The sequence below is a fragment of the Podarcis muralis genome, chromosome W (genome assembly GCF_964188315.1).
Source record: "Podarcis muralis chromosome W, rPodMur119.hap1.1, whole genome shotgun sequence".
Lineage (NCBI taxonomy): Eukaryota > Metazoa > Chordata > Lepidosauria > Squamata > Lacertidae > Podarcis > Podarcis muralis.
In genome coordinates this window covers 28,328,388-28,398,236 of record NC_135674.1, presented here as the reverse complement: position 1 = coordinate 28,398,236, position 69,849 = coordinate 28,328,388, and positions in this window count along the sequence as shown.

The following is a 69,849-nucleotide window of genomic DNA, read 5'->3' as shown; positions in this document are numbered from 1 at the left end:
TGACTGCCAAATTAATTATCACCCTGGCTTTTGCATCTCCTTTCGACCAAGCATTAGTTACAGGGTCAGGAGGGTCATCAGTTACATAGGTCCACACTTCTCTAGAGGTCAAAAGCGCCTCCACCCGAAAAGACCATAAACTATAGTTCTCATCTGTCAGCTGTGGGAAGACCAGAGCCTTCTCAGCTTCAGGAACGCGGTCAACCACTCTGGAACTCTTCCAGACCCACAGAACTACGCCAACAGGAGAAGGAGTTTTCAAACCTTTCTCAGAGTCCAAAAATATGCAGTCATCCACTCAGCAGCTGGGCCCATAACCAAAGATGTTGGCTATTTGCAGTATGGTAGCGCTGCAGAGAGCTTGCTGGGGAGGCCATGCATTAAAAAGGGACTCAAAAAGTACTTAAACAAGGTATTAATTACAAAAACAAAAACTCCTTACACACTAAATACATCAACAACAAACCAGACCCAACCACCAACCCATCTCCCAGGGTAAAGGGAGAGCTAGGTGCTGCTCCTTATATACTACACCCAATTGCTGACACAGCTTAATCAATTCAACTCAGCAGCACCTGCTATGTTTCACAGCTGTAAAGCTGGGCCTCGTTATTTTGCTCTGGCCCTTGCTCTGGCCCCTTAAAGACATACACATTGGGTGGAACAATGATGAACCTTTACATTTAAAGAAACTATTCAACCATTCAACAAAGGTCCATATAGTAAAAGCTATGGTTTTCCAAGTAGTGATGTATGGAAGTGAGAGCTGGACCATAAAGAAGGCTGATCGCCGAAGAATTGATGCTTTTGAATTATGCTGCTGGAGGAGACTCTTGAGAGTCCCATGGACTGCAAGAAGATCACACCTATCCATTCTTAAGGAAATCAGCCCTGAGTGCTCACTGGAAGGACAAATCGTGAAGCTGAGGCTCCAAGACTTTGGCCACCTCATGAGAAGAGAAGACTCCCTGGAAAAGACCCTGATGTTGGGAAAGATGGAGGACACAAGGAGAAGGGGACAACAGAGGACGAGATGGTTGGGTAGTGTTCTTGAAGCTACCAGCATGAGCTTGACCAAACTGCGGGAGGCAATGGAAGACAGAAGTGCCTGGCGTGCTCTGGTCCATGGGGTCACGAAGAGTCGGACACGACTAAACGACTAAACAACATAGGGTTGGCCCAATGCAAAAAGTGTGAGGATCCATAAGGATCCGTGCTTTGAAACCACGTTATTGGGCCATGCAGCGGCCAAGAAGCCGTGGATCCTAGTTTTTTGTGGTGCAGGCTGTAACCCTAGCTATGATGTGTGATTTGACAGTGAGTTAGGGTTGGCCCAATGCAAGAAGTGTCAGGATCCAAGAGGTTCTGTGCTTCGAAACCACGTTTTTGTGCCACGATGTGTCCAGGAAGCAGTGGATCCAAGTATTTTGTGGTGCAGGCTTTGCCCCTGACTATGACGTGTGATTTGACGGTGTGTTGGGAGGGCGATGCAAAATGCGTGAGGATCCATGAGGATCCGTGCTTCGAAACCACGTTTTTGGGCCATCGAGCGACCAGGAAGCCACGGATCCGTGTTTTTTTGTGGTGCAGGCTGTGTTATGATGTGTGATTTGATGGTGAGTTATGGTTGGTCCAATTCAAAAAGTGTGAGGATCCATGAGAATCATTGCTTCGAAACCCTGTTTTTGGGCCACGGTGTATCCAGGAAGCCATTCATCCGTGTTTTTCGTGGTGCAGGCTGTGTTATGATGTGTGATTTGACAGTGAGTTGGGGGGGGCAATGCAAAAAATGTGAGGATCCATGAGGATCCGTGCTTCGAAACCACGTTTTTGGGCCACGGTGTATCCAGGAAGCTGTGGATCCAAGTTTTTTGGGATGCAGACTGTGCCCCTGGCTATGACATGTGATTTGACGGAGAGTTTTGAATGGCCCAATGCAAAAAGAGTGAGGATCCATAAGGATCCGTGCTTCGAAACCATGTTTTTGGGCTACGGTGTTTCCAGGCAGCTGTGGATCCAAGTTTTTTAGGATGCAGACTGTGCCCCTGGCTATGACGTGTGATTTGATGGGGAGTTGGGGGGGCCAATGCAAAAAGCGTGAGGATCCATGAGGATCAGTGCTTCGAAACCACGTTTTTGGGCCATGGAGCGGCCAGGAAGCTGTAGATCCTAGATTTTTGTGGTGCAGGCTGTGCCCCTGGCTATGACGTGTGATTTGACAGTGAATTAGGGGTGGCCCAATGCAAAAAGTGTGAGGATCCATGAGGATCAGTGCTTCGAAACCACGTTTTTGGGCCATGGAGCGGCCAGGAAGCTGTAGATCCTAGATTTTTGTGGTGCAGGCTGTGCCCCTGGCTATGACGTGTGATTTGACGGTGAATTAGGGGTGGCCCAATGCAAAAAGTGTGAGGATCCATGAGGATCCGTGCTTCGAAACCACGATTTTGGGCCATGGAGTTGCCAGGAAGCTGTGGATCCCAGATTTTTTTGATGCAGGCTATGCCACTGGCTTTAATGTGTGATTTGACGGTGAATTAGGGGTGGCCCAATGCAAACTGCGTGAGGATCCATGAGTATCAATGCTTCGAAACCACGTTTTTGGGCCATGGAGCAGCCAGGAAGCGGTGGATCTGTGCTTTTTGTGGTGCAGGCTATGCCCCTGGCTGTGACGTGTGATTTGACGGTGAGTTATGGGTGGCCCAATGCAAAAAGCGTAAGGCTCCATGAGGATCCATGCTTCGAAACCATGTTTTTGGGCCATGGAGTGGCCAGGAAGCCGTGGATCTGAGTTTTTCGATGTGTGATTTCACGGTGAGTTTGGGGTGGCCAATGCAAAAAGCAAGATCATCCATGAGGATACGTGCTTCGAAACCACGTTTTTGGGCCATGGAGTGGCCAGGAAGCAGTGGATCCGCTTTTTTTGTGGTGCATGCTGTGACCCTGGCTATGATGTTTGTTTTGAGTTAGGGTTGGCCCAATGAAAAAAGCGTGAGGATCCAGATGGATCCGTGCTTCGAAATCACATTTTTGCCCTAAAATGGCAAGGAAACCATGGATCTGAGTTTTTTGTGGTGCAGGCTGTGCCCCTGGCTATGATGTGTGATTTGCCGGTGAGTTAGGTTTGGCCCAATGCAAAAAGCGTGAGGATCCATGAGGATCAGTGCTTCAAAGCCATGTTTTGGGGGCATGTTTTGGCCAGGAAGCCGTGGATCCATGTTTTTTGTGGTGCTGGCTGTGCCCCCGGCTATGATGTGTGATTTGCTGGTGAGTTAGGTTTGGCCCAATGCAAAAAGCGTGAGGATCCATGAGGATCCATTCTTTGAAACCATGTTTTTGTGCCCTGTGAGTTTGGGGTGGCCAATGCAAAAAGCAAAATGAACCATGAGGAGCCGTGCTTCGAAACCCTGTTTTTGGCTATGATGTGTAATTGACGATGAGTTTTGGTTCTCCCAATGCAAAAAGCGTGAGGATCCATGAGGATCCGTGCTTCAAAACCATGTTTTTGGGCCACGGTATGAACAGGAAGCAGGGGATACTAGAGTTTTGTGGTGCAGGCTGTGACCCTGGGTATGATGTTTGTTTTGATGGCGAATTAGGGTTGGCTTAATGCAAAAAGCGTGAGGATCCGTGCTTCGAAAGCATGCTTTTCGGCCTAGAACGGCCTAGAACGGATCTGAGTTTTTATTTTGTGCAGGCTGTGCCCCTGGCTATGATGTGTGATTTGACGGTGAGTTAGGTGTGGCCTAATAATAATAATGAAAATAATGATAATAATGATAATAATAATGATAATAATGATAATAATGATAATAATGATAATAATGATAATAAGGATAATAATGATAATAATAATAATAATAATAATAATAATAATAATAATAATAATAATTATTATTATTATTATTATTATTATTATTATTATTATTATTTATTTGTACCCCGCCCATCTGGCTGGGTTTCCCCGGCCACTCTGGGCGGCTTCCAACTGAATATTAAAAACAATACAGCATTAGACATTAAAAACTTCCCTAAAGAGGGCTGCCTTCAGTTGTCTTTTAAAAGTAAAATAGTTGTTTATTGCCTTGACATCTGCTGGGAGGGCGTTCCACAGGGCAGGTGCCACTACCGAGAAGGCCCTCTACCTGGTTCCCTGTAACCTTACTTCTCGCAATGAGGGAATCGCCAGAAAGCCCTCGGCGCTGGATCTCAGTGTCCGGGCTGAATGATGGGGGTGGAGGTGCTCCTTCAGGTATACAGGACCGAGGCCGTTTAGGGCTTTAAAGGTAAGCACCAAAACTTTGAATTGTGCTTGGAAACGTACTGGGAGCCAATACAGATCTCTCAGAACCGGTGTTATATGGTCCCGGCGGCCACTCCCAGTCACCAGTCTAGCTGCCGCATTCTGGATTAATTGCAGTTTCCGGGTCACCTTCAAAGGTAGCCCCATGTAGAGCGCATTGCAGTAGTCCAAGTGAGAGATAACCAGAGCATGCACCACTCTGGTGAGACAGTCCGCGGGCAGGTAGGGTCTTAGCCTGTGTACCAGGTGGAGCTGGTAGACAGCTGCCCTGGACACAGAATTGACCTGCGCCTCCATGGACAGCTGTGAGTCCAGAATGACTCCCAGGCTGTGCACCTGATCCTTCAGGGGCACAGTTACCCCATTCAGGACCAGGGAATCCCCCACACCAACCCGCTCCCTGTCCCCCAAAAACAGGACTTCTGTCTTGTCAGGATTCAACCTCAATCTGTTAGCCGCCATCCATCCTCCAACCGCCTCCAGGCACTCACACAGGACCTTCACCACCTTCACTGGTTCTGATTTAAAGGAAAGGTAGAGCTGGGTGTCATCTGCATACTGATGAACACCCAGTCCAAACCCCCTGATGATCTCTCCCAGCGGCTTCATATAGATATTAAAAAGCATGGGGGAGAGGACGGAACCCTGAGGCACCCCACAAGTGAGAGCCCAGGGGTCTGAACACTCATCCCCCCCACCACTTTCTGGACACGGCCCAGGAGAAAGGAGCGGAACCACCGTATAACAGTGCCCCCAGCTCCCAGCCCCTCTAAACGGTCCAGAAGGATGTTATGGTTGATGGTGTGAAAGGCCGCTGAGAGATCCAGCAGAACTAGGAAACAGCTCTCACCTTTGTCCCTAGCCCGCCGGAGATCATCAACCAGCGCGACCAAGGCAGTTTCAGTCCCATGGTGAGGCCTGAATCCTGATTGGAAGGGATCCAAATGGTCCGCATCCTCCAGGCGTGCTTGGAGTTGTTCGGCAACCACCCGCTCAATCACCTTGCCTAAGAATGGTAAATTTGAGACTGGGCGATAGTTAGCCAAATTGATTGGGTCTAAAGATGTTTTTTTTAAGAAGCAGTTTAATGACTGCCTCTTTCAGCGGGTCTGGGAAGGCTCCCTCACAGAGGGAAGCATTCACCACCCCACAGAGCCCATCGCCCAGCCCTTCCCGGCTCGCTTTTATCAGCCAGGATGGGCAAGGATCAAGGAGACAGGTGGTCGGTTTCACTTGTCCAAGCAGCCTGTCCACATCCTCGGAGGTAACAGATTGGAATTGATCCCATGTAACAGGACTAGACAGAACTCTAGCACTCTCCCACCCTGGCCCTGCTCCCACGGTGGAGTCTACCTCCTTCTGAATCTGAGCGACTTTATCTGCAAAAAACTTTGCAAAAGCATTGCAGGAGATCTTCGGGTCCCTACCAGGCCCCAGTGGTACAGGTGGTTCCGATAGATTGCGAACCACCTGAAAAAGTCTCCTGCTGCTGTTTTCTGCAGATGCAATGGAGGCGGTGAAGAAGGCCCTCTTCGCCGTCGCCAGTGCCACTTGGTAGGCTCGACGTTGAGCTCTAGCCCGTGTCCGGTCTGATTCAGAATGAGTTTACCGTCACCGGCGCTCTAGACGTCTCAACGATTGTTTCATCACCCTCAGCTCCGGGGAAAACCACGGGGCTGTCCGGGCTCCATGCAATCGGAGAGGGCGCTTCGGAGCCAGACAGTCAATAGCCCTGGTTAACTCCGCATTCCAGCGTGCCACCAGGGAATCAGCTGAGAGGCCATCAACTTGGGATAAAACATCCCCTACCACTCTCTGGAAACCAGTTGGATCCATTAAGTAGCGGGGGCGGACCATCCGAATCGGTCCCACCTCCCTGCAGAGGGGATGGGTCGCGGAGAAGTCCAGTTGCACCAAGAAGTGATCTGACCATGGCACTTCTTTTGTTTCGCTTTTAGTTAGTGTCAGATCACCAACATCCGTAGAGGTAAACACCAAGTCTAAGGCATGTCCGTGGCTATGAGTTGGGCCAAACTTATTCAGGGACAGCCCCATGGAGGCCATGCTTTCCACGAAGTCCCGAGCGGCGTCTTGTAAGGTCGTGTCGGCATGGATGTTAAAATCCCCCAGGACAACCAAGCTAGGTGTCTCCAGGAGCATATCCGCCACGACCTGAAGCAGCTCGGGCAGGGAATCCTTGGTGCAGCGGGGAGGTCGGTACACCAAAAGGAATCCTGTACTGCCCCTATTGCCCAACTTCCAGAACATGCACTCAGAGAACTGGGTCTTCCCAACAGGACGCCTGGTGCAGACTAATGACTTCCTAAAAATCACTGCAACACCCCCTCCCCGCCCACACGACCTGGGTTGCTGTGCGTAAGAGAAACCTGGTGGGCAAGCAGCGGCAAGGACAGGCCATCTGCTTCATCCAACCAGGTCTCTGTCACACATGCCAGGTCAAATCCTCCATCCACAATCAGGTCGTGGATGGCAGTGGTTTTATTCATCATTGACCTGGCATTGCACAGCAACACTTTCAGGTTATGTGGGTTTCCCTTGCTGATTCCAGTATCCTCCTGGTCAGGACCAGACCTGGAGGCAGGGGTAGTCCTCAAACAACGACTAACCCTGCCTCCTCGGTAATGACATGGTCTGGTCTTAGCGTAACTCCTCCTCCTACCCATGATCACTGAGATCGGGTGTCCCAATACATTCTCTCCTGTGGAACCTGCCCCAGCCATTCTATTCGCTGAGGCCCACTCCCAGGCAGCCCTGACCCTTCCCCTTAAAAAGCAAAATACAAACTATATAATAACTTAACAGAATAATAAAAAAGAAGCAAAGCAAGAAACAATAGTGCTAAAATTAAACTACTCCCCGGCCTGACTAAATACTTATCCAACCCCAAGCAGAAATAAAACAATAAAATTAGAGAATATTATAAAAAACAACAACCACCATTTAAAGTGCAGCAAACTAAAAGCACTTAAAACATTTAAAACCATTTTGTCACTTGCTGCAGGGAGCTGCATAGGCCTCTAAACTGTGGTGGTGAGTGCAGGCTCCGCCCCCTAAGCCAGCTGGAGTTGGCAGGAAAGGGAGCGGCCCACCCAGCACTAACTAGAGCAGCAGCAGCAGCAGCAGTGTCCCGGAAGCCTCCCTCAGGCCTCTTATGCTGTGGCGGTGAGTGCAGGCTCCGCCCGCTAGGCCAGATGGAGTTGGCAGGAAAGGGAGCGGCCCACCCAGCACTAACTAGAGCAGCAGCAGCAGCAGCAGTGTCCCGGAAGCCTCCCTCAGGCCTCTTAAGCTGTGGCGATGAGTGCAGGCTCCGCCCCCTAGGCCAAATGGAGTTGGCAGGAAAGGGAGTGGACCACCCAGCACTCACTAGAGCAGCAGCAGCAGCAGTGTCCCGGAAGCCTCCCTCAGGCCTCTTAAGCTGTGGCGGTGAGTGCAGGCTCCACCCCCTAGGCCAGATGGAGTTGGCAGGAAAGAGAGCGTCCCACCCAGCACTCCATAGAGCAGCAGCAACAGTCTCCCGGAAGCCTCCCTCAGGCCTCTTAAGCTGTGGCGGTGAGTGCAGCCTCCGCCCCCTAGGCCAGATAGAGTTGGCAGGAAAGGGAGCGGCCCACCCAGCCCTCACTAGAACAGCAGCAGCAGTGTCCCGGAAGCCTCCCTCAGGCCTCTTAAGATGTGGCGGTGAGTGCAGGCTCCGCCCCCTAGGCCAGATGGAGTTGGCAGGAAAGGGAGCGGACCACCCAGGACTCACTAGAGCAGCAGCAGCAGCAGTGTCCCGGAAGCCTCCCTAAGGCCTCTTAAGCTGTGGCGGTGAGTGCAGGTTCCGCCCCCTAGGCCAGATGGAGTGGGCAGTAAAGGGAGCGGTCCACCCAGAACTCACTAGAGCAGCAGCAGTGTCCTGGAAGCCTCCCTCAGGCCTCTTAAGCTGTGGCAGTGAGTGCAGGCTCCGCCCCCTAGGCCAGATGGAGTTGGCAGGAAAGGGTGCGGCCCACCCAGCACTCACTAGAGCAGTGGCAGCAGCAGTGTCCCGCAAGCCTCCCTCAGGCCTCTTAAGCTGTGGCGGTGAGTGCAGGCTCCGCCCCCTAGGCCAGATGGAGTTGGCAGGAAAGGGAGCGGCCCACCCAGAACTCACTAGAGCAGCAGCAGCAGCAGTGTTCCGGAAGCCTCCCCCAGGCCTCTTAAGCTGTGGCCGTGAGTGCAGGCTCCGCCCCCTACGCCAGATGGAGTTGGCAGGAAAGGGAGCGGTCCACCCAGCACTCACTAGAGCAGCAGCAGCAGTGTCCCGGAAGCCTCCCTCAGGCCTCTTAAGCTGTGGTGGTGAGTGCAGGCTCCGCCCCCTTGGTCAGATGAAGTTGGCAGGAAAGGGAGCGGCCCACCCAGCACTAACTAGAGCAGCAGCAGCAGCAGCAGTGTCCCGGAAGCCTCCCTCAGGCCTCTTAAGCTGTGGCGGTGAGTGCAGGCTCCGCCACCTAGGCAAGATGGAGTTGGCAGGAAAGGGAGCGGTCCACCCAGCACTCACTAGAGCAGCAGCAGCAGTGTCCCGGAAGCCTCCCTCAGGCCTCTTAAGCTGTGGTGGTGAGTGCAGGCTCCGCCCCCTAGGCCAGATGGAGTTGGCAGGAAAGGGAGGGGCCCACCCAGCACTAACTAGAGCAGCAGCAGCAGCAGTGTCCCGGAAGCCTCCCTCAGGCCTCTTAAGCTGTGGCGATGAGTGCAGGCTTCGCCCCCTAGGCCAAATGGAGTTGGCAGGAAAGGGAGTGGACCACCCAGCACTCACTAGAGCAGCAGCAGCAGCAGTGTCCCGGAAGCCTCCCTCAGGCCTCTTAAGCTGTGGCGGTGAGTGCAGGCTCCACCCCCTAGGCCAGATGGAGTTGGCAGGAAAGGGAGCGTCCCACCCAGCACTCCATAGAGCAGCAGCAACAGTGTCCCGGAAGCCTCCCTCAGGCCTCTTAAGCTGTGGCGGTGAGTGCAGCCTCCGCCCCCTAGGCCAGATAGAGTTGGCAGGAAAGGGAGCGGCCCACCCAGTGTCACTAGAACAGCAGCAGCAGTGTCCCGGAAGCCTCCCTCAGGCCTCTTAAGCTGTGGCGGTGAGTGCAGGCTCCGCCCCCTAGGCCAGATGGAGTTGGCAGGAAAGGGAGCGGCCCACCCAGGACTCACTAGAGCAGCAGCAACAGCAGTGTCCCGGAAGCCTCCCTAAGGCCTCTTAAGCTGTGGCGGTGAGTGCAGGTTCCGCCCCCTAGGCCAGATGGAGTTGGCAGGAAAGGGAGCGGCCCACCCAGCACTCACTAGAGCAGCAGCAGCAGCAGCAGTGTCCCGGAAGCCTCCCTCAGGAATCTTAAGCTGTGCCGGTGAGTGCAGGTTCCGCCCCCTAGGCCAGATGGAGTTGGCAGGAAAGGGAGCGGCCCACCCAGCACTCACTTGAGGAGCAGCAGCAGCAGCACTGTTGCGGAGGACTCCCTCAGGCCTCTTAAGCTGTGGCGGTGAGTGCAGGCTCCGCCCCCTAGGCCAGATGGAGTTGGCAGGAAAGGGAGCGTCCCACCCAGAACTCCATAGAGCAGCAGCAACAGTGTCCCGGAAGCCTCACTCAGGCCTCTTAAGCTGTGGTGGTGAGTGCAGGCTCCGCCCCCTAGGCCAGATAGAGTTGGCAGGAAAGGGAGCGTCCCACCCAGAACTCCATAGAGCAGCAGCAGCAGTGTCCCGGATGCCACCCACAGGCCTCTTAAGCTGTGGTGGTAAGTGCAGGCTCCACCCGCAAGGCCAGATGGAGTTGGCAGGAAAGGGAGCGGCCCACCCAGCATTCACTAGAGGAGCAGCAGCAACAGTGTCCCGGAAGCCTCACTCAGGCCTCTTAAGCTGTGGTGGTGAGTGCAGGCTCCGCCCCCTAGGCCAGATGCAGTTTGCAGGAAAGGGATTGGCCCACCCAGCACTCACTAGAGCAGCAGCAGTGTCCCGGAAGCCTCCCTCAGGCCTCTTAAGCTGTGGCCGTGATTGCAGGCTCCGCCCCCTAGGCCAGATGGATTTGGCAGGAAAAGGAGCGGCCCACCCAGCATTCACTAGAGGAGCAGCAGCAGCAGTGTCCTGGAAGCCTCCCTCAGGCCTCTTAAGCTGTGGCGGTGAGTGCAGGCTCCGCCCCCTAGGCCAGATGGAGTTGACAGGAAAGGGAGCGGCCCACCCAGCACTCACTAGAACAGCAGCAGCAGTGTCCCGGAAGCCTCCCTAAGGCCTCTTAAGCTGTGGCGGTGAGTGCAGGCTCCGCCCCCTAGGCCAGAGGGAGTTGGCAGGAACGGGAGCGGCCCACCCAGCACTAACTAGAGCAGCAGTAGCAGCAGCAGTGTTCCGGAAGCCTCCCTCAGGCCTCTTAAGCTGTGGCGATGAGTGCAGGCTCCGCCCCCTAGGCCAGATAGAGTTGGCAGGAAAGGGAGTGCCCACCCAGCACTCACTTGAGGAGCAGCAGCAGCAGCACTGTCGCGGAGGCCTCCCTCAGGCCTCTTAAGCTGTGGCGGTGAGTGCAGGCTCCGCCCCCTAGGCCAGATGGAGTTGGCAGGAAAGGGAGCGTCCCACCCAGCACTCCATAGAGCAGAGGCAACAGTGTCCCGGAAGCCTCCCTCAGGCCTCTTAAGCTGTGGCGGTGAGTGCAGGCTCCGCCCCCTAGGCCAGATGGAGTTGGCAGGAAAGGGAGCGTCCCACCCAGCATTCACTAGAGCAGCAGCAGCAGTGTACCGGAAGCCTCCCTCAGGCCTCTTAAGCTGTGGCGGTGAGTGCAGGCTCCGCCCCCTAGGCCAGATGGAGTTGGCAGGAAAGGGAGCGGCCCACCCAGCATTCACTAGAGCAGCAGCAGCAGTGTCCCAGAAGCCTCCCTCAGGCCTCTTAAGCTGTGGCAGTGAGTGCAGGCTCCGCCCCCTAGGCCAAATGTAGTTGGCAGGAAAGGGAGTGGACCACCCAGCACTCACTAGAGCAGCAGCAGCAGTGTCCGGGAAGCCTCCCTCAGGCCTCTTAAGCTGTGGCGGTGAGTGCAGGCTCCGATCCCTAAGCCAGATGGAGTTGGCAGGAAAGGGAGCGGCCCACCCAGCACTCACAAGAGCAGCAGCAGCAGTGTCCCGAAAGCCTCCCTAAGGCCTCTTCAGCTGTGGTGGTGAGTGCAGGCTCCGCACGCTAGGCCAGATGGAGTTGGCAGGAAATGGAGCGGCCCACCCAACCCTCATTAGAGCAGCAGCAGCAGCCGTGTCCCGGAAGCCTCCCTCAGGCCTCTTAAGCTGTGGCGGTGAGTGCAGGCTCCGCCCCCTAAGCCAGATAGAGTTGGCAGGAAAGGGAGCGGCCCACCCAGCACTCACTAGAGCAGCAGCAGCAGTGTACCGGAAGCCTCCCTCAGGCCTCTTAAGCTGTGGCGGTGAGTGCAGGCTCCGCCCCCTAAGCCAGATAGAGTTGGCAGGAAAGGGAGCGGCCCACCCAGCACTCACTAGAGCAGCAGCAGCAGCAGCAGCAGCAGTGTCCCGGAAGCCTCCCTCAGGCCTCTTAAGCTGTGGCGATGAGTGCAGGCTCCGCCCCCTAGGCCAAATGTAGTTGGCAGGAAAGGGAGTGGACCACCCAGCACTCACTAGAGCAGCAGCAGCAGCAGTGTCCGGGAAGCCTCCCTCAGGCCTCTTAAGCTGTGGCGGTGAGTGCAGGCTCCGCTCCCTAGGCCAGATAGAGTTGTCAGGAAAGGGAGTGCCCACCCAGCACTCACTTGAGGAGCAGCAGCAGCAGCACTGTCGCGAAGGCCTCCCTCAGGCCTCTTAAGCTGTGGCGGTGAGTGCAGGCTCCGCCCCCTAAGTCAGATAGAGTTGGCAGGAAAGGGAGCGGCCCACCCAGCACTCACTAGAGCAGCAGCAGCAGTGTACCGGAATCCTCCCTCAGGCCTCTTAAGCTGTGGCGGTGAGTGCAGGCTCCGCCCCCTAGGCCAGATGGAGTTGGCAGGAAAGTGAGCGGCCCACCCAGCACTCACTAGAGCAGCAGTGTCCCGGAAGCCTCCCTCAGGCCTCTTAAGCTGTGGTGGTGAGTGCAGGCTCCGTCCCCTAGGCCAGGTGGAGTTGGCAGGAAAGGGAGCGGCCCACCCAGCACTCACTAGAGCAGCAGCAGCAGTGTACCGGAAGCCTCCCTCAGGCCTCTTAAGCTGTGGAGGTGAGTGCAGGCTCCGCCCCCTAGGCCAGATGGAGTTTGCAGGAAAGGGAGCGTCCCACCCAGCACTCCATAGAGCAGCAGCAACAGTGTCCTGGAAGCCTCCCTCAGGCCTCTTAAGCTGTGGCGATGAGTGCAGGCTCCGCCCCCTAGGCCAAATGTAGTTGGCAGGAAAGGGAGTGGACCACCCAGCACTCACTTGAGGAGCAGCAGCAGCAGCACTGTCGCGGAGGCCTCCCTCAGGCCTCTTAAGCTGTGGCGGTGAGTGCAGGCTCCGCCCCCTAAGCCAGATAGAGTTGGCAGGAAAGGGAGCGGCCCACCCAGCACTCACTAGAGCAGCAGCAGCAGCAGTGTTCCGGAAGCCTCTCTCAGGCCTCTTAAGCTATGGCGGTGAGTGCAGGATCCGCCCCCTAGGCCAGATGGAGTTGGCAGGAAAGGGAGCGGCCCACCCAGCACTCACTAGAGCAGCAGTGTCCCGGAAGCCTCCCTCAGGCCTCTTAAGCTGTGGTGGTGAGTGCAGGCTCCGTCCCCTAGGCCAGATGGAGTTGGCAGGAAAGGGAGCGGCCCACCCAGCACTCACTAGAGCAGCAGCAGCAGTGTCCCGGAAGCCTCCCTCAGGCCTCTTAAGCTGTGGCGGTGAGTGCAGGCTCTGCCCTCTAGGCCAGATGGAGTTGGCAGGAAAGGGAGCGGCCCACCCAGCACTCACTAGAGCAGCAGCAGCAGCAGCAGCAGTGTCCCGGAAGCCTCCCTCAGGCCTCTTAAGCTGTGGCGGTGAGGGCTGGCTCCGCCCCCTAGGCCAGGTGGAGTTGGCAGGAAAGGGAGCGGACCACCCAGCACTCACTAGAGCAGCAGCAGTGTCACGGAAGCCTCCCTCAGGCCTCTTAAGCTGTGGTGGTGAGTGCAGGCTCCGCTCCCTAGGCCAGATGGAGTTGGCAGGAAAGGGAGCGTCCCACCCAGCACTCCATAGAGCAGCAGCAACAGTGTCCTGGAAGCCTCCCTCAGGCCTCTTAAGCTGTGGCGGTGAGTGCAGGCTCCGCCCCCTAGGCCAGATAGAGTTGGCAGGAGAGGGAGCGGCCCACCCAGCACTCACTAGAGCAGCAGCAGCAGTGTCCCGGAAGCCTCCTTCAGGCCTGTTAAGCTGTGGCGGTGAGTGCAGGCTCCGCCCCCTAAGGCCAGATGGAGTTGGCAGGAAAGGGAGTGGCCCACCCAGCACTCACTAGAGCAGCAGCAGCAGCAGCAGTGTCACGGAAGCCTCCCTCAGGCCTCTTAAGCTGTGGCGATGAGTGCAGGCTCCGCCCCCTAGGCCAGATAGAGTTGGCAGGAAAGGGAGCGGCCCACCCAGCACTCACTAGAGCAGCAGCAGCAGCAGTGTCCGGGAAGCCTCCCTCAGGCCTCTTAAGCTGTGGCGGTGAGTGCAGGCTCCGCCCCCTAGGCCAGATAGAGTTGGCAGGAAAGGGAGTGCCCACCCAGCACTCAATTGAGGAGCAGCAGCAGCAGCACTGTCGCGGAGGACTCCCTCAGGCCTCTTAAGCTGTGGCGGTGAGTGCAGGCTCCGCCCCCTAGGGCAGATGGAGTTGGCAAAAAAGGGAGCGGCCCACCCAGCACTCACAAGAGCAGCAGCAGCAGTGTCCCGAAAGCCTCCCTAAGGCCTCTTCAGCTGTGGCGGTGAGTGCAGGCTCCGCACCCTAGGCCAGATGGAGTTGGCAGGAAATGGAGCGGCCCACCCAGCACTAACTAAAGCAGCAGCAGCAGTGTCCCGGAAGCCTCCCTCAGGCCTCTTAAGCTGTGGCGATGAGTGCAGGCTCCGCTCCCTAGGCCAGATAGAGTTGTCAGGAAAGGGAGTGCCCACCCAGCACTCACTTGAGGAGCAGCAGCAGCAGCACTGTCGCGACGGCCTCCCTCAGGCCTCTTAAGCTGTGGCGGTGAGTGCAGGCTCCGCCCCCTAACTCAGATAGAGTTGGCAGGAAAGGGAGCGGCCCACCCAGCACTCACTAGAGCAGCAGCAGCAGTGTACCGGAAGCCTCCCTCAGGCCTCTTAAGCTGTGGCGGTGAGTGCAGGCTCCGCCCCCTAGGCCAGATGGAGTTGGCAGGAAAGTGAGCGGCCCACCCAGCACTCACTAGAGCAGCAGTGTCCCGGAAGCCTCCCTCAGGCCTCTTAAGCTGTGGCGGTGAGTGCAGGCTCCGCCCCCTAAGCCAGATAGAGTTGGCAGGAAAGGGAGCGGCCCACCCAGCACTCACTAGAGCAGCAGCAGCAGTGTCCGGGAAGCCTCCCTCAGGCCTCTTAAGCTGTGGCGGTGAGTGCAGGCTCCGCCCCCTAGGCCAGATAGAGTTGGCAGGAAAGGGAGTGCCCACCCAGCACTCACTTGAGGAGCAGCAGCAGCAGCACTGTCGCGGAGGCCTCCCTCAGGCCTCTTAAGCTGTGGCGGTGAGTGCAGGCTCCGCCCCCTAAACCAGATAGAGTTGGCAGGAAAGGGAGCGGCCCACCCAGCACTCACTAGAGCAGCAGCAGCAGCAGTGTTCCGGAAGCCTCTCTCAGGCCTCTTAAGCTATGGCGGTGAGTGCAGGCTCCGCCCCCTAGGCCAGATGGAGTTGGCAGGAAAGGGAGCGGCCCACCCAGCACTCAATAGAGCAGCAGTGTCCCGGAAGCCTCCCTCAGGCCTCTTAAGCTGTGGTGGTGAGTGCAGGCTCCGTCCCCTAGGCCAGATGGAGTTGGCAGGAAAGGGAGCGGCCCACCCAGCACTCACTAGAGCAGCAGCAGCAGTGTCCCGGAAGCCTCCCTCAGGCCTCTTAAGCTGTGGCGGTGAGTGCAGGCTCTGCCCTCTAGGCCAGATGGAGTTGGCAGGAAAGGGAGCGGCCCACCCAGCACTCACTAGAGCAGCAGCAGCAGCAGCAGTGTCACGGAAGCCTCCCTCAGGCCTCTTAAGCTGTGGTGGTGAGTGCAGGCTCCGCCCCCTAGGCCAGATGGAGTTGGCAGGAAAGGGAGCGTCCCACCCAGCACTCCATAGAGCAGCAGCAACAGTGTCCTGGAAGCCTCCCTCAGGCCTCTTAAGCTGTGGCGGTGAGTGCAGGCTCCGCCCCCTAGGCCAGATAGAGTTGGCAGGAGAGGGAGCGGCCCACCCAGCACTCACTAGAGCAGCAGCAGCAGTGTCCCGGAAGCCTCCTTCAGGCCTGTTAAGCTGTGGCGGTGAGTGCAGGCTCCGCCCCCTAAGGCCAGATGGAGTTGGCAGGAAAGGGAGTGGCCCACCCAGCACTCACTAGAGCAGCAGCAGCAGCAACAGTGTCACGGAAGCCTCCCTCAGGCCGCTTAAGCTGTGGCGATGAGTGCAGGCTCCGCCCCCTAGGCCAGATAGAGTTGGCAGGAAAGGGAGCGGCCCACCCAGCACTCACTAGAGCAGCAGCAGCAGTGTCCGGGAAGCCTCCCTCAGGCCTCTTAAGCTGTGGAGGTGAGTGCAGGCTCCGCCCCCTAGGCCAGATAGAGTTGGCAGGAAAGGGAGTGCCCACCCAGCACTCACTTGAGGAGCAGCAGCAGCAGCACTGTTGCGGAGGACTCCCTCAGGCCTCTTAAGCTGTGGTGGTGAGTGCAGGCTCCGCCCCCTAGGCCAGATGGAGTTGGCAGGAAAGGGAGCGTCCCACCCAGCACTCCATAGAGCAGCAGCAACAGTGTCCTGGAAGCCTCCCTCAGGCCTCTTAAGCTGTGGCGGTGAGTGCAGGCTCCGCCCCCTAGGCCAGATAGAGTTGGCAGGAGAGGGAGCGGCCCACCCAGCACTCACTAGAGCAGCAGCAGCAGTGTCCCGGAAGCCTCCTTCAGGCCTGTTAAGCTGTGGCGGTGAGTGCAGGCTCCGCCCCCTAAGGCCAGATGGAGTTGGCAGGAAAGGGAGTGGCCCACCCAGCACTCACTAGAGCAGCAGCAGCAGCAGCAGTGTCACGGAAGCCTCCCTCAGGCCGCTTAAGCTGTGGCGATGAGTGCAGGCTCCGCCCCCTAGGCCAGATAGAGTTGGCAGGAAAGGGAGCGGCCCACCCAGCACTCACTAGAGCAGCAGCAGCAGTGTCCGGGAAGCCTCCCTCAGGCCTCTTAAGCTGTGGAGGTGAGTGCAGGCTCCGCCCCCTAGGCCAGATAGAGTTGGCAGGAAAGGGAGTGCCCACCCAGCACTCACTTGAGGAGCTGCAGCAGCAGCACTGTTGCGGAGGACTCCCTCAGGCCTCTTAAGCTGTGGCGGTGAGTACAGGCTCCGCTCCCTAGGCCAGATGGAGTTGGCAGGAAAGGGAGCGTCCCACCCAGCACTCACTAGAGCAGCAGCAGCAGTGTCCCGGAAGCCTCCCTCAGTCCTCTTAAGCTGTGGCGATGAGTGCAGGCTCTGCCCCCTAGGCCAAATGTAGTTGGCAGGAAAGGGAGCGGCCCACCCAGCACTCACTAGAGCAGCAGCAGCAGTGTCCGGGAAGCCTCCCTCAGGCCTCTTAAGCTGTGGTGGTGAGTGCAGGCTCCGACCCCTACGCCAGATGGAGTTGGCAGGAAAGGGAGTGCCCACCCAGCACTCACTTGAGGAGCAGCAGCAGCAGCACTGTCGCGGAGGACTCCCTCAGGCCTCTTAAGCTGTGGCAGTGAGTGCAGGCTCCGCCCCCTAGGCCAGATGGAGTTGGCAGGAAAGGGAGCGTCCCACCCAGCACTCCATAGAGCAGCAGCAACAGTGTCCCAGAAGCCTCCCTCAGGCCTCTTAAGCTGTGGCGGTGAGTGCAGGCTCCGCTCCCTAGGCCAGATGGAGTTGGCAGGAAAGGGAGCGGCCCACCCAGCACTCACTAGAGCAGCAGCAGCAGCAGTGTTCCGGAAGCCTCCCTCAGGCCTCTTAAGCTGTGGCGGTGAGTGCAGGCTCCGCCCCCTAGGCCAGATGGAGTTGGCAGGAAAGGGAGCGGCCCACCCAGCACTCACTAGAGCAGCAGCAGCAGTGTCCCGAAAGCCTCCCTAAGGCCTCTTCAGCTGTGGCGGTGAGTGCAGGATCCGCCCCCTAGGCCAGATGGAGTTGGCAAGAAAGGGAGCGGCCCACCCAGCACTCACTAGAGCAGCAGTGTCCCGGAAGCCTCCCTCAGGCCTCTTAAGCTGTGGTGGTGAGTGCAGGCTCCGTCCCCTAGGCCAGATGGAGTTGGCAGGAAAGGGAGCGTCCCACCCAGCACTCCATAGAGCAGCAGCAACAGTGTCCCGGAAGCCTCCCTCAGGCCTCTTAAGCTGTGGCGGTGAGTGCAGGCTCCGCCCCCTAGGCCAGATGGAGTTGGCAAAAAAGGGAGCGGCCCACCCAGCACTCACTAGAGCAGCAGCAGCAGTGTCCCGGAAGCCTCCCTCAGGCCTCTTAAGCTGTGGCGGTGAGTGCAGCCACCGCCCCCTAGGCCAGCTCAGGCCTCTTTAGCTGTGGCGGTGAGTGCAGGCTCCGCCCCCTAGGCCAGATGGAGTTGGCAGGAATGGGAGCGGCCCACCCAGCACTCACTAGAGCAGCAGCAGCAGCAGCAGCAGTGTCCAGGAAGCCTCCCTAAGTCCTCTTTAGCTGTTGCGGTGAGTGCAGGGTCCGCGCCCTAGGCCAGATGGAGTTGGCAGGAAAGGGAGCGGCCCACCCAGCACTCACTAGAGCAGCAGCAGCAGCAGTGTCCCGGAAGCCTCCCTCAGGCCTCCTAAGCTGTGGCGGTGAGTGCAGACTCCACCCCCTAGGCCAAATGGAGTTGGCAGGAAAGGGAGCAGCCCACCCAGCACTCACTAGAGCAGCAGCAGCAGCAGCAGCAGCAGTGTCCCAGAAGCCTCCCTAACGCCTCTAAAGCTTTGGTGGTGTGTGCAGGCTCCGTCTCCGTGGAGAGAATCAGAACTTACAGGGTTAAGAAGTTCTGAGTGACGTCTTACATTCTGAGGCGTGGTTTAGTACACAGAGGGAGTGTTCCTGTGTGTCACTGCTGTTTCCGTCCGCAACGGAGAGAGAAGCAAGATGTGTGCTTTGTCTCCAGGAAAGATTTAAGAGCTGTTTTTCTACACGAATAAAGACCAGAAACAGATAAGAAGGAACGCTTGCGTGAAGCCTGTTTTATCATACACACACACACAGCAACAGTTTCGCGCTGCGTGCACTCTGCTACAGTGGCTGGCCGGAGAGCTGAGGGAAGCGCGTGGGCTCCAGATATTCAGCTACGTAAATACCCGAATAGGTTATGGAGGTCAGAAAACGCTTTAAAGCTGTTGCCAAAGACGTGCCGGTGTGTGTTGCAGGCAGCTGAGAAGACGCTGGATAGACGCTGGAGCCAGCTGGAGACCTGGCATTGCACAACACCAGTGACGGAGGTGAGTAATCCTTGCTCACCCTACCCTCGTCTCTCGGGATGGGGCGCAGATTGGAAGGGGTACGAGCATATCCGTATCTCGATCCCCTTCGCCTATGACATCTGCCCCCACCGCCATACCTCCCTCGCCCCTCCACAGTAGGAATCCTAAGCCACATACTCGCCTCCATTTACAAAATATAAAAGCAAACAAACAAAAACAATTACACCAAAACAAAACCAATCCCCACCCCACTCAACTACCAGCCCACCCCAACCCAAAATAAAACAAAACAAAATAAAAATACATGGATAAAGCCACCGTTTATGGTGGTACAACAAAATAAAAAGTAAAAACACCTTTAAAACACTTTAAAATATATAAAAACATTTTAAAAATATGCTGCAGCAGCACCAATGTCCTTAAAGTTGTGGCGGTGGTGAGTGTGGGCCCCGCCCCCAGGGCCCACGGTGGAGAATGGGTTTGCAGGGGGAAGAGCCCTCCCCACAAACTCACGGCAGAGCAGCAGCAGCAATGTCCCGAGGCCTCCTTGTAGCCTTATTTGCTGAGGTGGAGTATGGGGCCCGCCCCCAGGCCCAAGATGGAGAATGGGCTTGCAGGGGGAGGAGCCCTCCCCACAAACTCACGGCAGAGCGGCAGCAGCGATGTCCCGGGGCCTCCTTGGAGCATTATATGCTGAGGTGGAGTATGGGGCCTGCCCCCAGTCCCAAGATGGAGAATGGGCTTCAGGGGGGAGCGGTCCTCCCCAAAACTCACCGGCAAAGCGGCAGCAGCAATGTCCCGAGGCCTCCTTGGAGCCTTATATGCTGAGGTGGAGTATGTGTCCCATTAAACTTTAATTAGTTTAATGCTATGCCAATGTCCAGTGCACTTCCACCGCCACAATGTCCCATTACAGCAGAGCATTTCGCGCAGCAGTTTAAGAAGGGCCAGAGTGTCAGTATCCCTTCAATAAAGGAATCTTGGAGCAAGCGGTTTGGAACTCAAATAAAAGGTTTATTTACACAAAAACAAAAAACCCTGGTGACAAACCACACATATCAGCAAACACGCCCAAAAGAAAGGGAACAAACACACGAGTGAGCTGACTATTTATACAAACTCACATTCCTGGAAGCTTAACGACTTCCAGCTGCTCAGTGATTAGAGCGTCTTGATTAGAGCTTCTTAACCCTTTAATACCAACAGTATGGGGCCCGCCCCCAGGCCGAAGATGGAGAATGGGCTTCAGGGGGGAGCGGTCCTCCCCAAAACTCACCGGCAGAGCGGCAGCAGTGTCTCGGAAGCCTCCCTCAGGCCTCTTAAGCTGTGGCGTTCAGTGCAGGCTCCGCCCCCTAGGCCAGATGGAGTTGGCAGGAAAGGGAGCGGCCCACCCAGCACTCACTAGAGCAGAAGCAGCAGCAGTGTCTCGGAAGCCTCCCTCAGGCCTCTTAAGCTGTGGCGTTGAGTGCAGGCTCCGCCACCTAGGACAGATGGAGTTGGCAGGAAAGGGAGCGGCCCACCCAGCACTCACTAGAGCAGCAGCAGTGTCCCGGAAACCTCCCTCAGGCCTCTTAAGCTGTGGCGGTGAGTGCAGGCTCCGCCCATTAGGCCAGATGGAGTTGGCAGGAAAGGGAGTAGCCCACCCAGCACTCACTAGAGCAGCAGCAGTTTCCTGGAGGCCTTGATGGAGGCCCTCAAGCTGTGGCGGTGAGTGCAGGCTCCGCCCCCTAGGCCAGGTGGAGTTGGCAGGAAAAGGAACGGCCCACCTAGCACTCACTAGAGCAGCAGCAGCAGCAGCAGCAGCAGTGTCCCGGAAGCCTCCCTCGGGTCTCTTAAGCTGTGGCGGTGAGTGCAGGCTCCGCGCCCTACGCCAGATGGAGTAGGCAGGAAAGGGAGCGGCCCACCCAGCTCTAACTAAAGCAGCAGCAGGAGTGTCCCGGAAGCCTCCCTCAGGCCTCTTTAGCTGTGGCGGTGAGTGCAGGCTCAGCCCCCTATGTCAGATGGAGTTTAATACCAACACCCCCTCTCGCTCGTAACACTGAGCTGTACCAACCTTAATTCAAATTTAAACCTGAACAGAAACATTTATGAGATTGCGGACTCAAAGCTTTTGTAAAACCGTCTGCGAGATTTTCTTGGCTTGGACAATACTTTAGTTCAATTAAACCTTGTTTTACACTTTGGCATACATTTTGATAACGGATATTCAAGTGTTTTGTGTGTGCCTTGAATTGACCTGATTTAGCTAGTTTAATACAAGGTTGATTGTCTTCCCACACTCTGATAGGTAGGGAACATTCTCCAAACAATTCTTGTACCAGTTGCTTATAAAATTCCAGTTCTCTACATACATCTGATAATGCATTGAACTCAGATTCAGTTGAACTTAAAGCTATAAGTGATTGTTTTCTTGATCTCCAACCAATTAGTGCATTTCCAAATTTTATCGCCATTCCTGACACTGATTTTCTATCTGGCCCAGCATCTGCCCAACTGCTGTCGGCCCAACATTCAAGTTGTGTGCTGCCCTCTGCTGATAGTTTTAAGTGAAACCTTTTGGTAGTTTGGAGATACCTTAAAACTCTTTTTACTCCTTGCCAAGCATGAATTGATGGTTTTTCAGCTTGTCTACACAGCATGTTGACAGCATATGTTATATCGGGCCGAGTCCACTGTGCAATGTGGAGTAGACTGCCTACCGCTGACTGGTAAACCCCGGGATTACAGAACTCTGCCTGTTGCTCAGTTTGAGCATCCTTTATGTAACTTAACTCCATTGGGGTTTTAACACCGGCACAGTTGTCCATTTTAAACCTTTCCAGCAACTGCTGGATTTTAGCTTCTTGGCTGAGCCAATAGTTACCATTTTCATCTTGCTGAATTTTAACTCCTAGAAAAACAGATACATTGCCTAGTGATTTTATCTGAAACCTTTCTCCAAGCTTTGTGGCAAATTGTTGTGCAAGTTTATCATCCTTTCCACTGTATAATAAATCGTCAACAAATATCAAGACTGCTTCTTGTTCACATCCCGAGCCTTTTAGATAAAGACACGCATCTGCTGCGCTCTTTCTGAACCCCATGCTCTCTAGAGCATCGTTTAAGCAGGAATTCCAATTACGGGCGGACTGTTTCAACCCATAAATGGATTTGTGTAGGCGCCAGACCTGGTTTGGCTTGTCTCCTTCAAAACCTGGTGGTGGTGTCATATAGACTTCCTCCTGTAAGTCTGCATTTAAATAAGCCACATTGACATCAAAATGAAACAGCTTATTTCCCTTCTTAGCTGAAGAGGCTAAAAGCATTCTTAATGACTCCGATCTTGAGGTAGGGGCATAGATTTGAGAATAGTGAACTCCTTTGCGCTGCGAAAACCCTTTTGCAACTAGTCGGGCTTTATATTGCAACTCTTCAGTAGTTGTGGGCTTTAAACGATATACCCATCGACAACCTACAGCTTGTTGCCCTTTTGGAAGCTCTGTACTTGTAAACACACCGAGAGACTTCATTGAAGCCATCTCCTTTGCCATTGCTTCCTGCCACTTTACGGCTTCTGAGCTTGGAAGCTGTTGTACTTCCATATAGCTTTCTGGCTCACACTGTGCCATATTTACGTACACACTTGTCACCTTAAACCGCTCTGGCGGCTTGCCCTTCGTGGCGCGTTTTGACCTGCGCAATTGCTCCTCTTGTGCCCCCTCTGACCGTTGGCTGTCAGAATCTGTCTCAGACTTTATGTCTGGACGTGCCTCTAGGGATAAAGACCTCCGTTTAGATACCTCCCTTGGGCTTGGTGTTGCAGGCGACCTGCTTCGCTTTTGCTGTCTGCTAGGCCTACTGACTGGCGATGTTGGAACACTCCCAGATTCTGGCTTTTCTACCTTAGGAGAAGAACCTTGTGCCTGGTCAGAATCTGCATCTGAACCATGTGCACCGTCTCCTTTTGGCTCACCACCCTCTGGACTTTCATTCTCAGCATAAATGCCTAAATCATCTCTCAAAATGTCAGGGTTAGCATGTAAGTGAGTCCATCCGGATTGCTCACAAAATTCAGCGCTCCTACTGAGGACCACTCTTGTAGTATCCCCATCTGGGTCCACGAACCTCCAAGATTTGGCATGTGGTTTGTACCCGCAAAAGATGAGTTTCCTAGCCCTTGGACTTCCCTTTTTCCTTAACGCTTTTGGGATAAGTACATAGGCTTGAGATCCAAACACCCGAAAGTAATTAACTTTGGGCTTTTTCCCATATAAAGCAAAATATGGGGTAGTATCAATTACCGAATTATATACTCGGTTCAGAATATGAGTAGCCGCCTGCCAGGCTTCCGCCCAGTAACTTTGAGGGAGTTTAGCATCAAACAACATAGAGTTTGCCAACTCTTGCAGAACCCTGTTTTTACGTTCGGCCACACCTCCTTCTTGGGGGGAATAAGGTGTAGACAGACGATGCTTAATTCCCTTTTTCTTAAAGAAATTCTGCAACACAGACCCGGTAAATTCTGACCCTCTGTCTGTCTGAAAAGCAAGTACTCTAGTACCGAATTCAAGTTCTACTGCATGAACCCAATTTTTAACTGTTTCTGCAGTATCTGCTTTTGTTTTGAGAGGAAAAAACCATGTGACTTTGGTTTTGTCATCCGAGAGACACAGTGCATACCTTGAACCTCCCATGCTAGCAACAGGCATTGGGCCACATAGGTCCATATGCACAAGTTGGAATACTTTGTCAGATTTCCTATTTGAACTGGGATAGCTGCATCTATGAACCTTCGCACTTTTGCATGCAGTACAATCCAAATACTTAGTACATTTGTTCAATTTGCACCCTTCTGATAATTCAGGTTGTTTTTTAACATACTGAAAATTAATATGTCCCAAACGGCGGTGCCATAAATGAACACAAGAATTATGGGTAGGCGAGTTCACACAACCAGCATGAACCTGTTCAACTTCATCTGGACTTGTCTCAAAATAATATAACCCATTTCTGCTTTCCACCTGCAAAAGAGATACGTTATTCTTTGAAATAGTGCAAACCCCATTTTCAAACACAGTTTTAAACCCATTTCTATCAAGTTCTGACACAGACAAAATACACCCCTTCATTCCCTTTAGCACGTAGGCATCAATTTCTGTTTGCAAACAATTCAGAAACACTGTGCCTACGGTCTCTAAGGAACGTTTAGTTGAATCTGCCATTGTCACAACTTTAGGGGTTTGCAAATGTCTGCAATTCTGCAAACGGACACTAGATGGCGCCACCAGGTGGTGAGATGCACCACTGTCGATCAACCAGCGTAGATTGCTGCCTTGGCCACGCCCTTGCATCAACGCCATTGCTGAAGCCATGTGCTGTGTGCTGTGGGAGTAGCCACGACCTCCTCCTCTTCTTCGACGTCCCCTGGAACTCCTTGTCTGGTAACTAGGGGTAACGGCCTTGGTGCTGTCTTGACCAGGTTCACGTGTACAATTCCTGATTAAATGGGAAGAGGAACCACAGCGAAAACAGTGTCTAGCTGCAAAAGCATTTACTGTGTTCTCAAACTCAGCATCCCCACTCTTAGGCACAGCATAACTCCCCTTTGAAGACAAACCTCTTTCTCTTTGCCTTTTATCCTGTTCATCTGCAAGTCAAGAAGAAATGTATTCAAGGGTTAATTCAGTTGAAGGCATAGCTTCCAAAGTTAAAGCTAGAGTCTCATAGCTTTTATCAAGAGAAGACAACAATATGTATGACTGCTGCTCCATAGAGAAAGGAATGCCCAGCTGTCTTAGTTGATTAAAGGCAGACACCATTTTGGCAATATGTTCTTTCACACACGCTCCCGGTTGGAGACGTAAATCAAACAAACATCTTGTAGCATGGATCTTGGCCCCCGCAGTGTTTCTGGAATTTAGCCGCTGCAGAACCGTCCAGACCTCATGCGTGTTCTTTAACTCAGAAACATAAGGCATTTGCTCTGGTCCCACTGCCAAAACTAGTAGACCTTGGGCTTTCCTGTCGCGTTTCTGTGAAGCTGCCGCTGCTGCTTTGTCTTCTGCAGACGCGTCTGCAGCTGCCTGTAAAGGCGGTGCTTCAGTACAACTCCACAACTCTTTTGCTTGCAACCAAACCCTTACTCTAGCCTTCCAATCTTGCCAATTTTTCCCATTGAGTCGCGTAAATGGGACAGTAAAACTTTCCTGGGACTCTGCCATCCTCCAAGGGGCTGAGGAACGATACTCACACACCTGTAGACCGTCTCCCAGCTGCTGAGGTGGCTCCTCGAGGAATAAGATGTCTTCCAGCGAGTACAAACTGCGCAGTGCCTGTTTAAAACTTTTTTCTAGGCACGTTGCAGGACTCAAGCTGCTTTGAAGGCTTTCGTTGTCGGCAACCGCTTCTGTCTTCGCTCCAGTCCTTTCATAATCACCCTGAACTGCACTCCTTATCTCCTTCTTGACGTACAAACAACCATAACCTGTCCCATTAAACTTTAATTAGTTTAATGCTATGCCAATGTCCAGTGCACTTCCACCGCCACAATGTCCCATTACAGCAGAGCATTTCGCGCAGCAGTTTAAGAAGGGCCAGAGTGTCAGTATCCCTTCAATAAAGGAATCTTGGAGCAAGCGGTTTGGAACTCAAATAAAAGGTTTATTTACACAAAAACAAAAAACCCTGGTGACAAACCACACATATCAGCAAACACGCCCAAAAGAAAGGGAACAAACACACGAGTGAGCTGACTATTTATACAAACTCACATTCCTGGAAGCTTAACGACTTCCAGCTGCTCAGTGATTAGAGCGTCTTGATTAGAGCTTCTTAACCCTTTAATACCAACAGTATGGGGCCCGCCCCCAGGCCGAAGATGGAGAATGGGCTTCAGGGGGGAGCGGTCCTCCCCAAAACTCACCGGCAGAGCGGCAGCAGTGTCTCGGAAGCCTCCCTCAGGCCTCTTAAGCTGTGGCGTTCAGTGCAGGCTCCGCCCCCTAGGCCAGATGGAGTTGGCAGGAAAGGGAGCGGCCCACCCAGCACTCACTAGAGCAGAAGCAGCAGCAGTGTCTCGGAAGCCTCCCTCAGGCCTCTTAAGCTGTGGCGTTGAGTGCAGGCTCCGCCACCTAGGACAGATGGAGTTGGCAGGAAAGGGAGCGGCCCACCCAGCACTCACTAGAGCAGCAGCAGTGTCCCGGAAACCTCCCTCAGGCCTCTTAAGCTGTGGCGGTGAGTGCAGGCTCCGCCCATTAGGCCAGATGGAGTTGGCAGGAAAGGGAGTAGCCCACCCAGCACTCACTAGAGCAGCAGCAGTTTCCTGGAGGCCTTGATGGAGGCCCTCAAGCTGTGGCGGTGAGTGCAGGCTCCGCCCCCTAGGCCAGGTGGAGTTGGCAGGAAAAGGAACGGCCCACCTAGCACTCACTAGAGCAGCAGCAGCAGCAGCAGCAGCAGTGTCCCGGAAGCCTCCCTCGGGTCTCTTAAGCTGTGGCGGTGAGTGCAGGCTCGGCGCCCTACGCCAGATGGAGTAGGCAGGAAAGGGAGCGGCCCACCCAGCTCTAACTAAAGCAGCAGCAGGAGTGTCCCGGAAGCCTCCCTCAGGCCTCTTTAGCTGTGGCGGTGAGTGCAGGCTCAGCCCCCTATGTCAGATGGAGTTGGCAGGAAAGGGAGCGGCCCACCCAGCACTCACTAGAGCAGCAGCAGCAGCAGTGTCCCGGAAGCCTCCCTCAGTCCTCTTTAGCTGTGGTGGTGAGTGCAGGCTCCGTCCCCTAGGCCAGGTGGAGTTGGAAGGAAAGGGAGCGGCCCACCCAGCACTCACTAGAGCAGCAGCAGCAGCAGTGTCCCAGAAGCCTCCCTCAGGCCTCTTAAGCTGTGGCGGTGAGTGCAGGCTCCGCCCCCTAGGCCAGATGGAGTTGGCAGGAAAGGGAGCGGCCCACCCAGCACTCACTAGAGCAGCAGCAGCAGTGTCCCGGAAGCCACCCTCAGGCCTCTTAAGCTGTGGCAGTGAGTGCAGGCTCTGCCCCCTAGGCCAAATGGAGTTGGCAGGAAAGGGAGCGGCCCACTCAGCACTCACTAGAGCAGCAGCAGCAGCAGTGTCCCAGAAGCCTCCCTCAGGCCTCTTAAGCTGTGGCGGTGAGTGCAGGCTCAGCCCCCTATGTCAGATGGAGTTGGCAGGAAAGGGAGCGGCCCACCCAGCACTCACTAGAGCAGCAGCAGCAGCAGTGTCCCGGAAGCCTCCCTCAGTCCTCTTTAGCTGTGGCGGTGAGTGCAGGCTCCGTCCCCTAGGCCAGGTGGAGTTGGAAGGAAAGGGAGCGGCCCACCCAGCACTCACTAGAGCAGCAGCAGCAGTGTCCCAGAAGCCACCCTCAGGCCTCTTAAGCTGTGGCAGTGAGTGCAGGCTCTGCCCCCTAGGCCAAATGGAGTTGGCAGGAAAGGGAGCGGCCCACTCAGCACTCACTAGAGCAGCAGCAGCAGCAGTGTCCCAGAAGCCTCCCTCAGGCCTCTTAAGCTGTGGCGGTGAGTGCAGGCTCCGCCCCCTAGGCCAGATGGAGTTGGCAGGAAAGGGAGCGGCCCACCCAGCACTCACTAGAGCAGCAGCAGCAGTGTCCCGGAAGCCACCCTCAGGCCTCTTAAGCTGTGGCAGTGAGTGCAGGCTCTGCTCCCTAGGCCAAATGGAGTTGGCAGGAAAGGGAGCGGCCCACTCAGCACTCACTAGAGCAGCAGCAGCAGCAGTGTCCCAGAAGCCTCCCTCAGGCCTCTTAAGCTGTGGCGGTGAGTACAGGCTCCGCCCCCTAGGCCAGATGGAGTTGGCAGGAAAGGGAGCGGCCCACCCAGCTCTCACTAGAGCAGTAGCAGCAGCAGTGTCCCGGAAGCCTCCCTCAGGCCTCTTAAGCTGTGGCGGTGAGTACAGGCTCCGCCCCCTAGGCCAGATGGAGTTGGCAGGAAAGGGAGCGGCCCACCCAGCTCTCACTAGAGCAGTAGCAGCAGCAGTGTCCCGGAAGCCTCCCTCAGGCCTCTTAAGCTGTGGCGGTGAGGGCAGGCTCCGCCCCCTAGGCCAGGTGGAGTTGGCAGGAAAGGGAGCGGACCACCCAGCACTCACTAGAGCAGCAGCAGCAATGTCCCGGAAGCCTCCCTCAGGCCTCTTAAGCTGTGGCGATGAGTGCAGGCTCCGCACCTTGGACAGATGGAGTTCGCAGGAAAGGGAGTGGCCCACCTAGCACTCACTAGAGCAGTAGCAGTAGCAGTGTCCCGGAAGCCTCCCTCAGGGCTCTTAAGCTGTGGCGGTGAGTGCAGGCTCCGCCCCCTAGGCCAGATTTAGTTGGCAGGAAAGCGAGCGGCCCACCCAGCACTCACTAGAGCAGCAGTAGTGTCCCGGAAGCCTCCCTCAGGCCTCTTTAGCTATGGCGGTCACTGCAGGCTCCGCCCCCTAGGCCAGGAGGAGTTGGCAGGAAAGGGAGCGGCCCACCCAGCACTCAGTAGAGCTGCAGCCGCAGCAGAAGCAGTGTCCCGGAACCCTCCCTCAGGCCTCTTTAGCTGTGGCGGTGAGTGCAGGCTCCGCCCCCTAGGCCAGATGGAGTGGGCAGGAAAGGGAGCGGCCCACCCAGCTCTCACTGGAGCAGCAGCAGTAGTTTCCCGGAAGCCTCCCTCAGGCCTCTTAAGCTGTGGTGGTGAGTGCAGGCTCCGCCCCCTAGGCCAGATGGAGTTGGCAGGAAAGGGAGCGGCCCACCCAGCACTCACTAGAGCAGCCGCAGCAGTGTCCCGGAAGCCACCCACAGGCCTCTTAAGCTGTGGCAGTGAGTGCAGGATCTGCCCCCTAGGCCAAATGGAGTTGGCAGGAAAGGGAGCGGCCCACTCAGCACTCACTGGAGCAGCAGCCGCAGCAGCAGCAGTGTCCCGGAACCCTCCCTCAGGCCTCTTAAGCTGTGGCGGTGAGTGCAGGCTCCGCCCCCTAGGCCAGATGGAGTGGGCAGGAAAGGGAGCGGCCCACCCAGGTCTCACTGGAGCAGCAGCAGTAGTTTCCCGGAAGCCTCCCTCAGGCCTCTTAAGCTGTGGTGGTGAGTGCAGGCTCCGCCCCCTAGGCCAGATGGAGTTGGCAGGAAAGGGAGCGGCCCACCCAGCACTCACTAGAGCAGCCGCAGCAGTGTCCCGGAAGCCACCCTCAGGCCTCTTAAGCTGTGGCAGTGAATGCAGGCTCTGCCCCCTAGGCCAAATGGAGTTGGCAGGAAAGGGAGCGGCCCACTCAGCACTCACTAGAGCAGCAGCAGCAGCAGTGTCCCAGAAGCCTCCCTCAGGCCTCTTAAGCTGTGGCGTTGAGTGCAGGCTCCGCCCCCTAAACCAGATGGAGTTGGCAGGAAATGGAGCGGCCCACCCAGCTCTCACTAGAGCAGCAGCAGCAGCAGTGTCCCGGAAGCCTCCCTCAGGCCTCTTAAGCTGTGGCGGTGAGGGCAGGCTCCGCCCCCTAGGCCAGGTGGAGTTGGCAGGAAAGGGAGCGGCCCACCCAGCACTAACTAGAGCAGCAGCAGCAGTGTCCCGGAAGCCTCCCTCAGGCCTCTTAAGCTGTGGCGATGAGTGCAGGCTCCGCCCCCTAGGCCAGGTGGAGTTGGCAGGAAAGGGAGCGGACCACCCAGCACTCACTAGAGCAGCAGCAGCAATGTCCCGGAAGCCTCCCTCAGGCCTCTTAAGCTGTGGCGATGAGTGCAGGCTCCGCCCCCTAGGCCAGATGGAGTTGGCAGGAAAGGGAGCGGCCCACCCAGCACTCAGTAGAGCAGCAGCCGCAGCAGCAGCAGTGTCCCGGAAGCCTCCCTCAGGCCTCTTAAGCTGTGGCGGTGAGGGCAGGCTCCGCCCCCTAGGCCAGGTGGAGTTGGCAGGAAAGGGAGCGGACCACCCAGCACTCACTAGAGCAGCAGCAGCAATGTCCCGGAAGCCTCCCTCAGGCCTCTTAAGCTGTGGCGATGAGTGCAGGCTCCGCCCCCTAGGCCAGATTTAGTTGGCAGGAAAGCGAGCGGCCCACCCAGCACTCACTAGAGCAGCAGTAGTGTCCCGGAAGCCTCCCTCAGGCCTCTTTAGCTATGGCGGTCACTGCAGGCTCCGCCCCCTAGGCCAGGAGGAGTTGGCAGGAAAGGGAGCGGCCCACCCAGCACTCAGTAGAGCAGCAGCCGCAGCAGCAGCAGTGTCCCGGAAGCCTCCCTCAGGCCTCTTAAGCTGTGGCGGTGAGGGCAGGCTCCGCCCCCTAGGCCAGGTGGAGTTGGCAGGAAAGGGAGCGGACCACCCAGCACTCACTAGAGCAGCAGCAGCAATGTCCCGGAAGCCTCCCTCAGGCCTCTTAAGCTGTGGCGATGAGTGCAGGCTCCGCCCCCTAGGCCAGGTGGAGTTGGCAGGAAAGGGAGCGGACCACCCAGCACTCACTAGAGCAGCAGCAGCAATGTCCCGGAAGCCTCCCTCAGGCCTCTTAAGCTGTGGCGATGAGTGCAGGCTCCGCCCCCTAGGCCAGATGGAGTTGGCAGGAAAGGGAGCGGCCCACCCAGCACTCAGTAGAGCAGCAGCCGCAGCAGCAGCAGTGTCCCGGAAGCCTCCCTCAGGCCTCTTAAGCTGTGGCGGTGAGGGCAGGCTCCGCCCCCTAGGCCAGGTGGAGTTGGCAGGAAAGGGAGCGGACCACCCAGCACTCACTAGAGCAGCAGCAGCAATGTCCCGGAAGCCTCCCTCAGGCCTCTTAAGCTGTGGCGATGAGTGCAGGCTCCGCCCCCTAGGCCAGATTTAGTTGGCAGGAAAGCGAGCGGCCCACCCAGCACTCACTAGAGCAGCAGTAGTGTCCCGGAAGCCTCCCTCAGGCCTCTTTAGCTATGGCGGTCACTGCAGGCTCCGCCCCCTAGGCCAGGAGGAGTTGGCAGGAAAGGGAGCGGCCCACCCAGCACTCAGTAGAGCAGCAGCCGCAGCAGCAGCAGTGTCCCGGAAGCCTCCCTCAGGCCTCTTAAGCTGTGGCGGTGAGGGCAGGCTCCGCCCCCTAGGCCAGGTGGAGTTGGCAGGAAAGGGAGCGGACCACCCAGCACTCACTAGAGCAGCAGCAGCAATGTCCCGGAAGCCTCCCTCAGGCCTCTTAAGCTGTGGCGATGAGTGCAGGCTCCGCCCCCTAGGCCAGATGGAGTTGGCAGGAAAGGGAGCGGCCCACCCAGCACTCAGTAGAGCAGCAGCCGCAGCAGCAGCAGTGTCCCGGAAGCCTCCCTCAGGCCTCTTAAGCTGTGGCGGTGAGGGCAGGCTCCGCCCCCTAGGCCAGGTGGAGTTGGCAGGAAAGGGAGCGGACCACCCAGCACTCACTAGAGCAGCAGCAGCAATGTCCCGGAAGCCTCCCTCAGGCCTCTTAAGCTGTGGCGATGAGTGCAGGCTCCGCACCTTGGACAGATGGAGTTCGCAGGAAAGGGAGTGGCCCACCTAGCACTCACTAGAGCAGTAGCAGTAGCAGTGTCCCGGAAGCCTCCCTCAGGGCTCTTAAGCTGTGGCGGTGAGTGCAGGCTCCGCCCCCTAGGCCAGATTTAGTTGGCAGGAAAGGGAGCGGCCCACTCAGCACTCACTGGAGCAGCCGCAGCAGTGTCCCGGAAGCCACCCTCAGGCCTCTTAAGCTGTGGCAGTGAATGCAGGCTCTGCCCCCTAGGCCAAATGGAGTTGGCAGGAAAGGGAGCGGCCCACTCAGCACTCACTAGAGCAGCAGCAGCAGCAGTGTCCCAGAAGCCTCCCTCAGGCCTCTTAAGCTGTGGCGTTGAGTGCAGGCTCCGCCCCCTAAACCAGATGGAGTTGGCAGGAAATGGAGCGGCCCACCCAGCTCTCACTAGAGCAGCAGCAGCAGCAGTGTCCCGGAAGCCTCCCTCAGGCCTCTTAAGCTGTGGCGGTGAGGGCAGGCTCCGCCCCCTAGGCCAGGTGGAGTTGGCAGGAAAGGGAGCGGACCACCCAGCACTAACTAGAGCAGCAGCAGCAGTGTCCCGGAAGCCTCCCTCAGGCCTCTTAAGCTGTGGCGATGAGTGCAGGCTCCGCCCCCTAGGCCAGATTTAGTTGGCAGGAAAGCGAGCGGCCCACCCAGCACTCACTAGAGCAGCAGTAGTGTCCCGGAAGCCTCCCTCAGGCCTCTTTAGCTATGGCGGTCACTGCAGGCTCCGCCCCCTAGGCCAGGAGGAGTTGGCAGGAAAGGGAGCGGCCCACCCAGCACTCAGTAGAGCAGCAGCCGCAGCAGCAGCAGTGTCCCGGAAGCCTCCCTCAGGCCTCTTAAGCTGTGGCGGTGAGGGCAGGCTCCGCCCCCTAGGCCAGGTGGAGTTGGCAGGAAAGGGAGCGGACCACCCAGCACTCACTAGAGCAGCAGCAGCAATGTCCCGGAAGCCTCCCTCAGGCCTCTTAAGCTGTGGCGATGAGTGCAGGCTCCGCCCCCTAGGCCAGATGGAGTTGGCAGGAAAGGGAGCGGCCCACCCAGCACTCAGTAGAGCAGCAGCCGCAGCAGCAGCAGTGTCCCGGAAGCCTCCCTCAGGCCTCTTAAGCTGTGGCGGTGAGGGCAGGCTCCGCCCCCTAGGCCAGGTGGAGTTGGCAGGAAAGGGAGCGGACCACCCAGCACTCACTAGAGCAGCAGCAGCAATGTCCCGGAAGCCTCCCTCAGGCCTCTTAAGCTGTGGCGATGAGTGCAGGCTCCGCACCTTGGACAGATGGAGTTCGCAGGAAAGGGAGTGGCCCACCTAGCACTCACTAGAGCAGTAGCAGTAGCAGTGTCCCGGAAGCCTCCCTCAGGGCTCTTAAGCTGTGGCGGTGAGTGCAGGCTCCGCCCCCTAGGCCAGATTTAGTTGGCAGGAAAGCGAGCGGCCCACCCAGCACTCACTAGAGCAGCAGTAGTGTCCCGGAAGCCTCCCTCAGGCCTCTTTAGCTATGGCGGTCACTGCAGGCTCCGCCCCCTAGGCCAGGAGGAGTTGGCAGGAAAGGGAGCGGCCCACCCAGCACTCAGTAGAGCTGCAGCCGCAGCAGAAGCAGTGTCCCGGAACCCTCCCTCAGGCCTCTTTAGCTGTGGCGGTGAGTGCAGGCTCCGCCCCCTAGGCCAGATGGAGTGGGCAGGAAAGGGAGCGGCCCACCCAGCTCTCACTGGAGCAGCAGCAGTAGTTTCCCGGAAGCCTCCCTCAGGCCTCTTAAGCTGTGGTGGTGAGTGCAGGCTCCGCCCCCTAGGCCAGATGGAGTTGACAGGAAAGGGAGCGGCCCACCCAGCACTCACTAGAGCAGCCGCAGCAGTGTCCCGGAAGCCACCCACAGGCCTCTTAAGCTGTGGCAGTGAGTGCAGGATCTGCCCCCTAGGCCAAATGGAGTTGGCAGGAAAGGGAGCGGCCCACTCAGCACTCACTGGAGCAGCAGCCGCAGCAGCAGCAGTGTCCCGGAACCCTCCCTCAGGCCTCTTAAGCTGTGGCGGTGAGTGCAGGCTCCGCCCCCTAGGCCAGATGGAGTGGGCAGGAAAGGGAGCGGCCCACCCAGGTCTCACTGGAGCAGCAGCAGTAGTTTCCCGGAAGCCTCCCTCAGGCCTCTTAAGCTGTGGTGGTGAGTGCAGGCTCCGCCCCCTAGGCCAGATGGAGTTGGCAGGAAAGGGAGCGGCCCACCCAGCACTCACTAGAGCAGCCGCAGCAGTGTCCCGGAAGCCACCCTCAGGCCTCTTAAGCTGTGGCAGTGAATGCAGGCTCTGCCCCCTAGGCCAAATGGAGTTGGCAGGAAAGGGAGCGGCCCACTCAGCACTCACTAGAGCAGCAGCAGCAGCAGTGTCCCAGAAGCCTCCCTCAGGCCTCTTAAGCTGTGGCGGTGAGTGCAGGCTCCGCCCCCTAGGCCAGATGGAGTTGGCAGGAAAGGGAGCGGCCCACCCAGCTCTCACTAGAGCAGTAGCAGCAGCAGTGTCCCGGAAGCCTCCCTCAGGCCTCTTAAGCTGTGGCGTTGAGTGCAGGCTCCGCCCCCTAAACCAGATGGAGTTGGCAGGAAATGGAGCGGCCCACCCAGCTCTCACTAGAGCAGCAGCAGCAGCAGTGTCCCGGAAGCCTCCCTCAGGCCTCTTAAGCTGTGGCGGTGAGGGCAGGCTCCGCCCCCTAGGCCAGGTGGAGTTGGCAGGAAAGGGAGCGGACCACCCAGCACTAACTAGAGCAGCAGCAGCAGTGTCCCGGAAGCCTCCCTCAGGCCTCTTAAGCTGTGGCGATGAGTGCAGGCTCCGCCCCCTAGGCCAGATTTAGTTGGCAGGAAAGCGAGCGGCCCACCCAGCACTCACTAGAGCAGCAGTAGTGTCCCGGAAGCCTCCCTCAGGCCTCTTTAGCTATGGCGGTCACTGCAGGCTCCGCCCCCTAGGCCAGGAGGAGTTGGCAGGAAAGGGAGCGGCCCACCCAGCACTCAGTAGAGCAGCAGCCGCAGCAGCAGCAGTGTCCCGGAACCCTCCCTCAGGCCTCTTAAGCTGTGGCGGTGAGTGCAGGCTCCGCCCCTTGGACAGATGGAGTTCGCAGGAAAGCGAGCGGCCCACCCAGCACTCACTAGAGCAGCAGCAGCAGTGTCCCGGAAGCCTCCCTCAGGCCTCTTAAGCTGTGGCGGTGCGTGCAGGCTCCGCCCCCTAGGCCAGATGGGGTGGGCAGGAAAGGGAGCGGCCCACCCAGCTCTCACTGGAGCAGCAGCAGTAGTTTCCCGGAAGCCTCCCTCAGGCCTCTTAAGCTGTGGTGGTGAGTGCAGGCTCCGCCCACTAGGCCAGATGGAGTTGGCAGGAAAGGGAGCGGCCCACCCAGCACTCACTAGAGCAGCAGCAGCAGTGTCCCGGAAGCCACCCTCAGGCCTCTTAAGCTGTGGCAGTGAATGCAGGCTCTGCCCCCTAGGCCAAATGGAGTTGGCAGGAAAGGGAGCGGCCCACTCAGCACTCACTAGAGCAGCAGCAGCAGCAGTGTCCCAGAAGCCTCCCTCAGGCCTCTTAAGCTGTGGCGGTGAGTGCAGGCTCCGCCCCCTAGGCCAGATGGAGTTGGCAGGAAAGGGAGCGGCCCACCCAGCACTCACTAGAGCAGCAGCAGCAGTGTCCCGGAAGCCACCCTCAGGCCTCTTAAGCTGTGGCAGTGAGTGCAGGCTCTGCTCCCTAGGCCAAATGGAGTTGGCAGGAAAGGGAGCGGCCCACTCAGCACTCACTAGAGCAGCAGCAGCAGCAGTGTCCCAGAAGCCTCCCTCAGGCCTCTTAAGCTGTGGCGGTGAGTACAGGCTCCGCCCCCTAGGCCAGATGGAGTTGGCAGGAAAGGGAGCGGCCCACCCAGCTCTCACTAGAGCAGTAGCAGCAGCAGTGTCCCGGAAGCCTCCCTCAGGCCTCTTAAGCTGTGGCGGTGAGTACAGGCTCCGCCCCCTAGGCCAGATGGAGTTGGCAGGAAAGGGAGCGGCCCACCCAGCTCTCACTAGAGCAATAGCAGCAGCAGTGTCCCGGAAGCCTCCCTCAGGCCTCTTAAGCTGTGGCGGTGAGGGCAGGCTCCGCCCCCTAGGCCAGGTGGAGTTGGCAGGAAAGGGAGCGGACCACCCAGCACTCACTAGAGCAGCAGCAGCAATGTCCCGGAAGCCTCCCTCAGGCCTCTTAAGCTGTGGCGATGAGTGCAGGCTCCGCACCTTGGACAGATGGAGTTCGCAGGAAAGGGAGTGGCCCACCTAGCACTCACTAGAGCAGTAGCAGTAGCAGTGTCCCGGAAGCCTCCCTCAGGGCTCTTAAGCTGTGGCGGTGAGTGCAGGCTCCGCCCCCTAGGCCAGATTTAGTTGGCAGGAAAGCGAGCGGCCCACCCAGCACTCACTAGAGCAGCAGTAGTGTCCCGGAAGCCTCCCTCAGGCCTCTTTAGCTATGGCGGTCACTGCAGGCTCCGCCCCCTAGGCCAGGAGGAGTTGGCAGGAAAGGGAGCGGCCCACCCAGCACTCAGTAGAGCTGCAGCCGCAGCAGAAGCAGTGTCCCGGAACCCTCCCTCAGGCCTCTTTAGCTGTGGCGGTGAGTGCAGGCTCCGCCCCCTAGGCCAGATGGAGTGGGCAGGAAAGGGAGCGGCCCACCCAGCTCTCACTGGAGCAGCAGCAGTAGTTTCCCGGAAGCCTCCCTCAGGCCTCTTAAGCTGTGGTGGTGAGTGCAGGCTCCGCCCCCTAGGCCAGATGGAGTTGGCAGGAAAGGGAGCGGCCCACCCAGCACTCACTAGAGCAGCCGCAGCAGTGTCCCGGAAGCCACCCACAGGCCTCTTAAGCTGTGGCAGTGAGTGCAGGATCTGCCCCCTAGGCCAAATGGAGTTGGCAGGAAAGGGAGCGGCCCACTCAGCACTCACTGGAGCAGCAGCCGCAGCAGCAGCAGTGTCCCGGAACCCTCCCTCAGGCCTCTTAAGCTGTGGCGGTGAGTGCAGGCTCCGCCCCCTAGGCCAGATGGAGTGGGCAGGAAAGGGAGCGGCCCACCCAGGTCTCACTGGAGCAGCAGCAGTAGTTTCCCGGAAGCCTCCCTCAGGCCTCTTAAGCTGTGGTGGTGAGTGCAGGCTCCGCCCCCTAGGCCAGATGGAGTTGGCAGGAAAGGGAGCGGCCCACCCAGCACTCACTAGAGCAGCCGCAGCAGTGTCCCGGAAGCCACCCTCAGGCCTCTTAAGCTGTGGCAGTGAATGCAGGCTCTGCCCCCTAGGCCAAATGGAGTTGGCAGGAAAGGGAGCGGCCCACTCAGCACTCACTAGAGCAGCAGCAGCAGCAGTGTCCCAGAAGCCTCCCTCAGGCCTCTTAAGCTGTGGCGTTGAGTGCAGGCTCCGCCCCCTAAACCAGATGGAGTTGGCAGGAAATGGAGCGGCCCACCCAGCTCTCACTAGAGCAGCAGCAGCAGCAGTGTCCCGGAAGCCTCCCTCAGGCCTCTTAAGCTGTGGCGGTGAGGGCAGGCTCCGCCCCCTAGGCCAGGTGGAGTTGGCAGGAAAGGGAGCGGACCACCCAGCACTAACTAGAGCAGCAGCAGCAGTGTCCCGGAAGCCTCCCTCAGGCCTCTTAAGCTGTGGCGATGAGTGCAGGCTCCGCCCCCTAGGCCAGATTTAGTTGGCAGGAAAGCGAGCGGCCCACCCAGCACTCACTAGAGCAGCAGTAGTGTCCCGGAAGCCTCCCTCAGGCCTCTTTAGCTATGGCGGTCACTGCAGGCTCCGCCCCCTAGGCCAGGAGGAGTTGGCAGGAAAGGGAGCGGCCCACCCAGCACTCAGTAGAGCAGCAGCCGCAGCAGCAGCAGTGTCCCGGAAGCCTCCCTCAGGCCTCTTAAGCTGTGGCGGTGAGGGCAGGCTCCGCCCCCTAGGCCAGGTGGAGTTGGCAGGAAAGGGAGCGGACCACCCAGCACTCACTAGAGCAGCAGCAGCAATGTCCCGGAAGCCTCCCTCAGGCCTCTTAAGCTGTGGCGATGAGTGCAGGCTCCGCCCCCTAGGCCAGATGGAGTTGGCAGGAAAGGGAGCGGCCCACCCAGCATTCAGTAGAGCAGCAGCCGCAGCAGCAGCAGTGTCCCGGAAGCCTCCCTCAGGCCTCTTAAGCTGTGGCGGTGAGGGCTGGCTCCGCCCCCTAGGCCAGGTGGAGTTGGCAGGAAAGGGAGCGGTCCACCCAGCACTCACTAGAGCAGCAGCAGCAATGTCCCGGAAGCCTCCCTCAGGCCTCTTAAGCTGTGGCGATGAGTGCAGGCTCCGCACCTTGGACAGATGGAGTTCGCAGGAAAGGGAGTGGCCCACCTAGCACTCACTAGAGCAGTAGCAGTAGCAGTGTCCCGGAAGCCTCCCTCAGGGCTCTTAAGCTGTGGCGGTGAGTGCAGGCTCCGCCCCCTAGGCCAGATTTAGTTGGCAGGAAAGCGAGCGGCCCACCCAGCACTCACTAGAGCAGCAGTAGTGTCCCGGAAGCCTCCCTCAGGCCTCTTTAGCTATGGCGGTCACTGCAGGCTCCGCCCCCTAGGCCAGGAGGAGTTGGCAGGAAAGGGAGCGGCCCACCCAGCACTCAGTAGAGCTGCAGCCGCAGCAGAAGCAGTGTCCCGGAACCCTCCCTCAGGCCTCTTTAGCTGTGGCGGTGAGTGCAGGCTCCGCCCCCTAGGCCAGATGGAGTGGGCAGGAAAGGGAGCGGCCCACCCAGCTCTCACTGGAGCAGCAGCCGTAGTTTCCCGGAAGCCTCCCTCAGGCCTCTTAAGCTGTGGTGGTGAGTGCAGGCTCCGCCCCCTAGGCCAGATGGAGTTGACAGGAAAGGGAGCGGCCCACCCAGCACTCACTAGAGCAGCCGCAGCAGTGTCCCGGAAGCCACCCACAGGCCTCTTAAGCTGTGGCAGTGAGTGCAGGATCTGCCCCCTAGGCCAAATGGAGTTGGCAGGAAAGGGAGCGGCCCACTCAGCACTCACTGGAGCAGCAGCCGCAGCAGCAGCAGTGTCCCGGAACCCTCCCTCAGGCCTCTTAAGCTGTGGCGGTGAGTGCAGGCTCCGCCCCCTAGGCCAGATGGAGTGGGCAGGAAAGGGAGCGGCCCACCCAGGTCTCACTGGAGCAGCAGCAGTAGTTTCCCGGAAGCCTCCCTCAGGCCTCTTAAGCTGTGGTGGTGAGTGCAGGCTCCGCCCCCTAGGCCAGATGGAGTTGGCAGGAAAGGGAGCGGCCCACCCAGCACTCACTAGAGCAGCCGCAGCAGTGTCCCGGAAGCCACCCTCAGGCCTCTTAAGCTGTGGCAGTGAATGCAGGCTCTGCCCCCTAGGCCAAATGGAGTTGGCAGGAAAGGGAGCGGCCCACTCAGCACTCACTAGAGCAGCAGCAGCAGCAGTGTCCCAGAAGCCTCCCTCAGGCCTCTTAAGCTGTGGCGGTGAGTGCAGGCTCCGCCCCCTAGGCCAGATGGAGTTGGCAGGAAAGGGAGCGGCCCACCCAGCTCTCACTAGAGCAGTAGCAGCAGCAGTGTCCCGGAAGCCTCCCTCAGGCCTCTTAAGCTGTGGCGTTGAGTGCAGGCTCCGCCCCCTAAACCAGATGGAGTTGGCAGGAAATGGAGCGGCCCACCCAGCTCTCACTAGAGCAGCAGCAGCAGCAGTGTCCCGGAAGCCTCCCTCAGGCCTCTTAAGCTGTGGCGGTGAGGGCAGGCTCCGCCCCCTAGGCCAGGTGGAGTTGGCAGGAAAGGGAGCGGACCACCCAGCACTAACTAGAGCAGCAGCAGCAGTGTCCCGGAAGCCTCCCTCAGGCCTCTTAAGCTGTGGCGATGAGTGCAGGCTCCGCCCCCTAGGCCAGATTTAGTTGGCAGGAAAGCGAGCGGCCCACCCAGCACTCACTAGAGCAGCAGTAGTGTCCCGGAAGCCTCCCTCAGGCCTCTTTAGCTATGGCGGTCACTGCAGGCTCCGCCCCCTAGGCCAGGAGGAGTTGGCAGGAAAGGGAGCGGCCCACCCAGCACTCAGTAGAGCAGCAGCCGCAGCAGCAGCAGTGTCCCGGAACCCTCCCTCAGGCCTCTTAAGCTGTGGCGGTGAGTGCAGGCTCCGCCCCTTGGACAGATGGAGTTCGCAGGAAAGCGAGCGGCCCACCCAGCACTCACTAGAGCAGCAGCAGCAGTGTCCCGGAAGCCTCCCTCAGGCCTCTTAAGCTGTGGCGGTGAGTGCAGGCTCCGCCCCCTAGGCCAGATGGGGTGGGCAGGAAAGGGAGCGGCCCACCCAGCTCTCACTGGAGCAGCAGCAGTAGTTTCCCGGAAGCCTCCCTCAGGCCTCTTAAGCTGTGGTGGTGAGTGCAGGCTCCGCCCACTAGGCCAGATGGAGTTGGCAGGAAAGGGAGCGGCCCACCCAGCACTCACTAGAGCAGCAGCAGCAGTGTCCCGGAAGCCACCCTCAGGCCTCTTAAGCTGTGGCAGTGAGTGCAGGCTCTGCCCCCTAGGCCAAATGGAGTTGGCAGGAAAGGGAGCGGCCCACTCAGCACTCACTAGAGCAGCAGCAGCAGCAGTGTCCCAGAAGCCTCCCTCAGGCCTCTTAAGCTGTGGCGTTGAGTGCAGGCTCCGCCCCCTAGGCCAGATGGAGTTGGCAGGAAATGGAGCGGCCCACCCAGCTCTCACTAGAGCAGCAGCAGCAGCAGTGTCCCGGAAGCCTCCCTCAGGCCTCTTAAGCTGTGGCGGTGAGGGCAGGCTCCGCCCCCTAGGCCAGGTGGAGTTGGCAGGAAAGGGAGCGGACCACCCAGCACTCACTAGAGCAGCAGCAGCAGTGTCCCGGAAGCCTCCCTCAGGCCTCTTAAGCTGTGGCGATGAGTGCAGGCTCCGCCCCTTGGACAGATGGAGTTCGCAGGAAAGGGAGTGGCCCACCTAGCACTCACTAGAGCAGTAGCAGTAGCAGTGTCCCGGGAGCCTCCCTCAGGGCTCTTAAGCTGTGGCGGTGAGTGCAGGCTCCGCCCCCTAGGCCAGATTTAGTTGGCAGGAAAGCGAGCGGCCCACCCAGCACTCACTAGAGCAGCAGTAGTGTCCCGGAAGCCTCCCTCAGGCCTCTTTAGCTATGGCGGTCACTGAAGGCTCCGCCCCCTAGGCCAGGAGGAGTTGGCAGGAAAGGGAGCGGCCCACCCAGCACTCAGTAGAGCAGCAGCTGCAGCAGCAGCAGCAGTGTCCCGGAACCCTCCCTCAGGCCTCTTAAGCTGTGGCGGTGAGTGCAGGCTCCGCCCCTTGGACAGATGGAGTTCGCAGGAAAGCGAGCGGCCCACCCAGCACTCACTAGAGCAGAAGCAGCAGCAGTGTCTCGGAAGCCTCCCTCAGGCCTCTTAAGCTGTGGCGTTTAGTGCAGGCTCCGCCCCCTAGGCCAGATGGAGTTGGCAGGAAAGGGAGCGGCCCACCCAGCACTCACTAGAGCAGCAGCAGCAGCAGTGTCCCGGAAACCTCCCTCAGGCCTCTTTAGCTATGGCGGTGAGTGCAGGTTCCGCCCCCTAGGCCAGGTGGAGTTGGCAGGAAAGGGAGCTTCCCACCCAGCTCTTACTAGAGCAGCAGCAGCAGTGTCCCGGAAGCCTCCCTCAGGCCTCTTAAGCTGTGGCGGTGAGTGCAGGCTCCGCCCCCTAGGACAGATGGAGTTGGCAGGAAAGGGAACGGCCCACCTAGCATTCACTAGAGCCGTAGCAGCAGCAGAGTCCCGGAAGCCTCCCTCAGGCCTCTTAAGCTGTGGCGGTGAGTGCAGGCTCCGTCCCTTGGACAGATGGAGTTGGCAGGAAAGGGGGCGGCCCTCGCAGCACTCACTAGAGCAGCAGCAGCAGTGTCCCGGAAGCCTCCCTCAGGCATCTTAAGCTGTGGCGGTGAGTGCAGGCTCCGCCCCCTAGGCCAGATGGAGTTGGCAGGAAAGGGAGCGGCCCACGTAGCACTCACTAGAGCAGCAGCAGCAGTGTCCCGAAAGCCTCCCTCAGGCCTCTTTAGCTGTGGCGGTGAGTGCAGGCTCCGCCCCCTAGGCCAGATGGAGTTGGCAGGAAAGGGAGCTTCCCACCCAGCTCTTACTAGAGCAGCAGCAGCAGTTTCCCAGAAGCCTCCCTCAGGCCTCTTAAGCTGTGGCGGTGAGTGCAGGCTCCGCCCCTTGGACAGATGGAGTTCGCAGGAAAGGGAGTGGCCCACCTAGCACTCACTAGAGCAGTAGCAGCAGCAGTGTCCCGGACGCCTCCCTCAGGTCTCTTAACTTGTGGCGGTGAGTGCAGGATCCGCCCCCTAGGCCAGATTTAGTTGGCAGGAAAGCGAGCGGCCCACCCAGCACTCACTAGAGCAGCAGCAGCAGCAGTGTCCCGGAAGCCTCCCTCAGGCCTCTTTAGCTGTGGCGGTCAGTGCAGTTTCCGTCCCTTGGACAGATGGAGTTGGCAGGAAAGGGAGCGGCCCACCCAGCACTCACTAGAGCCTTAGCAGCAGCAGTGTCCCAGAAGCCTCCCTCAGGTCTCGTAAGCTGTGGCGTTTAGTGCAGGCTCCGCCCCCTAGGCCAGATGGAGTGGGCAGGAAAGGGAGCGGCCCACCCAGCACTCACTAGAGGATCAGCAGCAGCAGTGTCCCGGAAGCCTCCCTCAGGCCTCTTAAGCTGTGGCGGTGAGTGCAGGCTCTGCCCCCTAGGCCAGATGGAGTGGGTAGGAAAGGGAGCGGCCCACCCAGCACTCACTAGAGCAGCAGCAGCAGCAGTGTCCCGGAAGCCTCCCTCAGGCCTCTTAAGCTGTGGCGGTGAGTGCAGGCTCCGCCCCCTAGGCCAGATGGAGTTGGCAGGAAAGGGAGCGTCCCACCCAGCACTCCATAGAGCAGCAGCAGCAGCAGCAGTGTCCCGGAAGCCTCCCTCAGGCCTCTTAAGCTGTGGCGGTGAGTGCAGGCTCTGCCCCCTAGGCCAGATGGAGTTGGCAGGAAAGGGAGCGGCCCACCCAGCACTCACTAGAGGATCAGCAGCAGCAGTGTCCCGGAAGCCTCCCTCAGGCCTCTTAAGCTGTGGCGGTGAGTGCAGGCTCTGCCCCCTAGGCCAGATGGAGTTGGCAGGAAAGGGAGCGGCCCACCCAGCACTCACTAGAGCAGCAGCAGCAGCAGCAGTGTTCTGGAAGCCTCCCTCAGGCCTCTTAAGCTGTGGGGGTGAATGCAGGCTCCGCCCCCTAGGCCAGATGGAGTTGGCAGGAAAGGGAGCGTCCCACCCAGCACTCCATAGAGCAGCAGCAGCAGCAGCAGTGTCCCGGAAGCCTCCCTCAGGCCTCTTAAGCTGTGGCGGTGAGTGCAGGCTCTGCCCCCTAGGCCAGATGGAGTTGGCAGGAAAGGGAGCGGCCCACCCAGCACCCACTAGAGCAGAAGCAGCAGCAGTGTCTCGGAAGCCTCCCTCAGGCCTCTTAAGCTGTGGCGTTTAGTGCAGGCTCCGCCCCCTAGGCCAGATGGAGTTGGCAGGAAAGGGAGCGGCCCACCCAGCACTCACTAGAGCAGCAGCAGCAGCAGTGTTCCGGAAACCTCCCTCAGGCCTCTTTAGCTATGGCGGTGAGTGCAGGTTCCGCCCCCTAGGCCAGATGGAGTTGGCAGGAAAGGGAGCGGCCCACGTAGCACTCACTAGAGCAGCAGCAGCAGTGTCCCGAAAGCCTCCCTCAGGCCTCTTTAGTTGTGGCGGTGAGTGCAGGCTCCGCCCCCTAGGCCAGATGGAGTTGGCAGGAAAGGGAGCTTCCCACCCAGCTCTTACTAGAGCAGCAGCAGCAGTTTCCCAGAAGCCTCCCTCAGGCTTCTTAAGCTGTGGCGGTGAGTGCAGGCTCCGCCCCTTGGACAGATGGAGTTCGCAGGAAAGGGAGTGGCCCACCTAGCACTCACTAGAGCAGTAGCAGCAGCAGTGTCCCGGACGCCTCCCTCAGGCCTCTTAACTTGTGGCGGTGAGTGCAGGCTCCGCCCCCTAGGCCAGATTTAGTTGGCAGGAAAGCGAGCGGCCCACCCAGCACTCACTAGAGCAGCAGCAGCAGTGTCCCGGAAGCCTCCCTCAGGCCTCTTTAGCTGTGGCGGTCAGTGCAGTTTCCGTCACTTGGACAGATGGAGTTGGCAGGAAAGGGAGCGGCCCACCTAGCACTCACTAGAGCCTTAGCAGCAGCAGTGTCCTAGAAGCCTCCCTCAGGCCTCGTAAGCTGTGGCGTTTAGTGCAGGCTCCGCCCCCTAGGCCAGATGGAGTGGGCAGGAAAGGGAGCGGCCCACCCAGCACTCACTAGAGGATCAGCAGCAGCAGTGTCCCGGAAGCCTCCCTCAGGCCTCTTAAGCTGTGGCGGTGAGTGCAGGCTCTGCCCCCTAGGCCAGATGGAGTTGGCAGGAAAGGGAGCAGCCCACCCAGCACTCACTAGAGCAGCAGCAGCAGTTTCCTGGAAGCCTTGATGGAGGAACTAAAGCTGTTGCGGTGAGTGTAGGCTCCGCCCCCTAGGCCAGGTGGAGTTGGCAGGATAGGGAGCGGCCCACCCAGCACTCACTAGAGCAGCAGCAGCAGCAGCAGTGTTCCAGAAGCCTCCCTCAGGCCTCTTCAGCTGTGGTGGTGAGTGCAGGCTCCGTCCCTTGGACAGATGGAGTTGGCAGGAAAGGGAACGGCCCACCTAGCATTCACTAGAGCCGTAGCAGCAGCAGTGTCCCGGAAGCCTCCCTCAGGCCTCTTAAGCTGTGGTGGTGAGTGCAGGCTCCGACCCCTAGGCCAGATGGAGTTGGCAGGAAAGGGAGCGGCCCACCTAGCTCTCACTAGAGCAGCAGCAGCAGTTTCCCGGAAGCCTCCCTCAGGCCTCTTAAGCTGTGGCGGTGAGTGCAGGCTCCGTCCCTTGGACAGATGGAGTTGGCAGGAAAGGGGGCGGCCCTCGCAGCACTCACTAGAGCAGCAGCAGCAGTGTCCCGGAAGCCTCCCTCAGGCCTCTTAAGCTGTGGCGGTGAGTGCAGGCTCCCTCCCTTGGACAGATGGAGTTGGCAGGAAAGGGGGCGGCCCTCGCAGCACTCACTAGAGCAGCAGCAGCAGTGTCCCGGAAGCCTCCCTCAGGCCTGTTAAGCTGTGGCGGTGAGTGCAGTCTCCATCCCTTGGACAGATGGAGTTGGCAGGAAAGGGAGCGGCCCATCTAGCACTCACTAGAGCCGTAGCAGCAGCAGCAGCAGCAGCAGCAGTGTGCCGGAAGCCTCCCTCAGGCCTCTTTAGCTATGGCGGTGAGTGCAGGCTCCGCCCCCTAGGCCAGATGGAGTTGGCAGGAAAGGGAGCGGCCTACCCAGCACTCACTAGAGCAGCAGAAGCAGCAGTGTCCCGGAAGCCTCCCTCAGGCCTCTTAAGCTGTGGCGGTGAGTGCAGGCTCCGCGCCCTAGGCCAGATGGAGTTGGCAGGAAAGGGAGCGGCCCACCCAGCACTCACTAGATCAGCAGCAGCAGCAGCAGTGTTCCGGAAGCCTCCCTCAGGCCTCTTAAGCTGTGGCGGTGAGTGCAGGCTCCATCCCTTGGACAGATGGAGTTGGCAGGAAAGGGAGCGGCCTGTTGGGATACTGCCAGGGAGATAACGTCCATCTGAGCCCCCAAGCCGGCTGCCAGACGATCCATCGGCCTCCCGTAGTCACGCAGTATCAGCAATTAGCGGCATAAAGCCTTTGGAAATAGGTTGCCACATTCCTAGGCTGGTGCACACTCTTTCAGCAGAATTCACACAGCAGAAGTTGCACAGCAGGAGAGCATATTTACAGTTTATTCAACGTTGGTCAGAACAAAGAGAAGACATGACCGTCTGCTTCAGCGTTCAAGCACAGACAGAGAAAACGAAAGCAATAGCAAACATAAACATCCTGTAACAGGAAATACGCAGACTCTGTGACTCACAGCCTGCTCCCTTTTAAGGTGGAACGGAAATATCCTAACATCCTCCCCCTTTCCGTGTAACCTGTAGTACCTGTGGTTCAACCCAATTGCAACCTCTGTACGTAAACCTTAAGTTGTTCTCTGTTAACAACCTTAGACAACAGATCAGCAGGAATTTCATTTCCTGCCATGTAGGACACCCGAATCAGTCCCTTTTGAATACACTCTCTTGCACGATGTAGCTTAATCTTCAAGTACTTGGTTCTCTGCTTGCAACTCTCTGAGTTCAGCAAAGCCAAACAAGATCTATTGTCTTGATACACTTGTATAGGACATTTCACAGAAACCCCGATGTCCTTAAACAGTTGCATCAACCATTCACAATCCATGAGTGAAAATGACAGAGCATTGAGTTCTGCTTCACAGGAACTTAGGCTCACTGTCGTCTGCTTCTTGCACAGCCAGTCAAACAGACAGTGGTTGTACATGTAGCATACTCCAGAAGTGCTTGTACCATCCGTGGTGTCACTTCCAAAACTTGCATCTGCAAAGATTTCAAGACCTCCAGTCTTCTGACTGGTGAACCTCAGCCTGTAGTGCATAGTCCCTTTCAAATAGCGGGCTATGCGCTTCAATGCTTTCCAATCCTGAACAGTAGGATTGTTAGCATGTCTGCTAAGCAGGTTAGTGCTTACAGCAATGTCAGGTCTTGAGCATCTAGCAATGAAATTCAATTTGCCTAGAATGCATCTGTACAGCGTAGTGTCAGAAAACGCTTCAGCAGTACTATCTACCTGGTAACCTGTCACCATCGGTGTGTCTGCTGGGTTTGCATCAACCAAATTCAACCTGGTTAATACATCAGCAATTTTCTGTGTTTGGTGTACCAGAAAATTACCTGCTTGGTCCCTCTCCACCTGCAGAGAAAGATAGTTGGATACCTCACCAAGATCCTTCATGTCAAAGTGCTCCTTCAGCTGAGCTAGGGTGCTTTGATAGAAAGCCTGATTCTTCCAAAACATCAGAAGATCATCAACAAAACATAAACAATACAGTTTGTTTTGCCCCTCCTCCTTGACAAACACACATGGATCAGCTTTGCCCTGGTGAAAACCTAGAGGAAGCAACGTCTCAGTGAGTTTTGTGTTCCAACACCTGGCACTCTGCTTGAGACCATACAAGGATTTCCGCAGTTTACAGACCATTCCCTTCTGTATCTGCATCCCGTCAGGTGGAAGCATAAACAGCTCCTCGTTCAAAATCCCGTACAAAAAAGCTGTATTAATGTCATGATGGGAAACATGCAGTTTCTCCTCCGCAGCGATCTTGAGCATCAGCCGAATGCTCTCATATTTGACGGTGGGCGAGTAAGTCTCGTGGTAATCCTGTCCTGGTACCTGTGAAAAACCTCTGGCAACCAATCTGGCTTTGTGTCTGACAACCTTGCCATTCTGGTCTGTCTTGGCCTTGAAGACCCATTTGCTGCCAACCAGTCTCATTCCTGGGACTACCGGTACCAGTTCCCAAGTTTGGTTCGTGTTCAAGGAATCAACTTCAGCCTTCATGGCATTAAGCCAAGGCTCAGCATCTTTCGAGGTTAACTCCTGAACCTCTTTGAAGCTTGAAGGTTCCCACACCTTCTCTGAGCTACTAAGAACAGCAGTTGCAGTCTTAGCAAACTCATCAGCAAATCTCTTAGGAGGTCTGCCTTTGGTCGCCCTTTCAGACCTGCGAACCAGACGCAAGTCTTCCGGACTCATCTCCTCTTTCTTAGGAGAAAAATGACCAATGGTGAACAGTGGTTCTTCCAGTTCATTGTCAGACGCATCAGATGGTCTGACTGAGGCCTTTGCGCTCTTGTCGTCTGCTGTGTCATCACTGTCACTGACACCAGCAGCAGCGCCGCCCACTGAACTGGAATCCGAACTCTGATCATTATCAACATCATCATCATCATCATCATCAACTTCCTCAACATCATCTGCCTTTTTCACATCACCTTCATCCTCCTCTGGGTAACTCTGGAAAATTCCCACATTTTCCCCCCACTTTGGATTGTACTCAACACTCCTTGTGAACTTAATGGATTTAGAGTCAGTCATCCATACCCTGTATGCACCTTTTTCGTACCCCATGAACAAACCATGTGCCCCACGCTTCCCAAGCTTGTTGCTCTGTGGGGAGTGTACCCACATGTCAGAACCAAAGATTCTCAAGTGCTTGATGTTCGGTTTCTTACCAAACATCTTCTCATACGGAGTACAACCAATAGGTGATGACAGTCTGCGATTAACGGTATAAACTACCCATTTTGCCCAGGTCTGATAATTTTGGCCATTTAGCTTTGGTGGACACGGAGCTGCTTCTGAGGATTGTAAAAGATCCATCTCAGGTCTTTACGTGAGCCCAAGTCTCTATGCCTTCAAAGACTTATTATCTTGGCTCCCATTAATCACGAAGCCTTCTTGGCTCGGCTCCCAGGCCAATTAAGCCAGCCGGAGATCAAAGGCTCTTTGCGTCGGCCCACAGAAAAGCCTCTGCTTTCGCTTTTCCACATACCTCAGCAGTCTGACGCAGTTGTCTTACTCTCCTGTAAGTGCCGTGAATCTGGGCCCGAAACCTTGTTGTTGGGATACTGCCAGGGAGATAACGTCCATCTGAGCCCCCAAGCCGGCTGCCGGACGATCCATCGGCCTCCCGTAGTCACGCAGTCACGCAGTATCAGCAATTAGCGGCACAAAGCCTTTGGAAATAGATTGCCACATTCCTAGGCTGGTGCACACTCTTTCAGCAGAATTCACACAGCAGAAGTTGCACAGCAGGAGAGCATATTTACAGTTTATTCAACGTTGGTCAGAACAAAGAAAAGACATGACCGTCTGCTTCAGCGTTCAAGCACAGACAGAGAAAACGAAAGCAATAGCAAACATAAACATCCTGTAACAGGAAATACGCAGACTCTGTGACTCACAGCCTGCTCCCTTTTAAGGTGGAACGGAAATATCCTAACACGGCCCACCTAGCACTCACTAGAGCCGTAGCAGCAGCAGTGTCCCAGAAGCCTGTCTCAGGCCTCTTAAGCTGTGGCGTTGTGTGCAGGCTCCGCCCCCTAGGCCAGATGGAGTGGGCAGGAAAGGGATCGGCCCACCCAGCTCTGACTAGAGCAGCAGCAGCAGTGTCCCAGAAGCCTCCCTCAGGCCTCTTAAGCAGTGGCGGTGAGTGTAGGCTCCGCCCCCTAGGCCAGATGGAGTTGGCAGGAAAGGGAGCGGCCCACCCAGCACCCACTAGAGCAGAAGCAGCAGCAGTGTCTCGGAAGCCTCCCTCAGGCCTCTTAAGCTGTGGCGTTGTGTGCAGGCTCCGCCCCCTAGGCCAGATGGAGTTGGCAGGAAAGGGAGCGGCCCACCCAGCTCTCACTAGAGCAGCAGCAGCAGCAGCAGTGTCCCGGAAGCCTCCCTAAGGCCTCTTTAGCTGTGGCGATGAGTGCAGTTTCCGACCCCTAGGACAGATGGAGTGGGCAGGAAAGGGATCGGCCCACCCAGCTCTGACTAGAGCAGCAGCAGCAGTGTCCCAGAAGCCTCCCTCAGGCCTCTTAAGCAGTGGCGGTGAGTGTAGGCTCCGCCCCCTAGGCCAGATGGAGTTGGCAGGAAAGGGAGCGGCCCACCCAGCACCCACTAGAGCAGAAGCAGCAGCAGTGTCTCGGAAGCCTCCCTCAGGCCTCTTAAGCTGTGGCGTTGAGTGCAGGCTCTGCCCCCTAGGACAGATGGAGTTGGCAGGAAAGGGAGCGGCCCACCCAGCACTCACTAGAGCAGCAGCAGCAGCAGTGTCCCGGAAACCTCGCTCAGGCCTCTTAAGCTGTGGCGGTGAGTGCAGGCTCCGCCCCCTAGGCCAGATGGAGTTGGCAGGAAAGGGAGCAGCCCACCCAGCACTCACTAGAGCAGCAGCAGTTTCCCGGAGGCCTTGATGGAGGCCCTCAAGCTGTGGCGGTGAGTGCAGGCTCTGCCCCTAGGACAGATGGAGTTGGCAGGAAAGGGAGCGGCCCACCCAGCACTCACTAGAGCAGCAGCAGCAGTGTTCTGGAAGCCTCCCTCAGGCCTCTTTAGCTGTGGCGGTGAGTGCAGGCTCCGTCCCTTGGACAGATGGAGTTGGCAGGAAAGGGAGCGGCCCACCTAGCACTCACTAGAACCGTAGGAGCAGCAGTGTCCCGGAAGCCTCCCTCAGGCCTCTTAAGCTGTGGCGGTGAGTGCAGGCTCCGCCCCCTAGGCCAGATGGAGTCGGCAGGAAAGGGAGCGGCCCATCCAGCACTCACTAGAGCAGCAGCAGCAGTGTCCCGGAAGCCTCCCTCAAGCCTCCTTAGCTGTGGCGGTGAGTGCAGGCTCCGCCCCCAAGGCCACATGGAGTTGGGAGGAAAGGGAGCGGCCCACCCAGCACTCACTAGAGCAGCAGCAGCAGCAGTGTCTCGGAAGCCTCCCTCAGGCCTCTTAAGCTGTGGCGGTGAGTGCAGGCTCCGCCGCCAAGGCCAGATGGAGTTGGCAGGAAAGGGAGGGGCCCACCAAGCACTCACTACAGCAGAAGCAGCAGTGTTCCGGAAGCGTCCCTCAGGCCTCTTAAGCTGTGGTGGTGAGTGCAGGCTCCGCCCCCTAGGCCAGATGGAGTTGGCAGGAAAGGGAGCGGCCCACCCAGTACTCACTAGAGCAGCAGCAGCAGCAGTGTTCCGGAAGCCTCCCTAAGGCCTCTTAAGCTTTGGCGGTGAGTGCAGGATCCGCCCCCTAGGCCAGACTCTGTGACTCACAGCCTGCTCCCTTTTAAGGTGGAACGGAAATATCCTAACACGGCCCACCCAGCACTCACTAGAGCAGAAGCAGCAGTGTCCCAGAAGCCTCCCGCAGGCCTCTTAAGCTGTGGCGGTGAGTGCAGGCTCCGCCCCCTACGACAGATGGAGTTGGCAGGAAAGGGAGCGACCCACACAGCACTCACTAGAGGAACAGCAGCAGCAGCAGTGTCCCGGAAGCCCCCCTCAGGCCTCTTAAGCTGTGGCGGTGAGTGCAGGCTCCGCCCCCTAGGCCAGATGGAGTTGGCAGGAAAGGGAGCAGCCCACCCAGCACTCACTAGAGCAGCAGCAGTGTCCCGGAAGCCTCCCTCAGGCCTCTTAAGCTGTGGCGGTGAGTACAGGCTCCGCCCCCTAGGCCAGATGGAGTTGGCCGGAAAGGGAGCAGCCCACCCAGCACTCACTAGAGCAGCAGCAGCAGTGTCCCGGAGGCCTTGATGGAGGCCCTCAAGCTGTGGCGGTCAGTGCAGGCTCCACCCACTAGGCCAGATGGAGTTGGCAGGAAAGGGGGCGGCTCATGCAGCACTCACTAGAGCAGCAGCAGTGTCCCAGAAGCCTCCCTCAGGCCTCTTAAGCTTGTGGCAGTGAGTGCAGGCTCCGCCCCCTAGGCCAGATGGAGTTGGCAGGAAAGGGAGCAGCCCACCCAGCACTCACTAGAGCAGCAGCAGTGTCCCGGAAGCCTCCCTCAGGCCTCTTAAGCTGTGGCGGTGAGTACAGGCTCCGCCCCCTAGGCCAGATGGAGTTGGCCGGAAAGGGAGCAGCCCACCCAGCACTCACTAGAGCAGCAGCAGCAGTGTCCCGGAGGCCTTGATGGAGGCCCTCAAGCTGTGGCGGTCAGTGCAGGCTCCACCCACTAGGCCAGATGGAGTTGGCAGGAAAGGGGGCGGCTCATGCAGCACTCACTAGAGCAGCAGCAGTGTCCCAGAAGCCTCCCTCAGGCCTCTTAAGCTTGTGGCAGTGAGTGCAGGCTCCGCCCACTAGGCCAGATGGAGTTGGCAGGAAAGGGAGCAGCCCACCCAGCAAATACTAGAGCAGCAGCAGTGTCCCGGAAGCCTCCCTCAGGGCTCTTAAGCTGTGATGGTGAGTGCAGGCTCCGTCCCTTGGACAGATGGAGTTGGCAGGAAAGGGAGCGGCCCACCTAGCACTCACTAGAACCGTAGGAGCAGCAGTGCCCCGGAAGCCTCCCTCAGGCCTCTTAAGCTGTGGCAGTGAGTGCAGGCTCTGCCCCATAGGCCAGATGGAATTGGCAGGAAAGGGAGCGGTCCATCCAGCACTCACTAGAGCAGCAGCAGCAGCAGCAGTGTTCCGGAAGCCTCCCTCAGGCCTCTTAAGCTGTGGCGGTGAGTACAGGCTCCATCCCTTGGACAGATGGAGTTGGCAGGAAAAGGAGAGGCCCACCCAGCACTCACTAGAGCAGCAGCAGCAGCAGCAGTGTGCCGGAAGCCTCCCTCAGGCCTCTTAAGCTGTGGCGGTGAGTGCAGGCTCCGCCCCCTAGGCCAGATGGAGTTGGCAGGAAAGGTAGCGGCCCACCCAGCACTCACTTGTGCAGCAGCAGCAGGAGCAGTGTCCCGGAAGCCTCCCTCAGGCCTCTTTAGCTGTGGCGGTGAGTGGAGGCTCCGCCCCCTACGCCAGATGGAGTTGGCAGGAAAGTGAGCAGCCCACCCAGCACTCACTAGAGCAGCAGCAGCAGTGTCCCGGAAGCCTCCCTCAGGCCTCTTTAGCTGTGGCGGTGAGTGCAGGCTCCGCCCCCTAGGCCAGATGGAGTTGGCAGGAAAGGGAGCAGCCCACCCAGCACTCACTACAGCAGCAGCAGCAGTGTCTCGGAGGCCTTGATGGAGGCCCTCAAGCTGTGGCGGTGAGTGCAGGCTCCGCCCACTAGGCCAGATGGAGTTGGCAGGAAAGGGAGCGGCGCACACAGCATTCACTAGAGCAGCAGCAGTGTCCCGGAAGCCTCCCTCAGGCCTCTTTAGCTGTGGCGGTGAGTGGAGGCTCCGCCCCCTACGCCAGATGGAGTTGACAGGAAAGGGAGCGGCCCACCCAGCACATACTAGAGCAGCAGCAGCAGTGTCCCGGAAGCCTCCCTCAGGCCTCTTAAACTGTGTCGGTGAGTGCAGGCTCCGCCCCTAGGCCAGATGGAGTTGGCAGGAAAGGGAGCAGCCCACCCAGCACATACTAGAGCAGCAGCAGCAGTGTCCCGGAAGCCTCCCTCAGGCCTCTTAAACTGTTTTGGTGAGTACAGGCTCCGCCCCCTAGGACAGACGGAGTTGGCAGTAAAGGGAGTGGCCCACCCAGCACTCACTAGAGCAGCAGCAGCAGTGTTCTGGAAGCCTCCCTCAGGCCTCTTAAGCTGTGGTCGTGAGTGTAGGCTCCGCCTCCTAAGACAGATGGAGTTGGCAGGAAAGGGAGCGACCCACCCAGTACTCACTAGAGCTGCAGCAGCAGTGTCCCGGAAGCCTCCCTCAGGCCTCTTAAGCTGTGGCGGTGAGTGCAGGCTCCGCCTCCTAGGCCAGATGGAGTTGGCAGGAAAGGGAGCGACCCACCCAGTACTCACTAGAGCAGCAGCAGCAGCAGTGTCCCGGAAACCTCCCTCAGGCCTCTTAAGCTGTGTTGGTGAGTGCAGGCTCTGTCCCAAGTACAGATGGAGTTGGCAGGAAAGGGAGCGGCCCACCTAGCACTCACTAGAACCGTAGGAGCAGCAGTGTCCCGGAGGCCTCCCTCAGGCCTCTTACGCTGTGGCGGTGAGTGCAGGCTCCGCCCCCTAGGCCAGATGGAGTTGGCAGGAAAGGGAGCAGCCCACCCAGGACTCACTAGAGCAGCAGCAGCAGTGTCCCGGAGGCCTTGTTGGAGGCCCTCAACCTGTGGCGGTGAGTGCAGGCTCCGCCCCCTAGGCCAGATGGAGTTGGCAGGAAAGGGAGCGACGCACCCAGCACTCACTAGAGCAGCAGCAGCAGTGTCCCGGAAGCCTCCCTCAGGCCTCTTAAGCTGTGGGGATGAGTGCAGGCTCCGCCCCCTAGACCAGATGGAGTTGGCAGGAAAGGGAGCAGCCCACCTAGCACTCACTAGAGCAGCAGCAGTGTCCCGGAGGCCTTGATGAAGGCCCTCAAGCTGTGGAGGTGAGTGTAGGCTCCGCCCCCTAGGCCAGATGGAGTTGGCAGGAAAGGGAACAGCCTACCCAGCACTCACTAGAGCAGCAGCAGCAGTGTCCCGGAAGCCTACTTCAGGCCTCTTAAGCTGTGGCGGTGAGTGCAGGCTCCGCCCCCTAGGCCAGATGGAGATGGCAGGAAAGGGAGCGACCCACCCAGCACCAGCACTCACTAGAGCAGCAGCAGCAGTGTCCCGGAAGCCTCCCTCAGGCCTCTTAAGCTGTGGCGGTTAGTGCAGGCCCCGCCCATAATCTGTGGCGGTGAGTGCAGGTTCCGCCCCCTAGGCCAGATGGAATTGGCAGGAAAGGGAGCAGCCCACCCACCACTCAGTAGAGCATCAGCAGCAGCAGCAGTGTTCCCGAAGCCTCCCTCAGGCCTCTTAAGCTGTGGCGGTGAGTGCAGGCTCCGCCCCCTAGGCCAGATGGAGTTGGCAGGAAAGGGCGCGGCCCACTCAGCACTCACTAGAGCAGCAGCAGCAGTGTCCCGGAAGCCTCCCACAGGCATCTTAAGCTGTGGCGGTCAGTGCAGGCTCTGCCCCCTAGGCCAGATGGAGTTGGCAAGAAAGGGAGCGGCCCACCCAGCACTCACTAGAGCAGCAGCAGCAGCAGCAGTGTCCCGGAAGCCTCCCTCAGGCCTCTTAAGCTTGTGGCGGTGAGTGCAGGCTCCGCCCCCTAGGCCAGATGGAGTTGGCAGGAAACGGAGCGGCCCACCCAGTACTCACTAGAGCTGCAGCAGCAGTGTCCCGGAAGCCTCCCTCAGGCCTCTTAAACTGTGTCGGTGAGTGCAGGCTCCGCCCCCTAGGCCAGATGGAATTAGCAGGAAAGGGAGCGGCCCATCCAGCACTCACTAGAGTAGCAGCAGCACTGTCCCAGAAGCCTCCCTCAGGCCTCTTAAGCTGTGTTGGTGAGTGCAGGCTCCGTCCCAAGTACAGATGGAGTTGGCAGGAAAGGGAGCGGCCCACCTAGCACTCACTAGAACCGTAGGAGCAGCAGTGTCCCGGAGGCCTCCCTCAGGCCTCTTAAGCTGTGGCGGTGAGTGCAGGCTCCGCCCCCTGGGCCAGATGGAGTTGGCAGGAAAGGGAGCGGTCCACCCAGCACTCACTAGAGCAGCAGCAGCAGCAGTGTTCCGGAAGCCTCCCTCAGGCTTCATAAGCTGTGGCGTTGAGTGCAGGCTCCGCCCCCTAGGCCAGATGGAGTTGGCAGGAAAGGGAGCGGCCCACCCAGCACTCACTAGAGCAGCAGCAGCAGTGTCCCGGAGGCCTTGATGGAGGCCCTCAACCTGTGGCGGTGAGTGCAGGCTCCACGCCTTAGGCCAGATGGAGTTGGCAGGAAAGGGAGCGGCCCACCCAGCACTCACTAGAGCAGCAGCAGCAGCAGCAGTGTCCCGGAAGCCTCCCTCAGGCCTCTTAAGCTGTGGCGGAGAGTGCAGACTCCGCCCCCTAGACCAGATGGAGTTGGCAGGAAAGGGAGCAGCCCACCTAGCACTCACTAGAGCAGCAGCAGTGTCCCGGAAGCCTACTTCAGGCCTCTTAAGCTGTGGCGGTGAGTGCAGGCTCCGCCCCCTAGGCCAGATGGAGATGGCAGGAAAGGGAGCGACCCACCCTGCACCAGCACTCACTAGAGCAGCAGTAGCAGCAGCAGTGTCCCGTAAGCCACCCTCAGGCCTCTTAAGCTGTGGCTTAAACTGTTCTTTGGTGTTAATGCACATTGACCTAGAAATCGCAAAGTGTGTGTAATGAGACCAAAATATAATCATAGAATCAAAGAGTTGGAATAGACCACAAGGGCCATTGAGTCCAACCCCCTGCCAGGCTGGAAACACCATCAGAGCACTCCTGACATATGGTTGTCAAGCCTCTGCTTAAAGACCTTTGGAGGAGACTCCACCACACTCCTTGACAGCAAATTCCACTGCCGAAAAGCTGTTACTGTCAGGAAGTTCTTCCTAATGTTTAGGTGGAATCTTCTTTCTTGTAGTTTGGATCCATTGCTCCATTGCTCCGTGTCCGCTTCTCTGGAGCAGCAGAAAACAACCTTTCTCCCTCCTCTATATGAAATCCTTTTATATATTTGAACATGGCTATCGTATCACCCCTTAACCTCCTCTTCACCAGGCTAAACATGCCCAGCTCCCTTAGCCGTTCCTCATAAGGCATCGTTTCCAGGCCTTTGACCATTTTGGTTGCCCTCCTCTGGACACGTTCCAGTTTGTCAGTGTCCTTCTTGAACTGTGGTGCCCAGAACTGGACACAGTACTCCAGGTGAGGTCTGACCAGAGCAGAATACAGTGGCACTATTACTTCCCTTGATCTAGATGCTATACTCCTATTGATGCAGCCCAGAATTGCATTGGCTTTTTTAGCTGCCGCGTCACACTGTTGGCTCATGTCAAGTTTGTGGTCAACCAAGACTCCTAGATCCTTTTCACATGTACTGCTCTCAAGCCAGGTAACACAACACAATTAACACAATTGGTGTGTTTGGGGTTAGAATGCACATTCACCCTAACCCTAACCCTAACCCTAACCCTAACCCTAACCCTAACCCTAACCCTAACCCTAACCCTAACCCTAACCCTAACCCTAACCCTAACCCTAACCCTAACCCTAACCCTAACCCTAACCCTAACCCTAACCCTAACCCTAACCCTAACCCTAGCAAAGCAAAGTGTAATAAGCCTAAACAGAGCCAAACAGCTTGTTTTGGGTTCCAGCTACATAAAAAGAAGATGATAAAGCTCTGATTGGGCTTATTTCAAATTGGTGTTTTTGGGGTTAGAATGAACATTCACCCAAAAATCGCAGAGTGACATGTTTGTTATCAGCCCAAATCAAGCATAGGTGTCAGAGCTGGCTCCAGGTCCCAGCTCACAGAGGACCAACGCTAGCCGGTAGTAATGTACAAAAGTCTTTATTGAAGTACAGTTTCCATTTTCAAGCCGCAGCGCCCAGCTCTACGTCTTAGAGGCTAGACCAGCGAAGCTCCATCTGAGTCTCCACCCCCTGTACACCAGTTTAAGACTCTAACCTTACTCCACCTCTTCCGTCTCTCCTTTCTCCTCTGGGTCCTTCTGCCCCCCGGGGTCTCCTCCTTCCTGGACTCTTCTGACGCTGACCCCCCTGACTCCTGTCCCTCCTTTCTACGGGCTTTAGGACCTGGCTCCCTATCCGGGCTACCAACTGCGCCGCCCTCCTGTACATTTGAACTTGGCGCGCGTGCCCAGCCTTCAACCTTCCTCTTGACCGTTTCCTCGCTCCCCGATGGAGGCGTGGCCAATCCTGACTCATGTCCTCCCGCTGGCGGTGAGCCGCCTGATCCCGATACCTGGGACTCCTCCCCCCTACTGCGCTCTGGTGGGGAAGCTGGTCCTGATTTCCAACTGCTGCTCTCTGAGTCCCCTCTGGCCCCTTCTTCCTGGGGTGTCCCCCTAGGCACCCCCTTGCTCTGACCATGGGAGCCCCTTTCTGTGAATCTTCCGATTCGCTGGAAAGACTCAGAGACCTCGGGCCGCTGTCATCGCTAACATTTCCTTCGGATTCCTCCCCCTCGCTCTCTATTTCCTCCCTTTCCTGTGCCTCTGCTCCTGAGCCCCTGACAATAGGTGTTTTGGTTCCATCTCAATAGAAAGAGGACGAATAAGCTTGGATTGTTCTTTCGGTGTTCTTTCACCCGAACCCGAACCCGAACCCGAACCCTAACCCTAACCTTAGCCAAACGAAGTGTAATAAGCCTAAACAAAGTCAAACAGGTTCTTTTGGGTTCCAGGTATATAGAAAGAAGAATCTTGGATTTCGCTTATTTCAAGTCGTGTTCTTTGGTTTTAATGCACATTCACCCAGAAATCGCAGTGTGTGTAATGAGACCTAAATAACACAACACCGTCTTTTCGCTTCCATATGCGTAGAAAGAATTGGGCCTATTTCAATTCGCATGGTGTTTTTTGGGTGTGCACCAGAATCACCTCCAAACCAAAGCAAAACGGTGTTTTGGGTTCCATTTACATATAAAGAAGATGATAAAGCTCTCATTGGGCTTTTTTCAAATTGGTGTTTTTGGGGTTAGAAGGCACATTCACACAAAAATTGCAGAGTGACATGTTTGTTACCAGCCCAAATGATGCATAGGTGTTTTGGTTCCTTCTCAATAGAAAGAGGACGAATAAGCTTGGATTGTTCTTTCGGTGTTCATTCACCCACAAATAGCAAAGCGAAGTGTAATAAGCCTAAACAAAGCCAAACAGGTTGTTTTGGGTACCAGCTACATAGAAAGAAGAATCTTGGATTTCGCTTATTTCAAGTCGTGTTCTTTGGTGTTAATGCAAATTGACCCAGAAATTGCAAAGTGTCTGTAATGAGACCAAAAAATCACAACACCGTCTTTTCGCTTCCATATGCATAGAAAGACGACGAATAAGCTTTGATTGGGCTTATTTCAATTTGCATGGTGGTTTTTGGGTGTGCACCAGAATTACCCCCAAACCAAAGCAAAACGTTGTTTTGGGTTCCATCTACATAAAAAGAAGATGATAAAGCTCTGATTGGGCTTATTTCAAATTGGTGTTTTTGGGGTTAGAATGCACATTAACCCAAAAATCGCAGAGTGACATGTTTGTTATAAGTCCAAATCAAGCATAGGTGTTTTGGTTCCATCTGAATAGAGACAATATTTCATTACTTTTTGCTACTCTTTAGTCCTCCTGGCGACGGGGGAAAGGAGGAAAAAACTTAACTTTACTTTCTGAAGTTCTGCGCAACGGAATATTCCATTTTGTTAAGGACTGGACTCCATTACATGTTCTTTCAAGTGCCTTCGGAAGAAGGAGGAGGAGGAAGGTATTTTTTGCTAAAGTTAATTTACACCCCCGGAGAAAATATAGACAAAGCTTAATAACTCTATACTTGACTATCAAAGCCATTGTCCTATGTGGGTAAAATTAAAAGAAAAGTAAGACAAACTTCTCTTTTCCCCTTATATTTGTCTCCTTCCTTTGTTCTCTCCTTTTTTTCTTTTTTTTCCGGCTCCCCTCCATTTGCTGGATGACAGTCTCCTGGTGGACCGGGGAGAAACTACAACTTGTTTTTTTTCTTTTGGAACATTTGGAACATCCATATTTTCTGACGGTTTGAAACTTCCGGGACCTAGCCCAATTGAGGGCAAGAAGATTAAAAAGCGGTTTCAAAAACAACTTATGGATTAAATAACCCTATAAGGAATAGCCCATTTGAGGGCAGGAAGAGCTGAGATCCGCTTACCTATCAGAGTGAGAAATACTGGGAGTCTCTGGGAGGATTATAAATTATATATTTTTTTTTTCTCTCCCCTGTTTTCCCTTGGTTTTCTTTTCTGACTATTGGAATACAGTATCCGGTGGATTAGCCTAATTGGTGGCAACAAGAGGAGAATACTAGATCTTTACCCAACCCTATTTAAAACTATTCAGTATAACTTACTACAAACCTACTAGAACTAAGTATATGGAACTGTAACGAACTTAACAAACAACAGATTGGACATTGTTTTGAGTTTTGTAAAATTTTGTAAAACTGATTGCTATTTTCGGATTGGGGAAGGGTAATTTAGAGATTGTAATAGGTTTTTTATCTCATCTAATTGGTGTGAGAAGATATATTTGTAGAAAATGTCTCATGTACCAAAGAAAGGTGGGAATGGGGGGACACCAGTGGAAAGAAAGGGGTCTAAGCAAGAAACAGATTTTAGATCTGAAATATTAAAAATGTTTGCAGAAATCAGGCAAAGTGAAAAAAATCTGGAAACAAAAATAGAACAGGTGGACTCTAAGATTGGGAAAATGGATAAGAAAATAGATGAAACAGTGAATGAACTGAAAGGACAAATTAAAGAGGTATCCAAAAGAACTCATGCATTAGAAGAAGGAATGAAAAGGACAAAATTGGAAATGAAGGATTTAAAGCGTGAGGAGGACAAAATTAGGGTAGGACTCTTGGAAACTAATAAAATACAAGAAGAAATGTGGGATGCGATCTCCATGAATGAACTTCGGCAATGGGAAGTTAATTTAAGGCTGAGAGGGGTACCAGAGAACCAAGGTGAAAATATTAAGCAAAAATTAATAACAGAATTGGCACAATGGCTGGAGTTCCAAGCAGAGGAGGTGGCGAGCTCAATACAGAATGCTTTTAGATTAAAAGTGAAGACGATTAAAGCAAAGAAATTTCCAGGGGACTGTCTTATAACCTTCAAGGATAGAGACATGAGGAATTTGGTACTTCAAAAAAACAGAGAAAAAAGACTATACATCGAAGGTAGTTACATAATTATCTTCAAAGATATACCAATTAGACTGTTGAAACGGAGAGACCCCTATAAGCCACAGGTGCAAATCCTCAAAAAGAACAATATAGAATTTAAATGGGAGTTCCCGGAAGGAATCTCATTCACTTACAAAAATAAGAGGCATAGATTAACTAGCCCAGAAGAAATAGGTAAATTCCAAAGGAAATACAAAGAGTTGTTAATAGAAGAAGAAGAAGCAACAGAGCACACCGTCTCCACCAAGGAAGAGACAGGGGACTCCCCTGAGAAGGTGGCTAGTTCACCAACACAGGAGTCAGATATATGGAGAAACGTGACTCAAAGAAGTAGGAGGCCCAGGGTTCGCTCTGATTGTTTAGAAATACGCAATCGCTTTGAGGTCCTTTCCCCTAGCATGGAAGACGAAGAGCAGACTCCATTTGAGGATCTCTCCCTCATTACAGTCGATCAGGTATATGAAGACGAGGAGCAAAGGCAGTCCTCTGGGAATGTCCAGGCGACCTTGGAACCGACAGCTCACAGAAGAACCCCGACCAGACCTAAGAGGAGGCGTGTAGTGGTGATAGGGGATTCCCTACTGAGGGGAACAGAAGCAGTGATCTGTGGGCCTGACAAGATGTCTCGGGAAGTGTGCTGTCTCCCCGGGGCTAAGATCCAAGATGTAACTGAACGACTGCAAGGAATCATAAAACCCACTGACAAATACCCCTTCCTCTTGGTTCATGTGGGAACCAATGACACTGCAAGCAATAGCCTCCAGAAGATCAAAAGAGATTACGAGGCTCTGGGCAGGAAATTGAAGCAATTAAATGCACAAATTGTCATCTCATCTGTCCTCCCAGTTGAACGACGTGGCCCAGGGAGAGAGGGAAAAATAGTGGAAGTGAACAACTGGCTTCGCAAATGGTGCAAACAAGAACGGTTTGGATTCTTAGATCACGGGCTGCAGTTTCTTGAAGATGGACTTCTGGCAAGCGATGGGCTGCACCTCACAACGGTTGGGAGGAATGTTTTTGCAAAAAATCTCAGAAACCTCATCAGGAGGGCTTTAAACTGACTAATGTGGGGGAGGGAGACAGTGCTCCTGAAGGTAGGAGTCTATCAATTGATGAAGATGATCATCCAAATGTCATAGACCGAATGGAGCAAAGAGCATGCAGACCTAGTGGTGGGAGGAGAAAATCCTTAAATAAGAGACACGGGGGAATGATTAATGGACTTCAATGTCTGTACACTAATGCGCAAAGCATGGGAAATAAACAAGATGAGCTTGAGCTCCTGGTACAGCAAACTAAATATGACATAATAGGAATCACTGAAACCTGGTGGGATAAATCCCACGATTGGAATGTAATAATGGAGGGATACAATCTATTTCAAAGAAACAGACCAGACAAGAAAGGAGGAGGAGTGGCGTTATATGTCAGGGATGTGTATACCTGTGAAGAGATCCAAGATTTAGAACCTCAAAGCCAAAGTGAGAGCATTTGGGTCAAAATTAAGGGAGAGAAGAATAACAGTGACCTCATTGTGGGAGTTTACTATAGATCCCCAAGCCAAACGGAGGACATAGATGATGCCTTCCTGGAACAGATGGCCAAGCATGCAAAAGGAAGGGAGATAGTAGTAATGGGGGACTTCAATTACCCGGATATTTGTTGGATGTCAAACTCAGCCAAGAGCATAAGGTCAAACAGATTCCTCACTGCCCTTGCAGACAACTTCATTGTCCAGAAAGTGGGAGAAGCAACAAGAGGAACAGCCATTTTAGATCTGGTCCTAACCAATGTTGATGACCTGGTTAGTGGGGTAGAAGTGGAAGGATCATTAGGCGCGAGTGATCATGCTCTTCTGAAGTTTACTATACAGCGGAAAGGAGCAGCCAAGCATACTAGGACTCAATTTCTCGACTTTAAGAAAGCCGACTTCATAAAGCTTAGGGAAGTGCTGGGTGAGATCCCATGGACAGTAATACTAAAAGGAAAGGGAGTTCAAGATGGCTGGGAGTTTGTTAAGAGGGAGATAGTAAAAGCACAACTTCAGGCAATACCAATGAGACGGAAACATGGAAGGTGCCTAAAGAAGCCAGGGTGGCTATCTAAAGAACTTTTAACTGAGTTAAGATTAAAAAAGGATGTGTACAAAAAAATGGGAAAGGGGGGAAACCACCAAAGAGGAATTCAAACAAATAGCCAGCACGTGTAGACACAAAGTCAGAAAAGCTAAAGCACAAAATGAACTCAGGCTTGCTAGAGAGGTTAAAAGCAACAAAAAAGGCTTTTATGGGTATGTTCGTAGCAAAAGGAAGAACAAAGAAACCGTAAGGTCACTCAGAGGAGAAGATGGTGAAATGCAAACAGGGGACACAGAAAGGGCTGAACTCCTCAATGCCTTCTTTGCCTCAGTCTTCTCCGATAAAGAAAACAATGCCCGACCTGAAGAATTTGGAGCAAATGATTCAGCAGAGGAAACACAGCCCAGAATAACTAAGGAGATAGTACAAGAATACTTGGCTAGTCTAGATGTATTCAAGTCTCCAGGGCCAGATGAACTGCATCCAAGAGTATTAAAAGAACTGGCAGATGTGATTTCAGAACCACTGGCAGTCATCTTTGAGAATTCCTGGAGAACAGGCGAAGTCCCGGCAGACTGGAGGAGGGCAAATGTTGTCCCTATTTTCAAAAAGGGGAAAAGAGAGGACCCAAATAATTACCGCCCAGTCAGTCTGACATCAATACCAGGGAAGATTCTGGAGCAGATCATTAAGCAAACAGTCTGTGAGCACCTAGAAAGGAATGCTGTGATCACCAATAGTCAGCATGGATTTCTGAAAAATAAGTCATGTCAGACTAACCTGATCTCGTTTTTTGACAGAATTACAAGCCTGGTAGATGAAGGGAACGCAGTGGATGTAGTCTACCTTGATTTCAGCAAGGCATTTGACAAGGTGCCCCATGATATTCTTGTAAAGAAGCTGGTAAAATGCGGTCTTGACTATGCTACCACTCAGTGGATTTGTAACTGGCTGACTGACCGAACCCAAAGGGTGCTCATCAATGGTTCCCCTTCATCCTGGAGAAGAGTGACTAGTGGGGTGCCACAGGGTTCTGTCTTGGGCCCGGTCTTATTCAACATCTTTATCAACGACTTGGATGATGGACTCAAGGGCATCCTGATCAAATTTGCAGATGACACCAAACTGGGAGGGGTGGCTAACACCCCAGAGGACAGGATCACACTTCAAAACGACCTTGACAGATTAGAGAACTGGGCCAAAACAAACAAGATGAATTTTAACAGGGAGAAATGTAAAGTATTGCACTTGGGCAAAAAAAATGAGAGGCACAAATACAAGATGGGTGACACCTGGCTTGAGAGCAGTACATGTGAAAAGGATCTAGGAGTCTTGGTTGACCACAAACTTGACATGAGCCAACAGTGTGACGTGGCAGCTAAAAAAGCCAATGCAATTCTGGGCCTCATCAATAGGAGTATAGCATCTAGATCAAGGGAAGTAATAGTGCCACTGTATTCTGCTCTGGTCAGACCTCACCTGGAGTACTGTGTCCAGTTCTGGGCACCACAGTTCAAGAAGGACACTGACAAACTGGAACGTGTCCAGAGGAGGGCAACCAAAATGGTCAAAGGCCTGGAAACGATGCCTTATGAGGAACGGCTAAGGGAGCTGGGCATGTTTAGCCTGGAGAAGAGGAGGTTAAGGGGTGATATGATAGCCATGTTCAAATATATAAAAGGATGTCACATAGAGGAGGGAGAAAGGCTGTTTTCTGCTGCTCCAGAGAAGCGGACACGGAGCAATGGATCCAAACTACAAGAAAGAAGATTCCACCTAAACATTAGGAAGAACTTCCTGATAGTAAGAGCTGTTTGACAGTGGAATTTGCTGCCAAGGAGTGTGGTGGAGTCTCCTTCTTTGGAGGTCTTTAAGCAGAGGCTTGACAACCATATGTCAGGAGTGCTCTGATGGTGTTTCCTGCTTGGCAGGGGGTTGGACTCGATGGCCCTTGTGGTCTCTTCCAACTCTATGATTCTATGATTCTATGATTCTAAGAGGTCAGGGGAGCAGTAGGAGGGGTGGAGGTAAAGGGAGTGAAAGACGTGGGGGAGAGGAGGAAGGCCGGGGGGGAGCTGGAGGAGGAGGAGAGGGAGGGGAGGGAGGAGGAAGGGGGGAAGAAGAGGAAGGATTATAAGGAATTTAATTAGAGGAAAAAGTATTGTTATTAGCTGAAAACAACATGGCATTAAAATTATGGAACTGGAATATAAACGGACTGAACGAAAAAAAAAGGAATAAGGTGGAACAATTCTTAAAGAAAAAAAACTTAGATATCATCTGTTTGCAGGAAACGCACGTGGCAAAAAGGCATAGGAAAATTTTGATAAATAAAAGACTCGGAAATGAATTTATATCTTCAGACAAAGGAAAGAAAAGAGGAGTAATCTTATATATAAAAAATAAAATAGAAGCTCACCAAATTTTTAAGGATGAAGAAGGAAGAATTATTGCTGTTCAAATTAATTGGCAAGGCGAAAAAATAATAATTGTCGGAATCTATGCACCTAATGGAAATAAAACCGATTTTTACAAAAATCTGGAGGAAAAATTGATGGAATATGTGGATCAAAAAATAATCATGATGGGAGATATGAATGGGCTAGTTTCAATTGAAATGGATAGATTGAGGGAGAGTGGATCAAAAGAAGGTAAACTACCCAAATCATTTTTTGAAATGACCAAAAATTGTAATTTAATAGACATCTGGAGGCTAAGATATCCATTGGAAAAACAATTCACATACTATTCAGAACCAAACCAATCGATGTCGAGAATTGACCAAATTTGGATTTCGAATGAGCTAACCCCAAGAATCCTCCATGTAGAAATAGAACCAAGAGTAATTTCAGATCATAATCCGATGAAGTTGGAGATTAAAGGTTTTGAAGAAAGAACGTTTAGATGGAGGATGAATGATTACCTCTTTGATGATCAAAAATTTGTACAACAGGCACAGAAGAAAATGAATGAATATTTTATGGATAATTGTAATAAGGGAACGAAGATGAATATAGTGTGGGATGCAAGCAAGGCAGTGATGCGAGGTCTTTATATACAACAAAACTCAATTAAAAGGAAGAACAGAGAGAAAGAAAAGAAAGAAATTTTAAAACAAATTATGGAATGTGAACAAAAGTTAATTAAAAAACCAAACAATATAAAAGTTAGACAAAGTATTAAGGCCCTGCAAACCCAATTTGCTATGATAATTAACAAGGAGGTGGAATGGAATATTAAAAGATTAAGACAAAAGAGTTTCGAATTCGCTAATAAATCAGGAAAATGGTTAGCCTGGCAGATCAGGAAAAGAAAAGAACAAAGTACAATAAACAAAATTAGAGTGAAGGAAGAAGAGATAACCAGCCCTAAAGGTATCAGAAAAGGATTTCTGGACTTTTATAGCCAATTATACAGGAAAAAAGAAAAGAATAATATAAGGAAGATAGAGAGATATTTAAAAGAGAAAAAGGTGCAAAAGATCCCGACAGAAGCAAGAGATAGGCTGAACGCCCCAATAGATGACCAGGAAATTAAGGTGGTTATATCAGAGTTAAAAAACGGGAAGGCTCCAGGGCCAGATGGCTTTACAGCAAGGTACTACAAAGAACTGAGATCAACTTTGACAACGCCGTTGAAAGAAACAATAAATAATATCTTAAAAGAGAGAGAGATCCCAGAGACCTGGAAGGAGGCATATATAACTTTTATTCCGAAAGAAGGTATGGACCTAACACAAGTAAAGAATTATAGACCAATCTCTTTGCTAAATACTGATTATAAAATTTTTGCAGGAATAATAGCAAAGAGACTAAAAAAGGTCCTGCAAGGAATCATCCATGAGGACCAGACGGGTTTCCTTCCCGGCAGACAGATCAGAGACAATATGAGGAATATAATAAACATCTTGGAGTATCTAACTGTCAGTAATGAGAGACGAGCAATGCTAATGTTTGTTGATGCCGAAAAGGCATTCGACAATATATCATGGGACTTTATGTTAAAAAATATGGAATATATGGAGATGGGAAAAGAGTTCTTTAACGGAATAAAGGCAATATATATGGAACAAAGGGCAAAGCTGATAGTAAACAATGTGATAACAGAAGAAATTAAAATATCAAAAGGTACTAGACAGGGCTGCCCGCTCTCACCGTTGCTGTTTATAATGGTCTTGGAGATTCTTCTGAACTCAATCAGAGAAAATAAAAAGATAAAGGGGGTGACAGTAGGTCAAAATGAATACAGAGTTAGAGCCTTTGCGGACGATTTGGTTATAACGGTGGAAGATCCGACGAATAATGCAACAGAAGTGTTAGAGGAAATTGAGAAATTCGGTGAGGTGGCCGGCTTTTTGTTAAATAGAGGGAAGACAAAAATTTTAACAAAAAATATGGACCAAAAAATGTTAGAGGTGCTACGACAACAAACAGGTATTGAAATTGTTAAAAAGGTTAAATACTTGGGCATATGGTTAACAACCAAAAATATTGACTTATTTCAAAATAATTATGTACCGGTATGGCAGGGAATCAAGAAAGATCTGGAGGGATGGGGAAGATTAAAATTATCTTTTTGGGGCAGAATAGCAATGATCAAGATGAACGTGTTGCCAAAGATGATATTTTTATTTCAGATGATCCCAGTATTAAGGGGAGTGAAGATCTTTAAGGAATGGCAAAGAATGATATCAAGATATATCTGGCAGGGCAAAAAACCAAGAATTAAATATAAATTGCTAACGGATGTAAAGGAAAGAGGAGGTTTTGCCCTGCCAGACCTGAAGTTATACTATGAGGCATCATGTCTTTGCTGGGTAAAAGAATGGATAAAATTAAAAAATACAAAACTACTGGATTTGGAGGGATTCGATAATAGATTCGGGTGGCACGTTTATCTATGGAAAGAGAAGAAAAAGGGTCACAAATCGTTTGAAAATCATATCTTCCGGAAATCGCTAATTGAAGTATGGGACAGATATAAAAATATATTGGAAAGGGGAGTTCCACACTGGTTATCTCCATTAGAGGCTATGGGAGTTAAGAAAATTAATATGAGGAGTAATTGGATTACGTATGGCGATTTGGTCATGAAAGAAGGAGATAAATGGAGAATGAAACCATATGAACAAGTAAAAGAACATGTATACGATTGGCTGCACTATCTTCAGATAAGCGATATGTTTAAAAAGGAGGTAAAAGAAAGAAGGTATAATGAAAAAGATTCGAAATTTCAAACAGAAATTATTAATAATGATTGTAAGATAATATCTAAAATGTATAAAATTTTACTGGAATGGCAAACGATGGACGAGGAAGTGAAAGAGGTAATGATTCACTGGGCCAGGGACTTAGGGTACAGTATAGAGTTGGAGGAGTGGCAAAAAATATGGATTGAAAACTTGAAGTTCACTGCATGTATTACGTTAAAAGAAAACACTATGAAGATGGTTTATAGATGGTATATGACACCGGCTAGGCTTGCAAAAATGTATAAAACCTGTAACAAAAAAAAGGAAGTGCAAAGAGAAGGAGGGCACATTTATGCACATGTGGTGGGAATGCAAAAAGGTAAAGGGGTTTTGGGAAACAATATATATTGAGTTAAAGAAAATGTTGAAGTATAATTTTGTAAAGAGACCAGAGACCTTATTAGTGGGAGTAACTAGAAATGAAATAAATAAGAGGGATAGTAAACTTTTTCAGTACGCAATAACAGCAGCGAGAACTCTAATGGCCCAGAGATGGAAACAAGAAGAGGCACCGACTTTGGAAGAATGGAGAACAAAGTTAACAGATTACGCAGAATTGGACAAATTAACGGGAAAAATCAGATTTCAAAGAGACCACAAGTTCCTGGAGGACTGGGGAAAATTTAGGGAGTATTTGAAAATGATATGTGAGGAACACACAACGCTAGTTTGTTTTAAGGAAGCTTTGTGAAAAAAATAAGGAATATTGCAAAAAAGAAAATGAAGATAGGAAAATTTATTTAAAGGTGATACTATAATTAAGAAATGTGTAGGTAGAGAAATAACTACGGAAGATTACCAGAGGAATTGAGGGAGGTCCAATAAGTGAAACTATGTGATGTGAAAATTGAATGTACGGAGATCTTAAGGAAAACTTTTAATAAAAAAGAAATTAAAAAAAAATATAGAATGCACATTCACCCAAAAATCACAGAGTGACATGTTTGTTATCAGCCCAAATCAAGCATAGGTGTTTTGATTCCATCTCAATAGAAAGAGGACGGATAAGCTTGGATTGGTCTTTCGGTGTTCTTTCATCCTAACCCTAACCATAACCCTTGCAAAGCGAAGTGTTATAAGCCTAAACTAAGCCAAACAGTTTGGTTTGGGATCCAGCTACATAGAAAGAAGAATCTTGGAGTTCGCTTATTTCAAGTCGTGGTCTTTGGTGTTAATGCAAATTTACCCAGAAATCGCAAAGTGTGTGTAATGAGACCAAAATAACACAACACCGTCTTTTCACTTCCATATGCATAGAAAGACGACGAATAAGCTTTGATTGGGCTTATTTCATATCGCATGGTGTTTTTTGGGTGTGCACCAGAATCACCCCCAACCAAAGTAAAAAGGTGTTTGGGGTTCCATCTACATAAAAAGAAGATGATAAAGCTCTGATTGGGCTTATTTCAAATTGGTGTTTTGGGGGTTAGAATGCACATTAACCCAAAAATCGCAGAGTGACATGTTTGTTATCAGCCCAAATCAAGCATAGGTGTTTTGGTTCCATCTGAATAGTAATAGGACGAATAAGCTTGGATTGTTCTTTCGGTGTTCATTCACCCACAAATACGAAAGCGAAGTGTAATAAGCCTAACCCTAACCCTAGCAAAGCGAAGTGTAATAAGCCTAAAGAAAGTCAAACAGGTTGTTTTGGGTTCCAGCTACATAGAAAGAAGAATCTTGGATTTCGCGTATTTCAAGTCGTGTTCTTTGGTCTTAATGCACATTGACCCAGAAATCGCAGTGTGTGTAATGAGACCAAAATAACACAACACCGTCTTTTCACTTCCGTATGCGTAGAAAGACGACGAATAAGCTTTGATTGGGCTTATTTCAATTGGCATTGTCAGGGGTTCAGGGACAGAGGCACAGGTGAGGGAGGAGACGGAGAGCGAGGGGGAGGAATCCCGAGACAGCAAGGAAGAGGATGACAATGACTTGAGGGATTCCATGAGCCCCTCAAGTGATTCGGAGGATTCCCAGAGGGGGGCGTCTGTGGTCAGGTCGAGGGGAGTCACAGGGGAGACCCGTCAGGAGCAGGGGACCAGCAGGGGAACCCAGAGTGGGAGCTGGGAGTCGGGACCGGCTTCCACGCCAGAGCGCAGTGAAGGGGGTGGAGATTCCAGAGTGACAGGGGAAGCAGGTCAGAAAGCAGAGAGGGAGGGGAGATTGGAGCAAGACATCCTCCCGGAAGGGGAGGGGAGTAGTGCAGGGAGTAGTGTAACTGTCAAGAGGAAAGTTAGAGGCTGCGAACGCGCGCCAAGTTCAAATGTGGAGGCGCGTGGAAGTACAGGGAGCCCGGAGGAGGAGCCAGGTCCCAAAGCACGCAGGAGGGGGGAAGAGCTGTCTGGGGATTCCGCGTCAGGGGAATTCAGGAGGGGCAAAACCCCAGGGGGCAGGAAGACCCTGCGGAAAAGGAAAGAAAGGAAGAGGTGGAGCAGCACAGCCCTCTTAAACTGGTGCAGAGGAGGGACTGACTCAGAGGGGACTTCAGCGGTCTAAGCGTAACAGACGTGGGGCTGCGCGCCTCGGCTGTGGAGCGAACAATGTACTGCGATAAACATCTTTGTATATAAACTGGACTTGGCGTTGGTCTCTTGTGAGCTGGGACCTGAGGCAGCCCTGACAGGCATGGTGTTTTTTGGGTGAGCACCAGAAACACCCCCAACGAAAGCAAAAAGGTGTTTTGGGTTCCACCTACATAAAAGGAAGATGATAAAGCTCTGATTGGTCTTATTTCAAATTGGTGTTTTTGGGGTTAGAATGCACATTCACCCAAAAATCGCAAAGTGACATGTTTGTTATTAGCCCAAATCAAGCATAGGTGTCAGCGGCTGCCTCAGGTCCCAGCTCACAAAGGACCAACGCCAGTTGCTCTTTATAAACAAAAGTCTTTATTGTGGTTCATTGTTGGTTTGACATCCGTGGCGCGCAGCGCTACGTCTGAGTCCTTAGACCGGCGAAGTCCCGTCTGAATCCGCCCCTCCTTTACACCAGTTCAATACCCGAGCTTTGCTCCACCTCTTCCTTTCCTCCCTCTGCTCCTTACGCCTCCGGGTCCTCCTGCCCTCTGGGATCCCAACCCTCCTGGACTCTTCGGAGGCGGATTCTTCTGACTCCTCCCCCTGTCTCCGGCGGGCTTTGGGACCTGGCTCCTCTACATTTGAACTTGGCGCGCGCGCGCAGCCGCCCACTTTCCTCCTAACGGCTACACTGCTCCCTTCACTGCTTTCTCCTTCCGGGAGGCTGGCCGGCCCTGCTCTCTCCTCCGCCCCTCCACTCTCTGACGGAGGCGTGGTCAGTCCTGCCTCACTCCCTCCT